Source organism: Rutidosis leptorrhynchoides, chromosome 5 (genome assembly GCF_046630445.1).
Source record: "Rutidosis leptorrhynchoides isolate AG116_Rl617_1_P2 chromosome 5, CSIRO_AGI_Rlap_v1, whole genome shotgun sequence".
In the NCBI taxonomy this organism is placed as follows: Eukaryota; Viridiplantae; Streptophyta; class Magnoliopsida; order Asterales; family Asteraceae; genus Rutidosis; species Rutidosis leptorrhynchoides.
The window spans coordinates 3,726,320-3,798,408 of NC_092337.1; the positions used below are offsets into that span (position 1 = coordinate 3,726,320).

The following is a 72,089-nucleotide window of genomic DNA, read 5'->3' on the forward strand; positions in this document are numbered from 1 at the left end:
GCGTTTCTTAATTCACTACTTTCATTTTATGTATATAACTCATTGTTAATGTACTTAGTGAGATACTTACTCATCATAATATCATGTTAAATATATATATATATATATATATATATATATATATATATATATATATATATATATATATATATATATATATATATATACATATATATATATATATATACATATATATATATATATATATATATATATATATATATATATATACATATATATATATATATATATATATCATGTTGTTTTTACAAGTTTTAACGTTCGTGAATCACCGGTCAACTTGGGTGGTCAATTGTCTACATGAAACTCATTTCAATAAATCAAGTCTTAACAAGTTTGATTGCTTAACATGTTGAAAACATTTAATCATGCAAATATAGTTTTCATTTAATATATAATCATGGAAAAGTTCGGGTCACTACATCCGAATCGATTCAGAAAGTTATAGAGAAAAGTAAAATTGCAGAAGTGTTAGGATTCATCTCATGAATCTATCTCCAAAGTTATAGATCCTAATTCGAAGTTTCGAGTTCGAATTCGTGAAGTCAAAGGTTGGGGATAAAAAGTCAATTGTTTCGTTCATCGAAAATTCTATGTGTGGATGATGATTCTGATTAAATTGATGATAGACGAAGGTTATATACATGATTTCAAACATTTTTCATGAAGGATTCGACATCTAAATGACATCAGATCTCAACTTCAGATTTCAAGTTTAACGCTGATGTTCGAATTGTTAGCTTTTTGTTTGCAATAGAACCATGTCACGTGCTTTCTAAAAGGAATTATTTGGCATACATGTGACTAAAGGATAAATTGAATTAAAAAGATGAAATTGTTGAGCAAGATAAAAGGTTAAAATGAGGGACCAATAGCCTCAAAAATAAACATAAATACTAGTATGTAATTATTTGATAAACATCAGGGACTAATAATGTAATTTTGTCTACTAGATGACTGGAAGTTTACCTCTTATAACAAGTCAAATGCATACAATAGGAGAAAATACAAAGTTGAATGCATGCAATAGGACTTTTGAAAGTTGAATGCATACAATAGGATTTTGATGAAAGTTCAATGCATTTTGGTGCCATTTTCTCATTATATAATTATCACAAGTTATGACGTTCATGAATCATTGGACAAATAAGGTGGGCAACCGTTATATAAAACTCATTTACAAAAGTTTTAAAACTTGTCAAAATGCATTGCTTATCATGACGAAAATATTAAATCATATAGAGAATTGGTTTAAACAAGTCAAAATTTTCCGGGTCATCATAGTACCTACCCGTTAAAGAAATTTCATCCCGAAATTTGATAGAGGTTGTCATGGCTAACAATAAAAATGTTTTCATGACAAATATGAGTTGATAACTAGAGTTTTATCATTTTTGATTAATATAGATAAAACGATTCGATTATGTGAAGCGTACGAGTGAAGCTGTCACAAAAGATAGAGATTTAACTTTTGACGTAGTCACGGTGGATTTCCGAAATTTAAGGATATTAAAGAAGATCTTTGTAATCTATATAAGATTTGATTCTTCGATGATTAAGGAAATTATGATTTTCTTTGATTAAATGCGTAATCTGCCTCGATTGCTATGTCCATTATTTCGCTATAAATCAACCTCTTTCGTTCCATTATACTCACTACTCCTACATCTTCTTCCTCGTTTCATATTTTTAAAATATTGTGAAAATGTTTCATCCAGTTCTGATCCTTGACATTTTCCTGGCTATCGTATCCTTCATTCTTCTTTTTCATCTGCCACCAGAGAAAGTTATTTTCTTCTACTATTACCTTGGGGTTATAATGTTTTTAATTCTCCCGTGTCTTTACATTGCAATACGTATTGATATACACGGTTTGTAGTTTATGTGTTGTTGTCAGGCTTTATATTTTCCCTTATATTTAGGAGCTCCCTGCTTTTTCTTTTCATTCCCGACTTCAAGTCAAGCGAATAATGGTCCAGAATTCGTAGGTATGGAGTTTTAAATGATCATAATATACAAAGCAGAAAGGAAAGGTAATAGCACGATTTGATTTGTCAAATTACCAGAATATCCAAAAAAGACCGAATCATCAAGAAAAATATTTTCTTGATATGCTTAGAGATTAAATAGAATGAAAGAGTTATGTAACATGGTTCATGACGAGGGTGGGATCTGTGAACCTTTATCACGTTCCATTAGAAACTCAGCATGCCTTATTGTAATATAATCACGTTGGCCAAGCGCCATTATATTACACTAACTCATGCTTCAATTCCCAACACTTCTCCAGAATACATTCATAATTTAAACTCGACGGTTCCAGAAGTTTAGAAACTAAAACAGCTCCTTTTATGATGTAACACAGATAGCGCAAAGAGATAAATAATCTCGGACAATGATAGTTATGATGGTATCTTCAGAAATATCAAGGATATTTATACTGAAAGATTCGATGATGTTTTAGAATTTTAAAATATCTGGAATCAAAGGATGATGCAGAAAATTTGTCTACAAAGGTTTAGAATAAGGAGTAAGGTGTTCGCTAACGATTTCAGCAGACACTGAATCATTTGGATTCTTTGAAGGTAGATTTTGTCTTTGTGATTTGTCCACAGCCTCCTTCATGGTTTTCTCAATCCATTTTTCAGTACTAAATTTTCTTATTTTCTGAGCTTTTTTTTTTTCAACACACTACTCTTTATCATCAAACTTTCGACTGTTAAAGTCATTTACAGTTTTTGCTGCTTCATCAGCATTTTTCCAAAAATTCGGAGAACTAGTTCACAGTTTGGGGTTTTTTTTAGAAACTTCACATTCGAAGTATGTAAGTCTAGGAGATAGACGTTATATGTATATATATATATATATATATATAACTGTTGGCGTAGAATTACTGCGAAATTCGAGAATAATGATTCAAGCTTTTTGGTATGGAAACTACCGTTACAAGATGCAGATGAGTACATGATAGGGTTTCAATGAATAAGTATAGTGACTTTTCAGAGAGGCTTAAGTCAAATGGTAATGAAGTTGCTGGTACGTTTACTGTTAATGTGGTGGAATATAAAAGGTTTCCCGGTAACAAAAATGTATATATCAAGGTTATAAGGCTAATCTGAAAAGTCGAAGTTGACTGGTTGGAAGTGTGATAAAACTGGATACTTTGAAAAGGGATTGCAAGGTTATTTTCGGTAATAACAATGCCAATGGATCACAGATTCATGTTAAATTTTTACTTAGGTTTCGGGAGTTTTCCGGGTGCATGACTATATGCATAAATCTTTCTTTTCGTAGCTAAAGTGTGGTTGGACAATCCTCTCGATTGTTTCTTAATTGAGGTATTCTCAAGAATTATGAAGGGTTTGAACGCAGATTGTAATCGTCAATATACATATGATGTTCAAGAATTTTGAATGATACAAATATTTTTCTGGGTTTTATGAATAGAAGTGATGTTCTAGCACAATTTTGAAGTCAAAGTATAGTTTTGAAAGATGTATGGATCTAAGAGTGATGCTATCTGTTATATCTTGACTTGGATTCTGGATTCTGATATGTTTAAAATCAGAATATGTAATTGAATTTGAGTGAGAAAGGTTTTTCTGATTTCTATGAAAGAATGTATATCGTTGTGAAAGTAGTGAGTATGGTTAATGATTATCGAGTAATTTAAGAATGTACAGTGTAACATATTAACGTGAAATCTAAATATTTCTCGGGTATTACCTACCCGTTAAAATATTTTCACAATTAATTGTTTGTACAAAAAGAATCTATATTACAATCTTTATGAAAATATATGAATGTATATTTTCTTCAGATGTAATACAGATTTAATGAGTTAATATTCTATTAAACTCGTTTGATTTTTGGGTGGAACTAGAAATGAATAATCTCTGAAACATTTGAGATTACATAATCTTCGCAGAGTATTTCACTAATGTCATCAATACTTCATTATCTATTCTTATTGACATTCCTCGGTGAAGGATATTAGTGCTTGTGGAATTTTGTGAACTTCGCAAGGTACGAGTGATGTTTTCTAGAAAGTTTCGAATACATCGAAGATGAAAGTGTAAAATCAAACATGTAATTGATTAATACGCTTGCTTTATTATGAAATGAAATTCATTGAGTTGAAACATAGATTGTAGTTAACGATGGTTAAGTCGTTTAACGAAGGATGTACATCATAGCATATTAGTAATATGTATTAATCGAGTAATACTTACCCTTTAAAAAAAATTAATACGTAATAGCTTAGTACGAAAAGATATATTATGATTTCCAAAATTCATATATATAATATATAAATTCTTTAGAAATAAGGAGTTAATACTCCATAACTCGTTATTTCAATATATCCGTTGGTGATTGTGGTGTCGATATCGTCGGTGGTTATGGAGTTGGTGGAGTTTGTGGTGCTACAGGTGTTACTGGTGTTGGTAATACTGACGGTGATGCTGGTGATGCTTGTATAACAAGGCTAGCTTGTAAATCATGCACCATTCCTGTCAGGGTTTCTATTCTCCCCTCTATCCACTCATTTGATTTACGGTTAGAACTAGAAATTGTAATCTCTAAAACTTTTAGAAACTACATATTCTCTGCAGAATATTTCTTTAATGAAGTGATGAATTAATACTTCATCGTTTGTTGTTGTTGGTACTCCTTGGTACCTATGGTGCATATGATGTTGATGCTCGAGGTACAGATTGTGATGTTGAGGCGTATGATGTGGATGTGGTTGTTGGTGGTGGTAATGATCCTGTTGGTGTTGATGATAGTGATGCTGCTGGTGTTTATGGTATTGAGGCTTGCGATATGGATGTTGTTAGCGGTACTGGTGTTGTTGATGGTGCTTGTAATCTTTGCACCATATTCTCCAAAGCCGTCAGCCGAGCGCGAAGCTCGTTGACTTCTTCTATCACGCCGGGATGATTGTCGGTTCGGACGAGCGGATGAATAAGATTCAGAATTTGAGATAGTATATAATCGTGACGAGATACTCTGGAAATGAGAGAGAAAAGGGTGTTTCGAACAGGTTTGCCAGTAAGTGCTTCAGGTTCTTCACCAAGAGGTGAATGTGGTGGATGGAAGGGATCACCTTCTTCTTGTCCCCAATGATTAAGTAGATTATGAACCCATCTCCAATTCATCCAGAATTGAAAGGACACGTTCATATACATTATAAACGATTCACAATAGTTGATTACATCGCGAGGTATTTTGACCTCTATATGATACATTTTACAAACATTGCATTCGTTTTTAAAAGACAAACTTTCTTTACAACGAAAGTTGACGGCATGCACACCATTTCATAATACATCCAACTATAATTGACATAATAATAATCTTGATGAACTCAATGACTCGAATGCAACGCCTTTCAAAATACGCCATGAATGACTCCAAGTAATATCCTTAAAATGAGCTAATGCACAGCGGAAGATTTCTTTAATACCTGAGAATAAACATGCTTTAAAGTGTCAACCAAAAGGTTGGTGAGTTCATAGGTTTATCATAACAATCATTTCAATATATTAATAGACCACAAGATTTCCGTTTATAAATATATGTACACTCGCAAGTGTATAAGAGTATTCTATAAATTGTAGGCACCCGGTAATAAGCCTTAACGTTCATGTTTTACCCTCTGAAGTACACCAGATCAGGTGTGTTTAAAATAACCTCGAAGTACTAAAGCATCCCATAGTCAGGATGGGGTTTGTCAGGCCCAATAGATCTATCTATAGGATTCGCGCCTACCGTACATAGACAAGTAGTTTAATGTTACCAAGCTAAGGGTATATTTCTGGTTTAAACCCACGTAGAATTAGTTTTAGTACTTGTGCCTATTTCGTAAAACATTTATAAAAAAACAGCGCATGTATTCTCAGTCCCAAAAATATATATAAAAGGGAGCAAATGAAACTCACCATACTGTATTTCGTAGTAAAAATACATATAACGTCATTTAACAAGTGCAAGGTTAGCCTCGGATTCACGAACCTATATTAATTATATATATTTATATGTTGGTCAATATTTGTCTAACAATTTTTGGTCAAGTCATAGTGTACCACAATCCTAATGCTCGAGACTAATATGAAAAAGTCAACAAAAGTCAACTTAACCCAAAATGACTTCTAAAATTTATACGTGTTTATTATATAACTTAACTATAGTCGTTTTATATATTTAAATATATTTATTAGATTTTATAATAATAAAAGTCATTTATTAATAAAAATTTATATTCACGTTTATATATGATAAAATATACTTTTATATATCTTAAGTAGTAAAATTTATAAAGTTCACTTAATATCTTAAAACTATAGTGGTAAGTATTATTAATGTAATTATATTACGCGTGGTGAAAAATATCTTTGTATCCCCTATTTATTTGATACATTAATATTGATCATAATAATAATAAGTAAAAGTTGTATTATTTTGTAATAATAATTATTATTATTCTATAAAAAATAACAATATTTATATTTACTAAAAATGTTATTATGATAAAATGATAATACTAACATAATAGTAATAATGATATTTTATAATAACAATGATATTTATATTAAAATAATAACGACGATAGTAATAATAATTATTTTAACAATAATACTAAAATTCAGTTGACTATAACTTCAAATCCGTTCATCGAAACCATTCGATATCTAAATGAAAAGTTCTTAATTTTTCGCTAGCTTTCCAATGACATGCATATCATATACCCTATCTCAGTAGCATATGTATCTAATTCAGGATTCAACAAACCTATCTAAGGACAATATCGAATGTACAAGCATGCATAATCCTATATACTCGAGCACTAGTCAGGGATACACTATTGATATATAAAAGTTTAGTTATGAGTGCTCACGTATCAATATTGAGATTAAATATTGCAGGAAAGTACGTAGACGCAACGGAGATGATAAACACTAGATTGACCTCACGAGCATACCCATGAACCATACCCATCACCTCCATAGCTATAACCCATAATTTCCTTAGCTTCGAATCATTCAAAAAACTATTTTAAAATCACTCGGACATCACTCCGTCGTAATATTTTATGTATACTAATAATATCTTGAAATAATACAGAGCAAATATATATATATATATATATATATATATATATATATATATATATATATATAAATCGATTGAGAGAGTTTAGAGAAATATATTTTCAAGTTTCTATGAAATAATGAAACCTATTGAATTCTATTTATAATAGATTTTTGAATTATTAAAGTGAATTATTAAAGTATGAATTATTAAAGTGAATTATTAAAGTATGAATTATTAAAGTGAATTATTAAAGTATGAATTATTAAAGTATGAATTATTAAAGTATGAATTATTAAAGTGAATTATTAAAGTATGAATTATTAAAGTGAATTATTAAAGTTAAAGTAAAGTAAAAGTAAAGTAAAGGTAAAGTTAAAGTATAGTAAAAGTATAAAAACTATGTATGTATAATACGCGTATAAATATATATAATATTAATTTAAATCGTTATATATATTTAATGAAATAAAATATAAATATCATTATATTTATTATACTGGTTAAGTAATGAGTTGTCAAAAGTGATTCTAGATATTTATAAAAGTTATATACGTTTTAATAATAAAGTTCTTTTTAAACTGAAAACGTTTTTGTACGTTTGAAAATAGATTAATAGAATATTATGGAAACCAATTCTCCACTAGCTTTTGTCTAACTTTCGTAAATGACACTTTTTATTTTTATTTATAAATAGCTTTACAAATTATTCCGAATATCGTTAAGAGGAATAGATTTCTCAAATCATAGTGGACCTCTCAACAGAGACTTGTAATCATAATTCAATGTTTCTGATAATTCAATCATTTAATATATATATTTTTTTAATTTCGTCGATAATCATATTGAAACAAATACGTTCATATAAAGCATTATACTTTTAAATACTTTGTTTACATTTTCAATTTATAACATATACACATATACATACATATTCATATATGTTCATTTAATGGTTCGTGAATCATTGGAATTTGGTCGAGGTTTAAATGAATGTATAAACATAGTTTAAAATCCTTGAGATTTAACTTAACAAACATTGCTTATCGTGTCAGAATAATATAAAGATAAAGTTTAAATTTAGTCGGAAATTTCCGGGTCGTCACAAGAATAGATGATGGCTAATTGGTTGGTTGTAAGACCTTGTTTCCATTTCAGTTATGGGACGCCGTCCAATTTGGGGGACGCCGTCCAGTAGTGTAGCGTGGGACGCCGTCCAAGAATTGGGACGCCGTCCAAATGGTCTGACGGGCCAGCTGTGTAGTTTTTAGATTTTAAAAGGGGTATGTTGGTCTTTTCATTTGGTGGCTGGTTTTAAGCAATAAATGGGCAAGGTTGAGCTCATTCAACCTTATCTTCACCAACACAAACACTCTCAACCATATCTAGAGAGAGAGAGTAAGAGTCTAGAGAGAGAGCCTGATTTGGTGACGAAGGAGTCGGATTCTCACCAAAGCTCGTGTTATAAAGTTGTTCATCTCGTTCTTGGCTACGTTGTAGTAGTATTAGTAAGTTCAAACTCCGAATTTCATTTGTCTAATTTGAGGTTCAATGTTAGGGTTTGAGCTTGATTAGTTGTGAAACCCTTTTAGATGATGAAGTGGGTTTATGGTGACTAGTTATTCTTGTCACTTGGCGGGTTTTGGATTGGTTGACGTTTTGGCCATGTCTAGGCCTTGATATTGGGTTTAATCACTAGGTTTAGTGATTATGCAAGTGTTGGAAACCTTTTGGGAGTATTTGGTTGACTAATTTTAAAATGGGTCAATATTAGGGTTTGGTGTCAATTTGAGCAAGACGAGTGTTTAACACTTGTGTTCGGGTTTAATTGGCGTATTAGGACCATTCTCACTTGTGTTAGTGATTATTGGTTAGTTTGGACGCAGTTTGGTGCTTGGAAGTGCAATGGGTCAAAATTGCACTAAGTGTCGATTTGAGTTGGTTTGTAAATCCACTCTAAGTGTGTTGTTGTATTGTGATAATGGAATAGGTACTTTCCATTAGCGAGTTGCGGATTTTGGTTGCATTCATCAAAGATGACAAGGTGAGTTTTAATATCCTATGTGCATATGTATATGTAGGATGGGTGCGGGTCGGGTGAAGTGGTTCTCGGTTATAGAACTCACTTCATATATAGGTGGATTTAATGGGCTTGTGTAATAAGTCCAATTGGCACGGTTGTGCGTTTTGGTTGACCACCTTTGGCTAGGTGCACACTTCGTGTGTACGTTATCACATGGACTTGTGATATGGAGTTATATAATCCCGATTTAGTGGGATTGGTATTGAGTTACGGTTGAGTAACCCCGATGATGTGGGTTTTGATGAGGTAGCGAATCTCGGGTTGTGCGGATTCATGATGACTCGGGTTGTTCAGTCATCTTGTTGATGAGGTAGTGAATCTCGGGTTGTACGAATTCACTAAGGCATGGGTAGTACGGCCGTCCTCGGTTGTTGAAGTGGTGAAGGAAGTGAATCTCGGGTTGTACGAATTCACTAAGGCTCGAGTTGTTCGGCCAACCTTCATGGGTTTAAGGTTAAGGGGTTAACCTTGTTGTATTTTCGGATGTATCTTGTATTTGCGTATATATATACTTATTGTATGTTGTAGCTAATCTTCCGGATTTGGCTTGGTGGTACGTTAGGTATAACTTTGCATAGTTATGCTCAGATTGCGGTATGTGTTTACTATTTGTGTGTTGACGATGCGTATTCATTTTATGGATATATATGTATGTAGTATATTCTCACTCACTAAGCATTAGCTTACCCTCTCGTATTGATATTTTTATAGGTTCGCGTGTTGGCGGCTCGAGTAAGTGTGGGGATTAGAAGATCTTGCTTTTGGATTTGATTAGGATTGGGTAGCGTATCCCCAATCACCATGCTCGGTCTTTAGTTTATGTTAAAACTCGCGTGGTCTAAAACTTGTGATTTTGTACGAAAGTAGTAAAACGGTCGATGTGGGCCTGGTGTCGTAAAACTCGGTTTTATCGTGGAAAACTCTTAGTTTTAATTATTATAACATATTGTGAAAGTGTTTTCGTGTGAAAGTGTCGGGAAGCGGGTTTTCCGCTCGCGTGTAAATGTAAAACAGATCAGAATCTTTTAGTTCATTTGGACGTCGTCCAAAAGGATTGGACGCCGTCCAGTCCTTCAGAACTGGACGCCCTCCAGATAGCTGGACGCGTCCAGATGTACTGTCCCACAAATTTTTGTTAAGGCGTGTTTTTGGTCGGATAATGGGCTGGGTCGTTACATTGGTCCATTCCGGTTACACTGCTTTCGGAGCTCATGTAGAATTCCATATCGGAATAGCTGTCGGAATCTAAGGAATTCGAACTAGATGCGGAATCCATCTTGTATAATCAGGGAAATGATTTTTTTTATATGAAATAGATTATAAGACTAAGATTTGGTATTCTTCAATACAAAATTTACATATGTATATATAATACCAAAATCCCATAAATTACGGAGAAATTTCCGAAAGATGTCAGGAAAAGTTTACAGTAACAGATATGTTATGATATGAATTCGTCTGTATACATTCTATGCAATAAATGCAGGAAAACGTGTCTAGACTTAAGAATGATAAGTATGTAATTTCCGACAACAAATGGTAAGCAAAAATCGGTAAAAACATATATGGTCATAGTCCAGACTCACTAATGCATCCTAAAAATTACCAGTTAAACACACTAATGCAAATTCTCGTTCCCTATGACCTCAAGCTCGGATACCAACTGTAACGACCCACCAAAATCGCTATTGACACGGTACGTTATTCATTGATTTCATAGTGAGGTTTTGACCTCTACATGATACGTTTTGTAAACATTGCATTCTTTTGAAAAGGCACATCATAAATGAATATCCAATTCCAAGGTTTTTGACATCTGATGATTTCTACATATAGACAATCACCGTAAATAATAGTTTACAATAATACATCCGTTGACAATGCAGTCAAAATATGATACATGGTGATGATTTTGTGAATGCAAAGTTTTCTCGAATAAAGCATGTATGACTCCATGCACATAGCTTGTATAACGTATAAGCAAACAGCGAAAGATTCTAGGAACCTGAGAATAAACATGCTTAAAAGTTTCAACACAAAGGTTGGTGAGTTCATAGTTTTAATATTGCGCATACTTTGTATATAAAGGTGGATCACAAGATTTCAGTTATTTCATCCAAAACGTTTATCAAAATATTCTACGAAATTGAGCACCTTGGTAACTAAACTTAACGTATATATAATAAGTACCCCTATTTTAACATACATGCAACTAACATGTACAATACACGCATACCAATGTGTACTAAACTCAAATAGCATACGTCCGCTTTATAGTTCAGGCTAGGGTCTCTATACCTAGAACGGACGGGGATGTCAAGCCCTATGGATCCATATACAACTATTCGCGCCCACCAGTTCTTATAACCGGCAGCTACTAGTTACCAAAGCTAAGGGATTTTCGGTTCAAACTCAGTGTAGAATTAAGTATGTACTTGTGTCCATTGCATTTAAAATAAAGTGCATGTATTCTCAGCCTAAAAATATAGATTTCAAAAGCAATTAAAAAGGGATCTATAAACTCACATATCAATATTGTGGTTCAATATTGCAGGAAAAGTATTCAGACGCAACGGTGATAACAATCATAAGTCTGGCCATTGATTCACCCATGGTACCCACGAACATTACCCATAACCTCCATAGCTATAACCATAATTTCCTTAGCTTTAACCCGTTTTGAAATCACTCGAACATCACTCCGTCGTAGTATTTTATGTATATACTAATAATAATAATACTACTAATGATAATAATAAGATTAATAATAATAATAATAATAATAATAATAATAATAATAATAATAATAATAATAATAATAATAATAATAATAATAATAATAATAATAATAATAATAATAATAATAATAATAATAATAATAATAATAAATATAAATAAATAATATACGGAGTAATGTGAGATAGAGAGATTGAAAGTTTTGTGAATTCATCGAACCAGAATTCATTCGATATATATATAATAAATATAATAATATAATAATATAAATATAATATAATAATAATAATATAGAATCAAACGTGGTGTGACGCCCCGTACAAAACCATCGTGTACGGTTCGTCAATCAACAGATAGCGTGCATCCTATGAATAGGAGCATAAACATAATTATTTGACCCTAAGGTCGTTACAAAGCCATTGTTTGAAATTAACATAAACTACGAATGCAACAGAAAAGTTCCATGAATGAGACATCTCTAGTAATGCAGCGGATAACTAATACAGCAGGTCCTTAACAGCAATTCGATAACAGCATGACATCAAGTCTAACAGCGGAAGCAATAAACCTCTAGGCACCTAAGAAATACACGCTTAAAAGTCAACACGAATGTTGGTGAGCTATAGTTTAAGTTGTAACAGTAAAGTAAGATAGGCCACGAGATTTCAGTGCTGAAAATAGCGTATCAAAACAGTATGAAAAGTATATGTATAACAGTGGGCACCCGGTAACTAGACTTAACGTTTATAACCCCCTGAAAGTACACTTGGCGAGTGCGTATGTTCACGAAGTATTAAACACCCGTTAAATGCTAGCGCGACTAGCCCGAGTGGGGATGTCAAACCCTATGGATCCATATCTAAGTTTCGCGTTCACCAGTTCAAAAACCAATGACTAAACGTTACCGTGCTAGGGGGAATGTTTATGCCATTGTATAACCCACACACATATAAAGTTTAAGTACTCGTGCCTAACATGTAAAACGTAAAAAGCGCATGTATTCTCAGTCCCAAAATAGTTAAAGTAAGAAAAGGGATGCTATAACTCACAGTGATAAAAGCGGTAAAGTCGGTAATGAAAGTACGCAAGTAGTAAGTCGGTCCGAAAGGTCGTCAACCTAAATAAAAGATTACTAGGTCAGTAGGTTGTCCTTATAAGTTCTAATAGTGAATAAAATAAGTTTAAGTGTCATTGTCATCATCACTCATCATCATAAAAGCTAAGTAAGTTTGACAAGAATAGAGATTGAAACAATAGGCTGACTTCGGTCAGCTGCTACGACCTCTACGTAAATTGAAAAGACGCATAGTCAGTGGCTATAACTCCGTATATGAGTTCCCTAACAGCTGACCAATTTTCAGAACCTAACTTGTCTTCGTTTGACCGTGGCGACGGTTTAAGTGCGAGTAGGTCAGAAATTTCAAAACAACGTTAATAGGGTGTAGTGACTCTCGGAGGGCCATAAATCCTAAACCGTAACTCGGATTAAGACGAGGCCTAAATGAAAAATCATCTACTCGATCCGAACTAACTGAAAATCAACTTTCCAATAGCCCAGGTGGTTTGATCAGATACGAAAATCAGTGGACAAGTGCTCCGGTGGGGTTCTTGGTGCTTGATGCTCATCACGGTTCTCATCCTTGATGCTTGTAGCTTTAAGTGTACAACTCGTTAATGGTTTAGCATTACTTTTGACCAAGATTGACCATCAATACACAATATGTTAAGACCAAGTAAGAACACAACTCATTCATGAGTCTTAGATGGATGATGAACCAAGGTTACATCATATCCTTAGTCTTAACACAATTTCAATTCACAATAACAACTAAAGCTACAAACTTTACATCAATTCAACAAGTATAAGCACAATCTAAGTCAAATGAGGTGATGGAACCCTAAGCTAGAGAGCTTGGATCCATTTCACACAAGTTACAAGGTTGCAAAGCTAGAAAGCTTGAACCTTTAAGTGTTCTTGAAGATCTTGAAGCATAAAGCTTGGATCTTGAAGATACATGAAGATTACAAACAAAAGTTTGAATCTTTTCAACAAAATAACAAGATCAAAGCTAAAAGAACTTGGTTCTAACAAAAAGATATGAAGATTCAAGCTAGAAAGCTTGCATCTTGTTTGTTCTTGAAGATCTTGAAGCACAAAGCTTGGATCTTGAAGATGCATGAAGATTACAAACAAAAGTTTGAATCTTTATCACAAAATAATAAGATTAAAGTAAAAGAAAGATGAATCTACAAAGTTGGTGAAGATTCAAAGCTAGAAAGCTTGAATCTTCAATGTTCTTGAAGGATTCATGCTTGAATCAACAAGATATAAGTAAGATCAAAGCTAAAAGGAACTTTGATCTCCATAATGTGATGATGATAGCCACGAATTTGAAAGGAAAAGAAGAAGGAAAAGAAGACTTACAAGTAATGCTAGAAAGGAAAGAAAGAAAGAAAGAACAAGTGTGTGTGAAAACCAAAATGATCAAGTGTTGGAATGAAGGAAAATGGCTAGTATTTATAAGCAAATGAGATTGACATGGATTGGTGACATGGCACCAAGGGTGCCGTGATTTTGAGGGAGGGGGAGGGGGAGACAAAACTTGCTTTTTGGCTAATGGTGTCTAAAGTGTGTCCTTATGCTAGAATCCTAAGTGACAATATGGATAATCCTTATCCATTATGCTAGTATGACTCATTAATTAATTAATTAATTTATTTATTTATTATTATAGGTCACTAGTAATAATACTTGGGCTAATTAATTGGGTCACTAGCTAGTGTAGGGTGGGCTTGAGCCCAACAAAGGTAGAAAGTCCAACAAGGCTAACTATTGGGTTTTAGCAATTAAATAAATAAAATTAAGCATCTAAAAGCCCAGGTAATTATTATTATAAAATAATAATCAATATTTCGCACTCATAATATTCCGGTTACGACAAAAGTCAAACGTGTGCGCAGTCCGCGGTTTATTCAAAACGTTAAATAACACTAACAGTTATAAAAGCATCCAATATACAAGTTAAGTATCATACGTACTCTAAGGCACGTTTTAACATATAATTGGAAGTAAACCACGTATATCAAGTTTCCAGAGTATAAAGTAACACAGTACGCACAAATACGCAGTTTCGCTAAAATACAAGGCACAAAAGCAAGTCAAAAAAGTCGGGTCGTTACATTACCCACCTGTTATTAGAAATTTCGTCCCGAAATTTAAGCCGAGGCAGGTGTTGGAGTCGGGAAAAGGTGAGGGTACTTCTGCATCATTTGATCTTCTCGTTCCCAGGTAAACTCAGGTCCACGCTTGGCATTCCATCGAACTCGGACAATTGGAATCTTATTGCGTTTCAAGGTTTTGACCTCACGGTCCATAATTTCAACAGGTTCTTCCACGAAGTGGAGTTTGTCATCAATCATAAGTTCTTCCAATGGTATGATAAGTTCCGGTGGAGAAAGACATTTCTTCAAATTTGATACATGGAAGGTAGGATGAACGGCACTCAACTGAGTCGGAAGATCTAAACGGTAAGCAACCGGTCCGACACATTCCAAAATTTCAAAGGGTCCGATGTATCGCGGGTTTAACTTTCCACATTTCCCAAAACGAATTACACCTTTCCAAGGTGCGACCTTCAACATTACTCGGTCACCCACGTTGAATTCAAAGTCTTTATATTTAAGATCAGCATAACTCTTTTGGCGATCACGGGCCGTCTTAAGTCTTGCTTGAATATGAGAGATCTTCTCCGTCGTTTCATGGACTATCTCGGGTACGGTTAATTGCACTTCGCCTAACTCGGCCCAACAAATAGGAGATCGACACTTTCGGCCATACAACGCTTCAAAAGGTGCAGCATTAATACTCGAGTGATAACTATTGTTGTAAAAGAATTCAGCTAACGGAAGATGCCTTTCCCAAGACTTTCCGAAGTCAATAACAAAGGCACGCAATATGTCCTCCAAAGTCTGAATTGTTCGTTCGCTCTGACCGTCGGTCTGGGGGTGATACGCGGTGCTCATGTCGAGATGGGTTCCCAAGGCTTCTTGCAAAGAACGCCAGAATCTGGAAGCAAAACGGGGATCGCGATCTGAGATGATTGATAAGGGCACACCATGACGAGATACAACCTCTTTGATGTACAGTTGAGCAAGTCTCTCCATTGTATCTGTTTCTTTCATCGCTAGAAAATGAGCAGATTTGGTAAGACGGTCAACGATAACCCAGATTGTATCGTATCCGTCCACCGTCTTTGGTAGCTTCGTGATGAAATCCATTGTAATTGCTTCCCATTTCCATTGTAGGATTTCTGGTTGTTGAAGTAATCCAGATGGTCTCTGATGTTCAGCCTTAACCTTCGAACAAGTCAAACACCTCCCAACATAAGTTGCAACATCCTTCTTAAGATTTGGCCACCAATACTGTTCCTTAAGATCGTGGTACATTTTTTCGGCTCCTGGATGAATCGAATATCTTGACTTGTGGGCTTCATCAAGTATAAGGTTCCGTAGATCTCCATAACGAGGTACCCAAATTCTTCCAGCATAACATCGGAGTCCAGACTCCTTAACCTCGAATTTAGGGACCAGGATGTTCAGGTATTCACGAGATATGTTCTCCTCCTTGAGAGCCTCTTCTTGGGCTACTCGGATCTGGCTATGGAGGTTCGAATGGATGGTGATGTTCAGAGCCCGAACACGAAGAGGTACCGTTCTCTCCTTTCGACTCAGAGCGTCGGCTACAACATTGACTTTGCCAGGATGGTAACGAAGTTCACAGTCATAGTCGTTCAGCGTCTCGATCCATCGATGTTGTCTCATATTCAGCTGCTTCTAATCAAAGATGTGCTGGAGGCTTTTGTGATCGGTGAATATGGTACTCTTTGCCCCATAAAGATAGTGTCTCCACAACTTTAAAGCGAAGACAACGGCTCCAAGTTCAAGATCATGGGTAGTGTAGTTTTTCTCGTGTATCTTCAGTTGTAGAGAAGCATAAGCAATGACCTTCGTTCTTTGCATCAACACACAACCAAAACCATTCTTTGAAGCATCTCAGTACACAACAAAGTCGTCACGGCCTTCAGGAAGAGATAAGATAGGTGCGGTGGTTAACTTCTGCTTCAGGGTTTGAAATGCTGCTTCTTGTTCGGTTTCCCAAATGAAATTCTTTCCTTTGTGAGTCAGTGCGGTCAAAGGACGCGCAATCAACGAAAAACCTTCAATAAACCTTCTGTAGTAACCGGCAAGACCTAGAAATTGGCGGATGTGAGTCGGAGTAGTGGGTGTCTCCCACTTGCTGATAGCTTCAATCTTGACGGGGTCAACTTTGATACCTTGATCACTCACAATATGACCCAGAAATTGGACTTCCTCCAGCCAAAATTCACACTTGGAGAATTTGGCATAAAGCTGCTCTTGTCTCAAGAGTTCAAGCACTAACCGAAGATGTTGCTCATGTTCTTCTTCACTTCGGGAATAGATGAGGATATCATCTATGAAATCGATAACGAACTTATCCAGGTATGGCTTGCAGACACGATTCATAAGGTCCATAAATACGGCAGGTGCGTTGATTAGCCCGAACGGCATCACGAGAAACTCATAATGACCATAATGGGTTCTGAATGCAGTTTTCATCACATCGCTTTTCTTCACCCTCAACTGGTGATAACCGGATCGCAAATCGATCTTTGAGTAAACGCTCGATCCTTGTAGTTGGTCAAAAAGATCATCAGTTCATGGGAGTGGATTGAAATGTCCCATTCTTATTGATTAAAAACGGTCCATATTAATTGATTTCGTTGCGAGGTTTTGACCTCTATATGAGACGTTTTTCAAAGACTGCATTCATTTTAAAACAAACCATAACCTTTATTTCATCAATAAAGGTTTAAAAAGCTTTACGTAGATTATCAAATAATGATAATCTAAAATATCCTGTTTACACACGACCATTACATAATGGTTTACAATACAAATATGTTACAACATAATAAGTTTCTTGAATGCAGTTTTTACATAATATCATACAAAGCATGGACTCCAAATCTCGTCCTTATTTAAGTATGCGACAGCGGAAGCTCTTAATAATCACCTGAGAATAAACATGCTTAAAACGTCAACAAAAATGTTGGTGAGTTATAGGTTTAACCTATATATATCAAATCATAATAATAGACCACAAGATTTCATATTTCAATACACATCCCATACATAGAGATAAAAATCATTCATATGGTGAACACCTGGTAACCGACATTAACAAGATGCATATATAAGAATATCCCCATCATTCCGGGACACCCTTCGGATATGATATAAATTTCGAAGTACTAAAGCATCCGGTACTTTGGATGGGGTTTGTTAGGCCCAATAGATCTATCTTTAGGATTCGCGTCAATTAGGGTGTCTGTTCCCTAATTCTTAGATTACCAGACTTAATTAAAAGGGGCATATTCGATTTCGATAATTCAACCATAGAATGTAGTTTCACGTACTTGTGTCTATTTTGTAAATCATTTATAAAACCTGCATGTATTCTCATCCCAAAAATATTAGATTTTAAAAGTGGGACTATAACTCACTTTCACAGATTTTTACTTCGTCGGGAAGTAAGACTTGGCCACTGGTTGATTCACGAACCTATAACAATATATACATATATATCAAAGTATGTTCAAAATATATTTACAACACTTTTAATATATTTTGATGTTTTAAGTTTGTTAAGTCAGCTGTCCTCGTTAGTAACCTACAACTAGTTGTCCACAGTTAGATGTACAGAAATAAATCGATAAATATTATCTTGAATCAATCCACGACCCAGTGTATACGTATCTCAGTATTGATCACAACTCAAACTATATATATTTTGGAATCAACCTCAACCCTGTATAGCTAACTCCAACATTCACATATAGAGTGTCTATGGTTGTTCCGAAATATATATAGATGTGTCGACATGATAGGTCGAAACATTGTATACGTGTCTATGGTATCTCAAGATTACATAATATATAATACAAGTTAATTAAGTTATGGTTGGAATAGATTTGTTACCAATTTTCACGTACCTAAAATGAGAAAAATTATCCAATCTTGTTTTACCCATAACTTCTTCATTTTAAATCCGTTTTGAGTGAATCAAATTGCTATGGTTTCATATTGAACTCTATTTTATGAATCTAAACAGAAAAAGTATAGGTTTATAGTCGAAAAAATAAGTTACAAGTCATTTTTGTAAAGGTAGTCATTTCGGTCGAAAGAACGACGTCTAGATGACCATTTTAGAAAACATACTTCCACTTTGAGTTTAACCATAATTTTTGGATATAGTTTCATGTTCATAATAAAAATCATTTTCTCAGAATAACAACTTTTAAATCAAAGTTTATCATAGTTTTTAAATAACTAACCCAAAACAGCCCGCGGTGTTACTACGACGGCGTAAATCCGGTTTTACGGTGTTTTTCGTGTTTCCAGGTTTTAAATCATTAAGTTAGCATATCATATAGATATAGAACATGTGTTTAGTTGATTTTAAAAGTCAAGTTAGAAGGATTAACTTTTGTTTGCGAACAAGTTTAGAATTAACTAAACTATGTTCTAGTGATTACAAGTTTAAACCTTCGAATAAGATAGCTTTATATGTATGAATCGAATGATGTTATGAACATCATTACTACCTTAATTTCCTTGGATAAACCTACTGGAAAAGAGAAAAATGGATCTAGCTTCAACGGATCCTTGGATGGCTCGAAGTTCTTGAAGCAGAATCATGACACGAAAACAAGTTTAAGTAAGATCATCACTTGAAATAAGATTGTTATAGTTATAGAAATTGAACCAAAGTTTGAATATGATTATTACCTTGTATTAGAATGATAACCTACTGTAAGAAACAAAGATTTCTTGAGGTTGGATGATCACCTTACAAGATTGGAAGTGAGCTAGCAAACTTGAAAGTATTCTTGATTTTATGTAACTAGAACTTGTAGAATTTATGAAAAACACTTAGAACTTGAAGATAGAACTTGAGAGAGATCAATTAGATGAAGAAAATTGAAGAATGAAAGTGTTTTTAGGTGTTTTTGGTTGTTGGTGTATGGATTAGAAATAAAGGATATGTAATTTTATTTTCATGTAAATAAGTCTTGAATGATTACTCATATTTTTGTTATTTTATGAGATATTTCATGCTAGTTGCCAAATGATGGTTCCCACATGTGTTAGGTGACTCACATGGGCTACTAAGAGCTGATCATTGGAGTATATATACCAATAGTACATACATCTAAAAGCTGTGTATTGTACGAGTACGAATACGGGTGCATACGAGTAGAATTGTTGAGGAAACTGAACGAGGATGTAATTGTAAGCATTTTTGTTAAGTAGAAGTATTTTGATAAGTGTATTGAAGTCTTTCAAAAGTGTATAAATACATATTAAAACACTACATGTATATACATTTTAACTGAGTCGTTAAGTCATCGTTAGTCGTTACATGTAAGTGTTGTTTTGAAACCTTTAGGTTAACGATCTTGTTAAATGTTGTTAACCCAATGTTTATAATATCAAATGAGATTTTAAATTATTATATTATCATGATATTATCATGTATGAATATCTCTTAATATGATATATATACATTAAATGTCTTTACAACGATAATCGTTACATATATGTCTCGTTTAAAAATCATTAAGTTAGTAGTCTTGTTTTTACATATGTAGTTCATTGTTAATATACTTAATGATATGTTTACTTATCATAGTATCATGTTAACTATATATATATCCATATATATGTCATCATATAGTTTTTACAAGTTTTAACGTTCGTGAATCACCGGTCAACTTGGGTGGTCAATTGTCTATATGAAACATATTTCAATTAATCAAGTCTTAACAACTTTGATTGCTTAATATGTTGGAAATATTTAATCATGTAAATATCAATCTCAATTAATATATATAAACATGGAAAAGTTCGGGTCACTACAGTACCTACCCGTTAAATAAATTTCGTCCCGAAATTTTAAGCTGTTGAAGGTGTTGACGAATCTTCTGGAAATAGATGCGGGTATTTCTTCTTCATCTGATCTTCACGCTCCCAGGTGAACTCGGGTCCTCTACGAGCATTCCATCGAACCTTAACAATTGGTATCTTGTTTTGCTTAAGTCTTTTAACCTCACGATCCATTATTTTGACGGGTTCTTCGATGAATTGAAGTTTTTCGTTGATTTGGATTTCATCTAACGGAATAGTGAGATCTTCTTTAGCAAAACATTTCTTCAAATTCGAGACGTGGAAAGTGTTATGTACAGCCGCGAGTTGTTGAGGTAACTCAAGTCGGTAAGCTACTGGTCCGACACGATCAATAATCTTGAATGGTCCAATATACCTTGGATTTAATTTCCCTCGTTTACCAAATCGAACAACGCCTTTCCAAGGTGCAACTTTAAGCATGACCATCTCTCCAATTTCAAATTCTATATCTTTTCTTTTAATGTCAGCGTAGCTCTTTTGTCGACTTTGGGCGGTTTTCAACCGTTGTTGAATTTGGATGATCTTCTCGGTAGTTTCTTGTATAATCTCCGGACCCGTAATCTGTCTATCCCCCACTTCACTCCAACAAATCGGAGACCTGCACTTTCTACCATAAAGTGCTTCAAACGGCGCCATCTCAATGCTTGAATGGTAGCTGTTGTTGTAGGAAAATTCTGCTAATGGTAGATGTCGATCCCAACTGTTTCCGAAATCAATAACACATGCTCGTAGCATGTCTTCAAGCGTTTGTATCGTCCTTTCGCTCTGCCCATCAGTTTGTGGATGATAGGCAGTACTCATGTCTAGGCGAGTTCCTAATGCTTGCTGTAATGTCTGCCAGAATCTTGAAATAAATCTGCCATCCCTATCAGAGATAATAGAGATTGGTATTCCATGTCTGGAGATGACTTCCTTCAAATACAGTCGTGCTAACTTCTCCATCTTTTCATCTTCTCTTATTGGCAAGAAGTGTGCTGATTTGGTGAGACGATCAACTATTACCCAAATAGTATCAAAACCACTTGCAGTCCTTGGCAATTTAGTGATGAAATCCATGGTAATGTTTTCCCATTTCCATTCCGGGATTTCAGGTTGTTGAAGTAGACCTGATGGTTTCTGATGCTCAGCTTTGACCTTAGAACACGTCAAACATTCTCCTACGTATTTAGCAACATCGACTTTCATACCCGGCCACCAAAAATGTTTCTTGAGATCCTTGTACATCTTCCCCGTTCCAGGATGTATTGAGTATCTGGTTTTATGAGCTTCTCTAAGTACCATTTCTCTCATATCTCCAAATTTTGGTACCCAAATCCTTTCAGCCCTATACCGGGTTCCGTCTTCCCGAATATTAAGATGCTTCTCTGATCCTTTGGGTATTTCATCCTTTAAATTTCCCTCTTTTAAAACTCCTTGTTGCGCCTCCTTTATTTGAGTAGTAAGGTTAGTGTGAATCATTATATTCATAGATTTTACTCGAATGGGTTCTCTGTCCTTTCTGCTCAAGGCGTCGGCTACCACATTTGCCTTCCCCGGGTGGTAACGAATCTCAAAGTCGTAATCATTCAACAATTCAATCCACCTACGCTGCCTCATATTCAGTTGTTTCTGATTAAATATGTGTTGAAGACTTTTGTGGTCAGTATATATAATACTTTTGACCCCATATAAGTAGTGCCTCCAAGTCTTTAATGCAAAAACAACCGCGCCTAATTCCAAATCATGCGTCGTATAATTTTGCTCGTGAATCTTCAATTGTCTAGATGCATAAGCAATCACCTTCGTTCGTTGCATTAATACACAACCGAGACCTTGCTTTGATGCATCACAATAAATCACAAAATCATCATTCCCTTCAGGCAATGACAATATAGGTGCCGTAGTTAGCTTTTTCTTCAATAACTGAAACGCTTTCTCTTGTTCATCATTCCATTCAAATTTCTTCCCTTTATGCGTTAATGCAGTCAAGGGTTTTGCTATTCTGGAAAAGTCTTGGATGAACCTTCTGTAGTAACCAGCTAGTCCTAAAAACTGGCGTATGTGTTTCGGAGTTTTCGGGGTTTCCCACTTTTCAACAGTTTCTATCTTTGCCGGATCCACCTTAATACCTTCTTTGTTCACTATGTGACCGAGGAATTGAACTTCTTCCAACCAAAATGCACACTTTGAAAACTTAGCGTACAATTCTTCCTTCCTCAATACTTCTAACACCTTTCTCAAATGTTCACCGTGTTCTTGGTCATTCTTTGAGTAAATAAGTATGTCATCAATGAAAACAATGACAAACTTGTCAAGGTATGGTCCACACACTCGGTTCATAAGGTCCATGAACACAGCTGGTGCATTAGTTAAACCAAACGGCATGACCATAAACTCGTAATGACCGTAACGTGTTCTGAAAGCAGTCTTTGGAATATCATCTTCTTTCACCCGCATTTGATGATACCCGGAACGTAAGTCAATCTTTGAATAAACAGACGAGCCTTGTAGTTGATCAAATAAGTCGTCGATTCTCGGTAGTGGGTAGCGGTTCTTGATGGTAAGTTTGTTCAACTCTCGGTAGTCGATACACAACCTGAATGTACCATCTTTCTTCTTGACAAACAAAACAGGAGCTCCCCACGGTGATGTGCTTGGTCGAATGAAACCACGCTCTAAAAGTTCTTGTAATTGGCTTTGCAGTTCTTTCATCTCGCTGGGTGCGAGTCTGTAAGGAGCACGAGCTATTGGTGCAGCTCCTGGTACAAGATCTATTTGAAATTCAACGGATCGATGTGGGGGTAATCCCGGTAATTCTTTCGGAAATACATCGGGAAATTCTTTTGCAATGGGAACATCATTGATGCTCTTTTCTTCAGTTTGTACTTTCTCGACGTGTGCTAGAACAGCATAGCAACCTTTTCTTATTAGTTTTTGTGCCTTCAAATTACTAATAAGATGTAGCTTCGTGTTGCCCTTTTCTCCGTACACCATTAAGGGTTTTCCTTTTTCTCGTATAATGCGAATTGCATTTTTGTAACAAACGATCTCCGCTTTCACTTCTTTCAACCAGTCCATACCGATTATCACATCAAAACTCCCTAACTCTACTGGTATCAAATCAATCTTAAATGTTTCGCTAACCAGTTTAATTTCTCGATTCCGACATATATTATCTGCTGAAATTAATTTACCATTTGCTAATTCGAGTAAAAATTTACTATCCAAAGGCGTCAATGGACAACTTAATTTAGCACAAAAACCTCTACTCATATAGCTTCTATCCGCACCCGAATCAAATAAAACGTAAGCAGATTTATTGTCAATAAGAAACGTACCCGTAACAAGCTCCGGGTCTTCCTGTGCCTCTGCCGCATTAATATTGAAAACTCTTCCGCGGCCTTGTCCATTCGTGTTCTCCTGGTTCGGGCAATTTCTAATAATGTGGCCCGGTTTTCCATATTTATAACAAACTACATTGGCATAACTTGCTCCGACACTACTTGCTCCGCCATTACTCGTTCCGACACCATTTGTTCCTTTCGTTCTATTAACCCCTGGTCCGTAGACCTCAAACTTCGCCGCGCTATGACCATTTATTTTACACTTGTTGCAAAATTTGGTGCAGAACCCCGAGTGATACTTTTCACACCTTTGGCATAGCTGCTTCTGATTGTTGTTGTTGTTGCGGTTATTATTGTTGTTGGGATGATTGTTGTAGTTGCTGTTGTTGTTGTTGTTGTTGTTGTTGTTGTTGTTGGGCCGTTTGTTGTAGTTGCGATTGATGTTGCGATTGTTGGGATAATTGTTGCGATTATTGTTGCAATTGCTGTTGTTGTTGTATTGGTGATTCTTATCACCGTTTTCCTCCCACTTTCTTTTGACTTGCTTCACATTGGCCTCTTCAGCAGTCTGTTCTTTAATTCTTTCTTCAATCTGGTTCACTAGTTTGTGAGCCATTCTACATGCCTGTTGTATGGAGGCGGGCTCGTGTGAACTTATATCTTCTTGGATTCTTTCCGGTAATCCTTTCACAAACGCGTCGATCTTCTCTTCCTCATCTTCGAATGCTCCCGGACACAATAGGCACAATTCTGTGAATCGTCTTTCGTACGTGGTAATATCAAATCCTTGGGTTTGTAACCCTCTAAGTTCTGTCTTGAGCTTATTGACCTCGGTTCTGGGACGGTACTTCTCGTTCATCAAGTGCTTGAATGCTGACCACGGTAGTGCGTACGCATCGTCTTGTCCCACTTGCTCTAGATAGGTATTCCACCATGTTAACGCAGAACCTGTGAAGGTATGCGTAGCGTACTTCACTTTTTCCTCTTCAGTACACTTACTTATGGCAAACACCGATTCGACCTTCTCGGTCCACCATTTCAATCCGATCGGTCCTTCGGTTCCATCAAATTCCAAAGGTTTGCAGGCAGTGAATTCTTTGTAGGTGCATCCTACACGATTTCCTATACGGCTAGATCCAAGGTTATTGTTGGTATGTAGCGCAGCCTGTACTGCGGCTATGTTTGAAGCTAGAAAAGTACGAAATTCCTCTTCATTCATATTCACGGTGTGTCGAGTAGTCGGTGCCATTTCCTTCAAAATAGTCAAATGGAACAAGTTAATCATACAGAATATTAAGAGTAGTTAATAGTATTTCGTAGCATAATATGAACTCATTTATAAAAGCTTTTTCTTCATATTAGCGTTTTATAAGTTTAAATTCGGGTAGTACCTACCCGTTAAGTTCATACTTAGTAGCTAATATACAATTCAACTACTACAATTCTATATGAAAAACTGATTATAATAATATTTCGCGTTCAAACTTTTACACAATATTTTACAAACTTACAATACCGCTTATTTTACATATAGCATGAAATATAGCACACAATAAATTTGATACAAGATGGTTGTGAAGATAATTCTAGCTATTACACAAGTCGTTCAGCAAAGGCAATAAAGACACGTAATTCATACGTCCAGAAACAAGTCATGCATTCTGGTTTTACTAGGATTACTTCCCATCCTTGGTCTTGTGGAACATAACCGTTATGGCCGTTGATAAGACAGCGTGTTGTAACGTCGTCAAAGGGACGAGGGTTACGTAATGTCCAACTGTCCCGTAACAATCTAAAAACCTCATTTCTTACCCCAATTACCGACTCCGTAACTTGTGGGAACGTTTTGTTTAATAGTTGTAGCCCGATGTTCTTGTTCTCACTTTGGTGAGAAGCGAACATTACTAATCCGTAAGCATAACATGCTTCTTTATGTTGCATGTTAGCTGCTTTTTCTAAATCACGAAGTCCAATATTCGGATATATTGAGTCAAAATAATTTCTTAACCCATTGCGTAAAATAGCATTTGGGTTCCCAGCAATATATGCGTCAAAGTAAACACATCGTAATTTATGGATTTCCCAATGTGATATCCCCCATCTTTCGAACGAAAGCCTTTTATAAACCAAGGCATTCTTGGAACGTTCTTCGAATGTCTTACAAACTGATCTCGCCTTAAATAGTTGTGCCGAAGAATTCTGACCGACTCTAGACAAGATTTCATCAATCATGTCTCCGGGTAGGTCTCTTAAAATATTGGGTTGTCTATCCATTTTATGTTTTTATACTGTAAAATAGACAAGAGTTAGATTCATAAAAAAAAATACTTATTAATACAAGCAATTTTTACATATATTATAAAGCATAAGCACACTATATTACATATATTACACCACACGAATACAACTATCTTATTCCGACTCGCTTGTTTCTTCTTCTTCGGTTTTGGTTCGTTTTGCCAAGTTTCTAGGGATATATGATGTTCCCCTAATACGATCTGTCGTTATCCACATTGGTTTAGAAAAACCTGGTGGTTTAGAGGTTCCCGGGTCATTGTTACAACTTAAGGACTTCGGGGGTTGACGATACATATAAAGGTCATCGGGGTTGGAATCAGATTTCTCTATTTTTATGCCCTTTCCCTTATTATTTTCTTTTGCCTTTTTAAATTCAGTTGGGGTAATTTCTATAACATCATCGGAATTCTCGTCGGAATCCGATTCATCGGAGAATTGGTAATCCTCCCAATATTTTGCTTCCTTGGCGGAAACACCATTGACCATAATTAACCTTGGTCGGTTGGTTGAGGATTTTCTTTTACTTAACTGTTTTATTATTTCCCCCACCGGCTCTATTTCTTCATCCGGTTCCGATTCTTCTTCCGGTTCCGATTCTTCTTCCGGTTCCGACTCTTCTTCCGGTTCCTCTTCGAGAACTTGTGAATCAGTCCACGAATCATTCCAATTTACATTTGACTCTTCATTATTATTAGGTGAGTCAATGGGACTTGTTCTAGAGGTAGACATCTATCATATAATACCAAACGCGTTAAGAGATTAATATATCACATAATATTCACATGTTAAAAATATATAGTTTCCAACAAAATTTGTTAAGCAATCATTTTTCAAGTAAACACGGTCGAAGTCCAGACTCACTAATGCATCCTAACAAACTAGATAAGACACACTAATGCAAAATTATGGTTCTCTAAGACCAATGCTCGGATACCAACTGAAATGTCCCGTTCTTATTGATTAAAAACGGTCCATATTAATTGATTTCGTTGCGAGGTTTTGACCTCTATATGAGACGTTTTTCAAAGGCTGCATTCATTTTAAAACAAACCATAACCTTTATTTCATCAATAAAGGTTTAAAAAGCTTTACGTAGATTATCAAATAATGATAATCTAAAATATCCTGTTTACACACGACCATTACATAATGGTTTACAATACAAATATGTTACAACAAAATAAGTTTCTTGAATGCAGTTTTTACACAATATCATACAAGCATGGACTCCAAATCTCGTCCTTATTTAAGTATGCGACAGCGGAAGCTCTTAATAATCACCTGAGAATAAACATGCTTAAAACGTCAACAAAAATGTTGGTGAGTTATAGGTTTAACCTATATATATCAAATCATAATAATAGACCACAAGATTTCATATTTCAATACACATCCCATACATAGAGATAAAAATCATTCATATGGTGAACACCTGGTAACCGACATTAACAAGATGCATATATAAGAATATCCCCATCATTCCGGGACACCCTTCGGATATGATATAAATTTCGAAGTACTAAAGCATCCGGTACTTTGGATGGGGTTTGTTAGGCCCAATAGATCTATCTTTAGGATTCGCGTCAATTAGGGTGTCTGTTCCCTAATTCTTAGATTACCAGACTTAATTAAAAGGGGTATATTCGATTTCGATAATTCAACCATAGAATGTAGTTTCACGTACTTGTGTCTATTTTGTAAATCATTTATAAAACCTGCATGTATTCTCATCCCAAAAATATTAGATTTTAAAAGTGGGACTATAACTCACTTTCACAGATTTTTACTTCGTCGGGAAGTAAGACTTGGCCACTGGTTGATTCACGAACCTATAACAATATATACATATATATCAAAGTATGTTCAAAATATATTTACAACACTTTTAATATATTTTGATGTTTTAAGTTTGTTAAGTCAGCTGTCCTCGTTAGTAACCTACAACTAGTTGTTCACAGTTAGATGTACAGAAATAAATTGATAAATATTATCTTGAATCAATCCACGACCCAGTGTATACGTATTTCAGTATTGATCACAACTCAAACTATATATATTTTGGAATCAACCTCAACCCTGTATAGCTAACTTCAACATTCACATATAGAGTGTCTATGGTTGTTCCGAAATATATATAGATGTGTCGACATGATAGGTCGAAACATTATATACGTGTCTATGGTATCTCAAGATTACATAATATATAATACAAGTTAATTAAGTTATGGTTGGAATAGATTTGTTACCAATTTTCACGTAGCTAAAATGAGAAAAATTATCCAATCTTGTTTTACCCATAACTTCTTCATTTTAAATCCGTTTTGAGTGAATCAAATTGCTATGATTTCATATTGAACTCTATTTTATGAATCTAAACAGAAAAAGTATAGGTTTATAGTCGGAAAAATAAGTTACAAGTTGTTTTTGTAAAGGTAGTCATTTCAGTCGAAAGAACGACGTCTAGATGACCATTTTAGAAAACATACTTCCACTTTGAGTTTAACCATAATTTTTGGATATAGTTTCATGTTCATAATAAAAATCATTTTCTCAGAATAACAAGTTTTAAATCAAAGTTTATCATACTTTTTAATTAACTAACCCAAAACAGCCCGCGGTGTTACTACGACGGCGTAAATCCGGTTTTACGGTGTTTTTCGTGTTTCCAGGTTTTAAATCATTAAGTTAGCATATCATATAGATATAGAACATGTGTTTAGTTGATTTTAAAAGTCAAGTTAGAAGGATTAACTTTTGTTTGCGAACAAGTTTAGAATTAACTAAACTATGTTCTAGTGATTACAAGTTTAAACCTTCGAATAAGATAGCTTTATATGTATGAATCGAATGATGTTATGAACATCATTACTACCTTAAGTTCCTTGGATAAACCTACTGGAAAAGAGAAAAATGGATCTAGCTTCAACGGATCCTTGGATGGCTCGAAGTTCTTGAAGCAGAATCATGACACGAAAACAAATTCAAGTAAGATCATCACTTGAAATAAGATTGTTATAGTTATAGAAATTGAACCAAAGTTTGAATATGATTATTACCTTGTATTAGAATGATAACCTACTGTAAGAAACAAAGATTTCTTGAGGTTGGATTATCACCTTACAAGATTGGAAGTGAGCTAGCAAACTTGAAAGTATTCTTGATTTTATGTAACTAGAACTTGTAGAATTTATGAAGAACACTTAGAACTTGAAGATAGAACTTGAGAGAGATCAATTAGATGAAGAAAACTGAAGAATGAAAGTGTTTGTAGGTGTTTTTGGTCGTTGGTGTATGGATTTGATATAAAGGATATGTAATTTTGTTTTCATGTAAATAAGTCATGAATGATTACTCATATTTTTGTTATTTTATGAGATATTTCATGCTAGTTGCCAAATGATGGTTCCCACATGTGTTAGGTGACTCACATGGGCTGCTAAGAGCTGATCATTAGAGTATATATACCAATAGTACATACATCTAAAAGCTGTGTATTGTACGAGTACGAATACGGGTGCATACGAGTAGAATTGTTGAGGAAACTGAACGAGGATGTAATTGTAAGCATTTTTGTTAAGTAGAAGTATTTTGATAAGTGTATTAAAGTCTTTCAAAAGTGTATAAATACATATTAAAACACTACATGTATATACAATTTAACTGAGTCGTTAAGTCATCGTTAGTCGTTACATGTAAGTGTTGTTTTGAAACCTTTAGGTTAACGATCTTGTTAAATGTTGTTAACCCAATGTTTATAATATCAAATGAGATTTTAAATTATTATATTATCATGATATTATCATGTATGAATATCTCTTAATATGATATATATACATTAAATGTCTTTACAACGATAATCGTTACATATATGTCTCGTTTAAAAATCATTAAGTTAGTAGTCTTGTTTTTACATATGTAGTTCATTGTTAATATACTTAATGATATGTTTACTTATCATAGTATCATGTTAACTATATATATATCCATATATATGTCATCATATAGTTTTTACAAGTTTTAACGTTCGTGAATCACCGGTCAACTTGGGTGGTCAATTGTCTATATGAAACATATTTCAATTAATCAAGTCTTAACAAGTTTGATTGCTTAACATGTTGGAAATATTTAATCATGTAAATATCAATCTCAATTAATATATATAAACATGGAAAAGTTCGAGTCACTACATGGATACCGATTCTTGATCGTCAATTTGTTGAGTTCACGGTAGTCGATACACATGCGGAAGGATCCGTCCTTCTTCTTCACGAATAAAACAGGCGCGCCCCAAGGCGACGAGCTCAGTTGGATAAACCCTCGGTTGAGCAATTCCTGTAGTTGACTCTTCAATTCTTGCAGTTCTGAAGGTGCCAGACGATAAGGCGCACGAGCTACGGGTGCAGCTCCCGGCACTAGATCGATCTGGAACTCCACGGCTCTCAGTGGCGGTAATCCAAGCAGTTCTTCCGGAAAGATGTCGGGGAATTCATTCACGATTCGCACATTATTCACACTCTCCTCTTCTATTTCCAAAGCCTTCACGTGTGCTAAAACAGCAAGACGTCCTTTCTTCATGATCTTCTGCCCTTTCATACAACTAATGAGGTTCAGTTTTGAGTTACATCTCTCTCCGTAAATAGTCAATGGATCACCGTCTCCTTGTGGTATACGAAGAGCTTTATCTCCACAGATAACATCGGCTCTTACTTTAGTCAACTAGTCCATGCCGACAATTACGTCAAAGCTTCCCAATTTGATGGGTATCAAGTCAATTCCAAAATCCACGCCAGCTATGTTAATAATAGCTCCTCGGCCAATTTGGTCAACTTTCTCAAGTTTCCCATTGGCTACCTCAACTAGCATACTTTCTTTTAAAGGAACTAATGACCAATTTATCTTATCGCAAAAGTGTCTACATACATAACTTCTATCGGCACCAGTATCAAATAGGACAGAAGCTAAAAGATTGTTGATTGTGAATATACCTGTAACCAAGTCGGGGTTCTCACGTGCATCCCTTGCATTAAGATTAAAAGCTCTACCTCGCGGTGGTCCGCCGTCCTTCTTCTTATTGGGGCAATCATTCCTAAAGTGGCCCTGCTGTCCACACTCATAGCATTTCCTTGGCCCATTTGGGTTTGTCCTTGCAGCTGGGACGAGAATCTTGTAGTTCTTACCAACAAGTCCGATAACATGTCCGATCCTGTTGCACTTTTCACTGACCGCATTACAGTACCCAGTGTGGTGTTTGTAACACCTCTTGCACTGCAGTAGAGTGCCCTTGTAGTTTGGGTTGGAACTTGTGCCGGGGTTGGGGTTTCCACCATTGTTGTGCCTCTTAGTAGGGGTTTGATCGTAGATTCTTCCCATGTTATTATCCCACTTGCGCTTGTCACTACTACCCGCTTCAGACTTGGACTTCTCCGGTTCATCGATGAGAATCTGATTCATGAGTGTATGCGCCATGCGCATTGCTTCGGGAACATTTGGTGGCTTAGACGAGGTGACATTACCCTTGATGGACTTAGGGAGTCCCCAAAAGTATCTCTCCATACGCTTGAATTCCGGGGTGACCATGGTAGGACACATAAGATCTAACTCAAGAAACCTCCGATTGTAACCATCGAGATCGTTGCCAACAGCTTTCAATTGCATAAACTCCATTTCCATCTTTTGTATCTCGGTTCTCGGACAATAGTCATCAATCATAGCCATTTGAACTCCTCCCATGGTGTAGCATACGCCTCATCAATACCTTGTGCCTGTGTCATGGTGTTCCACCACGTGAGGGCGCCATCAGATAGCGTGCAGGAAGCAAATTTGGTTTTGTTGGACTCGGAACAGTTGCTGACTCGGAATACTGATTCAAGCTTTTCAAACCATTTTGTGAGACCAACAGGCCCCTCAGTTCCGCTGAAGTTATGTGGTTTACAGCTCTGGAATTCCTTGTAGGTGCACCCGTTTCGATTGGGTTAGATAACCGGCAGTGGTTCAGCTTGAGGGTTCATTTTCGCCAAGGCTGCGGTGACTCGTTCATTAATCATCTCTTCGATTTGAGCTGCTGTGGGTGTTGTTCGTGTGCATGCCATTGCCCTTCGAAACAAAAGTTTTGACTTAAGTCAAAATCCAGCATAAAACATACAATAATACCGTATATAGTAAACAGGGAAACAACACAACACATGCCAATATAGTGACGCAACTAGGTACAAATACAACAAAACCAACATACAGTAACGTAAATAGAACACTATGCAAGGATTAAACAACGCAAAGTTCCATTAATTAATAAAGTGTTGCATACATTCGCATAAGTGAGCACATTACATAAGGAAAACATGGAGCGACAAACGAGATTACAAAATGAAACCTACTACAAAGCTCTATGGTGACGGTGGGTAAAGGATGTCCAGCACATGGGACATCTGTCCTCGAGCTCAGTTACCCGAGCATGGAGGATCTCCACCTCCCTCGCCAGTTCCACGACAGAGGGAGGGGCTGGCAGAGCAGGCGGAGCTGCTGGTGTAGGTGGTGCTGGTGGTGCAGATGGTCCGGCTCCAGAAGTAGAGGCTGCAAAGCAGTAAGGCTTATGCACGAAAGGATCAGCAGGGTAAGGCACAACCCACTTACGGGCGGTAACCCTACGACGCTGACCATGTGCGTTAGTGAACGCTCGACCTTCGTTGATCCCAGGAATAAAGGTGCCATCGAAACGGTACCGCTTCTCAGGCGGGGTGGAGGGTGGCTGCACAGGTGCATCATCAAGGTCCTCCTCGTTGGAGTTATCGTCACTAGAGTCGTCTGTGGATGAACCGTCGGATGATGAATCAGCTGGGGGTGGCAGCGATCGGCGACCGGTAGTCATGATCCGGTATCTGAAAGGTGGGATCGGTATGACACGTCCATCAGGAAGGCGTCGGCACCAATGGTTATGCTCATTACGGAACGGAATGTCCCCGTATTCCCTGGGAATCACAACACCACCGGGGCGGGGCTGTGGCTCCTGAGGTACCGGGGCAACTGGAGCTGGAATCTCCAAAGGGTCCTGGGCTCCGACTGCGGTAACCACTGGTACAGGTGTATGGCTGCCGGTTCCGGAGGATGAAGCGCCAAGGTCACTGGAGGGCGTCATCGACGGAATTGGAGGGTCGGCAACAGTGGCAGGTGAAGTGTTTGAGGAGTCTGAATCGCTGCCCAAAATGACGACAGGTGGAATATCCGACATATGAACAAGGAAAATAAATTTTCCATATCAGTAAGTCATAAGCAAGCAAGTATTAGGCACTATAGCAACCTAACATAGCAATCAGTACTAATCAGAGATAACATGTGAAAGCAGATAGTAATCATGCAAAGGCAGAAATAGGCATACAGCAAGTACGCATGGCAGTAAATATAAGCAATAGCATGCAGTAAGATCATACAGCAGAAAGTAGGCAAAGCATGCAGTAAGTCTTGCAGAAACAAGTAAACAAGCTAGTTGTAGATTAGTCCTATTAGTGAATCCTACTTGGTCCGGTTCTAGACTCACTAATGCAACCTAATTCCCTACAACCAATGCTCTGATACCAACTGTGACGCCCCGTACAAAACCATCGTGTACGGTTCGTCAATCAACAGGATCATCACAAGGTCAAACACTATATGCTGTTTGAAAATTAGTTTGCATTCATAAAAGATAACGTTTTTACAAAAGATAACGTGCATCCTATGAATATGAGCATAAACATAATTATTTGACCCTAAGGTCGTTACAAAGCCATTGTTTGAAATTAACATAAACTACGAATGCAACAGAAAAGTTCCATGAATGAGACATCTCTAGTAATGCAGCGGATAACTAATACAGCAGGTCCTTAACAGCAATTCAATAACAGCATGACATCAAGTCTAACAGCGGAAGCAATAAACCTCTAGGCACCTGAGAAATACACGCTAAAAAGTCAACACGAATGTTGGTGAGCTATAGTTTAAATTGTAACAGTAAAGTAAGATAGGCCACGAGATTTCATTGCTGAAAATAGCGTATCAAAACAGTATGAAAAGTATATGTATAACCGTGGGCACCCGGTAACTAGACTTAACGTTTATAACCCCCTGAAAGTACACTTGGCGAGTGCGTATGTTCACGAAGTATTAAACACCCGTTAAATGCTAGCGCGACTAGCCCGAGTGGGGATGTCAAATCCTATGGATCCATATCTAAGATTCGCGTTCACCGGTTCAAAAACCAATGACTAAACGTTACCGTGCTAAGGGGAATAGTTATGCCGTTGTATAACCCACACACATATAAAGTTTAAGTACTCGTGCCTAACATGTAAAACGTAAAAAGCGCATATATTCTCAGTCCCAAAATAGTTAAAGTAAGAAAAGGGATGCTATAACTCACAGTGATAAAAGCGGTAAAGTCGGTAATGAAAGTACGCAAGTAGTAAGTCGGTCCGAAAGGTCGTCAACCTAAATCAAAGGTTACTAGGCCAGTAGGTTGTCCTTATAAGTTCTAATAATGCATAAAATAAGTTTAAGTGTCATCATCATCATCACTCATCATCATAAAAGCTAAGTAAGTTTGACAAGAATAGAGATCGAAACAATAGGCTGATTTCGGTCAGCTGCTATGACCTCTACGTAAATCGAAAAGATGCATAGTCAGTGGATATGGCTTCGTATATGAGTTCCCTAACAGCTGACCAATTTTCAGAAGCTAACTCGTCTTCGTTTGACCGTGGCGACGGTTTAAGTGCGAGTAGGTCAGAAATTTCAGCACAACATTAATAGGGTGTAGTGACTCTCGGAGGGCCATAAATCCTAAACCGTAACTCAGATTAAGACGAGGCCTAAACGGAAAAACATCTACTCGAACCGATCTAACTGAAAATCAACTTTCTAGTAGCCCAGGTGGTTTGATCAGATACGAAAATCAGTGGACAAGTGCTCCGATGGGGTTCTTGGTGCTTGATGCTCATCACGGTTCTCATCCTTGATGCTTGTAGCTTCAAGTGTACAACTCGTTGATGGTTTAGCATCACTTTTGACCAAGATTCACCATCAATACATAATATGTTAAGACCAAGTAAGAACACAACTCATTCATGAGTCTTAGATGGATGATGAACCAAGGTTACATCATATCCTTAGTCTTAACACAATTTCAATTCACAATAACAACTAAAGCTACAAACTTTACATCAATTCAACAAGTATAAGCACAATCTAAGTCAAATGAGGTGATGGAACCCTAAGCTAGAAAGCTTGGATCCATTTCACACAAGTTACAAGGTTGCAAAGCTAGAAAGCTTGAACCTTTAAGTGTTCTTGAAGATCTTGAAGCATAAAGCTTGGATCTTGAAGATACATGAAGATTACAAACAAAAGTTTGAATCTTTTCAACAAAATAACAAGATCAAAGCTAAAAGAACTTGGTTCTAACAAAAAGATATGAAGATTCAAGCTAGAAAGCTTGCATCTTGTTTGTTCTTGAAGATCTTGAAGCATAAAGCTTGGATCTTGAAGATGCATGAAGATTACAAACAAAAGTTTGAATCTTTATCACAAAATAATAAGATTAAAGTAAAAGAAAGATGAATCTACTAAGTTGGTGAAGATTCAAAGCTAGAAAGCTTGAATCTTCAATGTTCTTGAAGGATTCATGCTTGAATCAACAAGATATAAGTAAGATCAAAGCTAAAAGGAACTTTGATCTCCATAATGTGATGATGATAGCCACGAATTTGAAAGGAAAAGAAGAAGGAAAAGAAGACTTACAAGTAATGCTAGAAAGGAAAGAAAGAAAGAAAGAACAAGTGTGTGTGAAAACCAAAATGATCAAGTGTTGGAATGAAGGAAAATGGCTAGTATTTATAAGAAAATGAGATTGACATGGATTGGTGACATGGCACCAAGGGTGCCATGATTTTGAGGGAGGGGGAGGGGGAGACAAAACTTGCTTTTTGGCTAATGGTGTCTAAAGTGTGTCCTTATGCTAGAATCCTAAGTGACAATATGGATAATCCTTATCCATTATGCTAGTATGACTCATTAATTAATTAATTAATTTATTTATTTATTATTATGGGTCACTAGTAATAATACCTGGGCTAATTAATTGGGTCACTAGCTAGTGTAGGGTGGGCTTGAGCCCAACAAAGGTAGAAAGTCCAACAAGGCTAACTATTGGGCTTTAGCAATTAAATAAATAAAAATTAAGCATCCAAAAGTCCAGGTAATTATTATTATAAAATAATAATCAATATTTCACAGTCATCATATTCCGGTTACGACAAAAGTCAAACGTGTGCGCAGTCCGCGGTTTATTCGAAACGTTAAATAACACTAACGGTTATAAAAGCATCCAATGTACAAGTTAAGTATCCTACGTACTCTAAGGCATGTTTTAACATATAATTGGAAGTAAACCACGTATATCAAGTTTCCAGAGTATAAAGTAACACAGTACGCACAAATACGCAGTTTTGCTAAAATACAAGGCACAAAAGCAAGTCGAAAAAGTCGGGTCGTTACACGTGAGATTTAAAAGCCGCCCATGTTTTTTCATTTCTACCGACAGTTTTCACGGATCGGTATTTCGTACTCTGTTGCTAATAATTAAAGGGTAAAATTATAAATAAAAAGGATTCCACTTTTTATAATTGAATACATATATTTATTTTGGTCTTTAGCTTTATAAAACTAGTTGTAAAAAGGTCCATTTATTTATAAAATTAATGTATACGTTCGATGTAAAGTGTACGTACTAGTCTGCTGATCAATCTGTGCCACCGTGAATTACTGAATTCGTTTAATTCAATCAAATTAACGAATTTTAATATTTTTAAAAGTCGTATTTATTAAATACATCAGGGATATTTTATGTAACTTATAATTAATAATTTCTATCATGTCGCTTTCATGTGAATAGTAAATTAATTAATTTCGTTTCATTTACTATTCATATAAATAGTAAATGAATTAATTTCGATTCAACTATTTAAGTTACATTGTTGTACGTCGTGCTTTACAGCTTGTACGTCTTTGATTTAATTGCGTTTCTTCTTATAAATTAAAAAATTTACATCATAAAAATAAAACGATCATATACGTAAAACTTTTAATTTGAAATTGCATCATTCAATAGTAAATTTTTATCATTTCATATATAAATATTATACGCATGTTTCCTTATATATATATATATATATATATATATATATATATATATATATATATATATATATATATACACAATTATATAATTATCACAAGTTATGATGTTCGTGAATCGTCGGACAAACAAGGTGGGCAACCGTTATATAAAACTCATTTACAAAAGTTTTAAAACTTGCAAAATGCATTGCTTATCATGACGAAAATATTAAATCATATAGATAATTGGTTTAAATAAGTCGAAATTTTCCTGGTCATCATACAATGTGAATCCTTAAGGCATATTAAACCATTCTGAGTTTACTATTGATCAAGAGGATTATACATCTACAAGTTATTGGTTTTAACACTTGGTATAAATGAGGCATCTTAGATCAAAATGTTGATGTTGAGATTATTGAAATTATAAACTTATTGTCATTGACTCTTGGTTTTAAGAAGTGGATTGACTAAGGTATGCTTATGATTATAATCTCACTTCTAATGTAATGGTAATAATTGTGTACACAAGGATAATGGGGATGCATTATCAAGGGTGTATAAATTATAGGTTTACATTGATTACTTGTGAAAGGTGGACATATGCAAGGACTAATCAATCATTTGATTTGAGTACTTACAAGTTTCTTATGGTAAAATAAAGACTTTGTAAATCCCTGGTTTAAAGGATTGCAAAAGAATAAAAATTGATTGAAGTCATAATGAATAAGATTAAAGTTCATGGTGATCCCTAGTTATGGGATGTGATGTGATGTGACTAAGGCATGTATTTGAACAAGTGAAAGTCTAGACGCTTGTGCCTTAGACAAAATATGTTTCGTGAAGTTTATCACGAATGAAGTGATGTATGTGTATTTTGTTGGGTCACAACAAAGTTTGACTAAATCACTTGAGAAAAGCATTAGCCGGTAGTGCGCACAAGTTGACTAATGTTTTGGGATTGAAGTCCATTTAGATCTTCCATAGTGGGATACCCAATTCCCTTCCAGTACAATGCTAGGAGCTGAATTCAATGAGGAAAGCCTACTATCTGAAGATTGGAACACATTTAATATATGATCCCAAAGTATGTGTTCGGACCTGTGAGATAAAGAAGGTTAAAGTTAAATACTTCTTAATAGTTGTCTTGAAAAATTGCATCGCGGGAGCAAGATTAAAGAAACTACCTATGTAAACATGAGGTTAAGCCGCCTCAAGAAAGCTTGGGACTTAGCTTTTGATATGTTCATGAGAGGATTGTGACACAAGACTTATGATAGTGTCAGGTTAATTGTAGAAAGTATGGAACTAGTGTGTATATTATCGACAGGTTTTCAAAAGAATTGATGGGTTTAAACTATTAGAGCACCCTAATTTTCCAATTCTTGCACGTGTAATATACTATGTGTAAATTCAATCCATGTGACATTTACACGTATGCACTAGTTATCTGTTTGTTGGTATTTTAGTAATCAAGGATCATACTAAAATGGGAGGGAATTGTTGGTGATTTTAGCATGATCCAACATCATTTTAGTTGATTGAATTGCTAAGTTGAAAGTGCTCGAACCATTGAAACGCTACACGGATTTGGAGAGTGTGGAGTGCACGTTAATAAAGTGTAAAATGGTTTGAGGTTATGTTAGTGAGTTTGGAAATAACATTTGGAACTTAAGGAATGCGAAACGCGACTTGAAAGAATGCGAAACGCGACTTGAAAGGCTAAACACACTTGAAAATAAGCTTAAACTTGATTTTGGTGTGCAGTAGCTTGGCTTAAAGGGTGATTTTGAGTTCGAGAGTTTTGACATTTTTGGAAGTGTTATCCCGCGGCGCGGCTCCTGGACCCGCGGCGCAGCTCCTGGACCCGCGGCGCAGCTCCTGGACCCGCGGCGCGGCTTAACACTGAATTCGTTGAAAAGGTATCTTTTTAACCCAAAAGGCACATTTGAACCCCAAACGTTATGGGGTTGTTCCAAAACATTTAAGAGCGGTTTTTACATGTATTTGGACTTGTTTAAGCACAAATACATGGGTATAAACTTCCAAGCTATGTATGGGGTATCATGAAAGGTTGTGACTTTCGGTAAACACCTTTTGACCCACTATAAATATATGTATTCATTTTTATATGAAAGGTTAGACACTTTACACAATGTTCCAGATTTTGAACATGTCTAACGCACTTTCAACACAAAATTTTTAGATTTATGCAATTTACAATTGCAAGGAACAATTATCTTTTGATCAAGACGATTGTTCATACTAGTATTATCCTAATAGTGATTTCGTGTAACCCGTGACCAAGTGGGTCGAAATACTCTATTAAGAAAGTGTTCACACGATTCTAGTATCAATCCGGTTATTGATTCTTTACCCACTATTCCTTATTTCTCCAACAATCTTTCATGTTGTTCTGGGTCGTCTAGGCCTCTATCGGTTATATAGATAGCGATTGCTCGTTGTTTTGTTAGTTGAGGTTTCTAGTCTTAAGTTTAGCCGTTATGTACTTATGTTCATTGTATGTTTTTTAGTTTCTTTTATTAATCTTTCAATAATATCTTTGTTATATATTTATTGTTATTTTTTGGGGGAAAAAAACTAAAAGAAAAAGGAAAGAAACACTCTTATCTTCACGAGATTGATCTCTATCAAAAGTCTTGTAGAAAGTATATCTTAGATAAAACTGATTGATAGATAATAATAATTAGAGTAATTTTAATTATTTATTATTTTGATTTAAAATATTGGGTGTTAGGGTTTAAAATCAAAGAGATCCGTTCAACAAGATCAAATGACAAGATCATGTTCCTTAATTAATATAATGTGTTTCTTAAATAGAGCTAGCTAGCCTATTAGCAATATATAATTCAGGATTTGTGATTTATTAAATAAAATAACATGAAATAAGAAACGTATTTATAATACTACTAGCTAATGAAGTACGTACGCTGTTACTCCGTATAATAAAGAGACAGCTTCTCTCCGTTTTCCTCTTCAATTAAAAAAAAAAAAAAAAAAAAAAAAACAATAATATAAATAAATGAATCCATAAATAAACATGGCATAAAGTATTACAACAAGAATCAAAAAACTAGTATAATCAACAAACATACAACACTAGAGAACTGACAAACAAGATACGCCTAACGTAAACAAAATAACCACTAATATGGTGTTGGGGTGCAAACCAAAGTCCTATATCGTATATGAGAAAAACAAATGTATACATATAAGTCTAGGGGAACTCTCTCAGCTACAGATTGTGTTTAGAGTAATAATGGACTCTTGGACTTATATGTAGGACTTGTTAGGCTATCTATCATATCAGTGGTACGAGAGCCAGTCTATAGAAAGGATGTGGTGGAAGGCATAGTTGGCGCACCCCTCGGTTCGGTGTAACAGTGAGTGGACTTAGAGGGAAAGTTTGTTGAGGTTTGTTAGACACATGTTGTTGGACTATTGATCCTATCACATGGTAGACAAAGATTAACAACGTTAATCAACCAATTGACCAACGCTACAACTACAATCACTAATACCGGTTAGATTAAAACCATTTCCAACGAAAATAACGGATCATCGGTAAAATGCCAAAGATTATAGACAAAATTTCTTCGCCGGTCCATCTCAACTTTGTACTAAATAGCATAGGTGACATTTTTCTATTTTGTTGACCTCGAAGTATTAAAGTATTTAACTATTGACCCTAGAGTAACGACTGTTAATTTTTTCCCGTTAAATGTAGTTATGTGCACATCACTTGAGGGCATTTTTGACAATTGTTGCTTACTTTGAACCTCTAAAATGATGCATTCTGGGTATTCCACAAGTAGACATCATTATTTTAAAAACCCACCTTAGTAAAAAATTTCGTGATATGATCGGAGCTCATATACACAGTTTACGACCAAAACGATCGGAGCTCACCACCAACACTGTGACCGGAGTTTTGTGTTCTCATATCTACAATTCCCGATCTATGTTTTCATATCTACATTTCCCTCCACTGCCGCCACCGATTCAGCCTTAACCAACGGCGATAAACCTAATTTAATTAGGGCAAATGGCCCGAAAAGGTAACATAAGTTACCCATTTTGACAATCAAGGTAACCCCCAAATCGCATAAGCCCGAAAAGGATTTCAATTAATTTTTGCTCAAGAAAAGGATTACGTGTTCAAAAATTTTTGAAATTGGGGTAATATTCGTCAAATTCATTAACGATCAGATCGTTAACCAAATATACAAAATTGGTCCCGAAGTTTCTTAAAAAATTTCACCCATCGTCCTCTTCATCATCTTCATTAAAATCGAAACCTTTTTTCTACTTCTTTCATCAAGTGATTTTCGAGCATTTCGTTTGAACTTTGTTCATAGATATATGAGTGTTCATATATGAAGAATTGGGACATCATCTTCATTAACATCCACTGGAAACTTCACTGTACCTCCTACATACATTTGAAATTCATTTATAACCATGTAAAATTAAAGAACCAAGAAAATAAAATGAAAATCATTCTGTTAAGCCTAAATATTACACATAATAAGCACAACCACAATCATTCACGAACATATTCTAGTTCCACAATTATTCACGAACAGCCATGAACACATTCATATGAACTCAAAAATTAAAATCAAGATCTGTTGCGTTTTAGACTATGAATCCTTCACGAAATATGTTACAAATCATCATTATAAGCTTCGAAATCCATCAGAAGAACCAGAAACAACATGGATCGTCCGAATTTGATCAATGAATTTTCTGTTGACTTTTTTCTTTGATTTTTGACCATGAAATTCTGATTCGATTTTCAGAGTTATGATCTGAAATTTTTCATAGAGTTTCACGAGATCATAATGAACAACACTACGTTTTTACATTTTGTTCTATCATTCTAGATCGTTCTAGAGTGATCGATTTGTGAACGTTTCCAGACACGAGATGAACACGAGATCAATCACTACAATCTGTTGTTGTTGATGTGTTATAATGATCAATCTATTCATGAAATTGATTTTTGATTATTGGATCTGGGTTTTAAGCACAACTACAGAACCACTTGTTTGTTCAGTTCTTGGATATATACCAAAATAAAGAAATTGGTATATTTAATTAGATATATATTAAAAGTGAGAATTAGGAAGAAGATTTCTTCAATTTTTAAGACTTTGATCTTTTGTTTCTTTGAAAACGCACATATTTGTGAAGATTGGGATTGAAGATTGGGTTTTGAAAAAGAGGATGAAGATTTGGGATGAAGATGTTGAAGAGGTTATTGGTGCAATCTTTTAACAAACTTTAGGAACCAATTGTGTAATTTTGACTGACGATCGTTAATGAATTTAACGATGTTACCTTTTCTCCGAAGTTTTTAAAATTAAAATCCTTTTCGGAGATCTTTTTTTGAGGGTTACCTTGATTGTTAAATTTGACAACATATGTTACCTTTTCGGGCCATTTGCCCATTTAATTACGACATGAATTCCGATCGTAAAAGATGATCAGAATGGACTGCATATATGAATCGTTAATTATAGGAAGTTATGTACTTTTCCAGTGAGACCCACTCCAGAGAAGATGACCGGAATGGTAGCACCCGGTGGATGTTTAGATCTTGAGGTATATGAATATAAATTTACATGATCAGTTTTTGCAAAATCTTTTATTTTCTTTTCCAGTAAATGTGATTTGTTAGGTTATATAATTAACTGAATATTCAACTTTTGATAAAAAACATTTTCTAGTATTGCACGATAAGCATATTGATCGGAAACATTTTCTTGAACTAATATACTAGGCTTGCATAGATTACTGAAAGACTGAGAGTGAAGGAAATAATAAAGTCTCGCGATATTTAAACCTCAAAACTGTTAGAAGATATGTTATGGTTCAGGTCCAATTCTGGGCTTAGGGTCCGTTTTAAATTAGGGTTTATTATGGTCTGATGTATCTATAAATATGACATGAATAATAAGTCATAACCACGTGACCATACTTAATGGGATAAATAAAACTCTCGTTAACTATAAGGTCAACCGTGAAATAGTTTATTAGTTCGATTTCCACGAAGTAAAAAAAAAAATAGAAAAATGTCACCGTTGCTGTTTAAGACAAAATTGTTAAGTCCCATCACGGATTATAAACTAGTTAAAATATTATTTTAATTACTAGTAAGTAGTAGTAAGTATACACGGCGTATTATATATAGTCAATTAATACTCGATCTGTTGGTGCCACTTGATTAATGTTCATGATTAAATGGAGTACTTCTTCCAGCATGGGCATGAATTGTTGGAAGAAACAAACATTGGTTTTGATCATGAAATTAATACTAGTACTGATCTCTTTAGTACCACTTTTCTTGAAAACTCTTCATCAGACTCAATCATGTGTATGCCGCCAGCAATCATAAATTTAAACCCGGAAACCCTAAATTCACATAGTGATGAGCATTATTCTGTTAATTATGATTATGATTATGATCAATTAATATGTGGTGTTCCTGATGATAATCATAACATGAATAATTCCAATATGAAGCTTGAATCTTCTTCTTCTACATCATTAATGGTTAATGAAGATTACTACTCTATACTTGCATTGTTGGGTGATGAAGACGTACATCATGAAAACTACTACTGGCAGCATGATGATAATATTGGTAACGTGGTGAATAATAATAAGCCTGCACAAGAGATGATTACAGTCCCCAGCAGCAGCTGTATTGATGAGAAAGGGAAAGGGAAGATGATGATGAAGATGAAGAGTAGTAGTAGTAGTTATAGCTCTATTAATGGCGGTAATTATTATGCTGGTGAACCTTCAAAAAATCTGATGGCGGAGAGAAGGAGAAGGAAGAGACTGAATGATAGACTTTCCATGCTTCGATCCATTGTACCCAACATCTCTAAGGTACGTACAATATGTTATTGGTGTAGAATACATAATAATAATTAATATTAATTAATTAATAATAATAATAATAATAATAATAATAATAATAATAATAATAATAATAATAATAATAATAATAATAATAATAATAATAATAATAATAATAATAATAATAATAATAATGTTTATGTTTATTTGTAACATATTAATAAAACTAGATGGATAGAACATCAATACTTGGAGACACCATAGACTACATGAAGGAGTTGATCAAGAAGATCAATTATATGCAGCAACAACAACCGCAGATACATGATCAACCCCATCTAATCACTAATATTGTAAACCCTAAAGAGATATTTATCTTTAGAAATTCACCCAAGGTACATATATGTATGTCCTAACTAGAACATTAATTACAAAGTGTAAGATTTTTTACATTATAACCTACTATCTATACTTAAATTCAAGAACTAATTTATTCATTTAAATATTGAGTTTTCTGTTAGAAATATTTTTAATTTTGGAATGCTTAACCATTATTGGTTATCATTTTCATAACTAATTAAATTAATTAGTACTACTCCCTCTGTCACATATTGAGTCCAGTATTCAATTTTGGGATGTCCCAAATTAATTGTCCACTTCCATATATAGAAAAGAATAAAAATCTTAAGTTCTATTATATCATTAATGTATGTTGATAGGATTAAAAGAGAAAGAAAATGTAAGTGTAAAACTAGAAAGTAAACAGAAAGTACGGTACTTTTATAACATTTTCTTAAATTGTGTGTTTTTTTTTTGTGTGGGACTGATAATATGAGACGAAGGGAGTACTAATTAATTAACTGTGTGGCTTATTTGATGTATGTTTAGATAAATAAATAAATGTTTTGTACGTAGTTTGAAGTTCAGAGGGAAAACAAAGATACAATTAGCGTTAAAATATGGTGGTCTACTGGTGGTAAACATCCAGCTGATGATCATCAGTCGTTGATAATATCTACGATCACAACACTTGAAGCATTTGGTCTGGAAGTTGATGAATGCGTTATCACTTGTTTTCATGATTTTCAAATGCACCTTTCTTGCCGTCAAGTAATTTTCTCACTCTACATACCTATACGGCAATACCTAGCTATATTAGACCATTTGTTATGGCATATGAGATTTTTATAGTATCGTGGAGTTGTGTGAGTGATTTATGCTGAAGTAGCATTGTTGTGAGATAAAAGAAGTGAGGCGTTGTGGTAAATATTGTAGAGTATTGCGATGTTGTGAGTGGTGTGGGTGATGTGGTAAAATATAACTAGTATTAGGTAAATAAAGAAAAAATGAGTTGTCCAATCAGATTCTCCCTTCCCCGTTGTCTCCTTCATTATTGTGTGCCCCAAAAACACCACAATAGTTAAGCTGACAACACCCCCATAGCGCCCCGTTGTGGTGGTGTGGGTCGGGTGCCATGTCACAAGGGTATTTGCGTTGTTCAAGCTTAGCATGTGGTCTTAATCCGATTGGGGGTCTTAGATTTAAAAGATGCACAATTTTCAAGGCAGAAAAGAAAAAGAAGTGTTAAATAATTGTGTATATATATACTACTCTAGGAAAATCACTCACATACATTCTTTCAAAATTTTCTTACATTTTACACTTTTTTAGAAAAATTTGACTTAATACACTGCCACTTAGAATAGATTTCCGTTCTAACACAAGCTACTCTATTCGAACTCAAAAACATGCTAAATTCCAACAAATATTTGTTAAACTCCCAAAATTTACACCGAATTCGAATAGATTTGTGTTCTAATTTAACTCATCTTTTAACTTTGAATGATCATATTTTTATTCGTAGCTTCAATTTAGTCATTTTTTTTAAATATGTGTGTTTTTCAAGATCTACCTGATTAACATTCGTTCGAATAAGTTTTTGTTCGAACTCAGTACACAATGTACGAAGACAAGATTTTTAAATGTAAATCGACCTCATGTTGCAATTTTTGTTTTACTTAACCAAAAATTATGGTTCTTTGGGGAATTGTGGTGACCTGAATCTTTCTTTTCATACCATAAGTCTAAATTGACATTATGAGCGTGCTGCTAACTTTAGATATTCGAAATTATGCATATGGGTCAAAATACACTCTTATGACCCAAATTATAATTTCTACATATACCTTAAAAAAGTCAAAAACTCATTTTCAAAGCACCAATACTTGCAAATATAGTTAACTTATTATAGTAAACGCGCCAAAATAAACAAATATCGTATTTGACATCATACGACCCAAACGAGTCGACAGTCTAAGTGAGTTACAGTCAGCGAATCAGTCACAAATATCACCCAAGTAAGTTAGAGAGAGGCAATCTGACGAGCATCAGGCCAGCGATTAAGCTATCGACTTTTTGTACCATATATATCCTTTTCGAATTGAGATTAATCGGGTTCCTTCATTTCATGTTAACACCTATATACTTCATCAAAAATATGGCATACAATATTAAACAAACCGTTAATTGAAACATTTGCTCGAGCACTATAAATGTGTTTGGGGCAGCGCATGAAATGCATTTTGGGCAACGCATAGGCTAAAATTGGGCAACATGGAGGCTGCTGTAAATTAGCCGCGAAGCCTTCATTTCTTATACATGTTCATGATAAATAGTACATGTATCATTTTTTTTATAATACATGTATCATTATATATATATATATATATATATATATATATATATATATATATATATATATATATATATATATATATATATATGGGCATGATCAATGGGGAAGTAATCAATCGGGGGAAGCGGGGGAAGTAAAAAAAAAAATTTTGTTTTTTTTGGAATTTTTTTTTCCAGGCATTAAGATCACACGAAAATATGAACATTTAGAAAAGACACTTCGTGATGAATGTTATTATTTAAGTGGTAAAACGATCGACAAAAATAACATTCAAGATAATATTGTTCGTGAATAATGTTAACGTTTTTTTTTTCATGTTTTGTGAAGTAAAATTTAGCCCGATTTAGAGTTTAGGATTTAGAGTTTAGGGTTTGGTGTTTTAGGTTTATGGAATAAACCCAAAACACCAAACCCTAAACCCTAAACCCTAAACTTAAACCGTTCGTGTTAAAAACTCAATCTAAACCCTAAATTTCTAAACCCTAAACCCTAAATTTCTAAACCCTAATATCTAAACCCTATAAACCCTAATATCTAAAACTTCAACATACGCTCGAAAAACACGATAATTGTTATATATTAGTTCTTCGAGCGTTTTTTCGCCAAAATAAAAACATTTATCACAAAGTTTCTTTATTAAAATGTTCATATTTTCACTAATCTATAATGTTCGTGAACAAAGTATTTTCAAAAAACGAAAAGAAAAAAAAAAAGATTTTGCTTCCCCCCGCTTCCCGCCGATTGGTTACTTCACTCTTGATCCTATATATATATATATATATATATATATATATATATATATATATATATATATATATATATAGGTTGGTGATTCGTACACCACCTTGTTTTGGTCATACACCACCAAATAATTATTTGGACATTTTTACCCTTCATTTTATTCACCACCAACTCCCCTTAACTTCTCAAATGAAGGGTAGAAATGTCCAAATAATTATTTTGGTGATGTATGGCAAAAATAAAGTGGTGTACGGATCATCTCCCATATATATATATATATATATATATATATATATATATATATATATATATATATATATATATATATATACTTAAAACTAGATATTATTGTATATTAATTTATTTGTTCATATATATACATAATAACAGAGTATTGATTGATTTGATTGTGGCAGCTAGAGGAAGTGGAGCAAAGTGTATTTCTAAATTTGGAGGATATAAAGGAAGCTTTGTTCACGAGCGCAGGATACGGAGGAAATTAAAGTGTGTTGAAATATACGTATTGCCGTTATTACTATTATTAAATTAAAAGTATTTCATATTATTATTGTTATCTGAGTGCTCGGAGCTTCTTTTGAAGTATTTCGAGTCAAGAAATGACTCTGTTGACTATTTGTCAGATGTTAGAGAAACGAGACACTTTCTTAAGTTGAGAGATACATTGTACCTGAGTACACCTAGCACACAGAGTTGAGTATTACTGTTGTTTTGTCTTTACTTCTTTTGATATATATACTGTATATGTGTGTGAGTTCTAGCTGTGTGAATTCTCAGGATAATGTTGCAATAGTTTATTTGTTACTCCATAGAAATATTGTTTGTTTAATACATTAACATTTAAAAATTAGTTATATATGTACCATAATACTTATTCTATTGAAATAATTAATCCCCTTCAGTACGGAGGTTCATATCGAGTATATAATTGGAATATAAAAGATATAAATAGATTTCCTATTGTAACTAGGATTAGTCTATTAAACTTGTAGACCAAGGTTAATGTTAGCTATAAATACATATTTAATTCTTTTGTTTATTCAATGAAAATAACCCTTATCAAATATATTATGGTATCAGAAGAAAAAGATCCTAAAAATAAAAAACCCTCAAAATAAAATAAACCGTATACAAACGTGTATACGACTTGCTCGTCTCAAAACCCCAAAAACACCAATGACATCCAGAAATCAAAATCAACCGATCAAAACTCCTCAAACAAACGATTCGAATCAATCCATCGATTCATCATCAAAACACCAAACGGATTTCTTGAACGAATTCGTTTATCAAACCCCCAAAAACGAATCAAATGGATTCGTCTATTCGTCTGTAGCAAACCCTAGACAAATTTTGATCGTTTACATTCGATCAATTCATAACCCTAACTCCGTTCAATCAAAACTCGTCTTTAATGGCTGGAGAAGACGCCGAAAGCAATAACAAGATGATAGATGGATCATCACCATACTACTTACACCCTTCTGATCATCCCGCTCAGAACTTCGTTGGTGAAAACCTATTATGTGACAACAATTACAACGATTAGAAATCCGAGATGTCTAATGCCTTATAATTGGAATATAATAGATATAAATAGATTTTCTATTGTAACTAGGATTAGTCTATTAAACTTGTAGGTTTCTTAACAACACCATTCCACCACTCTGGATACCTAATCAGTTCGAAACAACCATCAATGGTGTGTCCTGTTTTTAAACAGCGAGAACAGGTCTTATCACTAGCCCGTGTTGTTCTTTCTTTGCGTCTGAAGATTTTATTGGTGTTTCGTGATGAACCATGATTACTTTTAGTGAAGGTTTGAAAGGCACCAGCATTATCAGGCTTTAATACCCTATCAAATCCAATCAATTTTTGTTGTTTATCTTGGCTTACCAGATGAAAAGCTTGGCCAATGGTCGGAGTGGGTTTAGTAATCAAAATTTGTGATCGAATCGTATTGAATTCCTCATTTAGGCCCATAAAAAAATCATACAATCTTTCTTTATCATTCATGGCTTCAAGTGATTCTCCAAGTTCACGAGAACAACCATTACAAATACAATTCGGCTTAGGGCTAACAACATCAATTTCATCCCAAATAACATGTAATTGTGTATAATAAGCAGAAACAGTTTGAGAATCTTGTCGTACCGAAGTTAGTTGTCACCTCAATTCATAGGCTCGAGATGCGTATTCCTTACCAAATCGTTCTTCTAGGTCCACCCACATATCCCTTGACGTGTTTGCACATTTAACTGAGTTCTTAATCTCTTTAACCATAGATGAAATTAGCCAACCTCAAACCATGGCGTTACATCTCTTCCAGGTTGGCAATTCTTAAGCACCTTCCTTTGACATAGGGATGAATGGATCAAACCGTTGGAAACACATGTGAAACATTCACCTATTGTTATACCAAATGGTAATATTGTTCCTGTTAAAAACATAGGTGACATATATTTGGAAAATAATATATCATTGAAAAAAGTTTTAAATGTGCCCAGTTTTAAGTGTAACATGTTGTCTGTAAGTAGGCTTGCTAATGATTTGAGTTGTTCACTCACTTTCTTTCCAAAACACTGCGTCATACAGGACTAGCACTCGAAGAACCTGATTGGGACGGGTGATATGCATGATGGCTTGTATTATCTGAAACCCTCCAAGAGCATGGCTATGGCAATGTCAGTATTAAAGAACCGACAATTTTAGTATAAAAGATTGGGACACGCTTCGGATATTGTATTAAAAAAGTTAAAGGTTTAGAAAAACTTGATTCAGATAATCACTATTGTGACTCTTGTATTCGTGCTAAACAAAATAGGTTACCTTTTCCTATTAGTTTTTCAAACACTATGAACTGTTTTGACTTAATTCATGTTGATATATGGGGAAGATACAAACATTCTTCGTTAAGTGGTGCAAACTATTTTTTATCTATTGTTGATGATTATAGTAGAGGTGTTTGGGTCTACTTAATGCAAAACAAATCGGAAACAGCTAACATTTTAACCATGTTTTACAACATGGTTCACACTCAATTTGATAAACTAATCAAACGGCTTCGAATAGACAACGGGACTGAATTTCAGTCAACACGAATGATGGACTTCTATAAAGATAAAGGCATCCTACTTGAAACATCATGTCCTATACGCCACAACAAAATGGCGTCGTCGAACGTAAACATCGACACTTGTTAGAAATCAGTCGAGCACTACGTTTCCAAGACTCGTTGCCAATTAAATTTTGGGGAGATTGCATTCTCACGGCTGCATATATTATAAACAAATTACCTAGTCGAAAACTCAATTACAAAACCCCTCATGAACTTTTTCTTGGCAAAACACCAACTTATCACCACTTTAGAGTATTTGGTTGCCTTGCTTATGTTCATGATCATGCATATAAACAAGACAAGTTTGGAGAAAAAGGAAAACCTTGTGTGTTCATTGAATATCCAATGGGACAAAAGGGCAACAAACTATATTATATACAAAACGACAAGGTATGTGTAAGTCGTAACGTAACCTTCGTCAAGATCAAATATTTCCATTAGATGATGCATATGATGGACACAAAACCATTACCCATAAACTTATCTCGGATACATCCCCATGTCTAAACATGCCTGTCGAAGAAGAGGTGGTTGAAACCATTACTACACCATGTTCGGATAAACCTTTCCAAAACAATCAAGAAGACGAACACACACAATCTAATGAGGGATCGTCATCAGCTCAACATCAACAAATAAGCAATAATGAACCTTCAACACTACAAATAAATACTCAAGAAACACGAGAAGCCCAACCTACTGATGTTAACATGCGAACAAGTACACAAGCAACAAATACTCAACCTACTTATGCTAATATTCGAACAAGTACTCGGATCAAAACCAAACCAAAACATCTTCCAAAATTTGTCACTGACATGACACCATCGCTTGATCATGCATCACTCGTCCCTACTTCACAATCGAACACCAACACGGTATACCCTCTTTCTAATTTTGTTTCTTACGATAAATTTTCTGAGTCTCACTGTGCATTCTTAACGGCCATCACTTCGAATGATGAGCCTAAAAACTTTAAACATGCAGCCCAACATAAAAAATGGCAAGACGCCATGACAAAAGAAATCATGCTCTATAATCAAACAATGTGTGGGTTGTCACTGATCTCCCTATCGGAAAGAAAGCCATTGATTCAAAATGGGTTAAAATAAAATACAAACCAAACGGAGAAATAGAGCGCTTCAAAGCTCGATTAGTTGCCAAAGGATACACCCAAATCGAAGGCATTGATGTTCATGAAACGTTTGCCCCGGTTGCAAAACTAGTCACCGTACAATGTGCACTAGCCGTAGCATCCAAGAAACATTGGATTATATATCAAATGGATGTAAACAATGCATTTTTACAAGGAGATCTCGATAAAGAAGTATACATGAAAATACCTCAAGATTTTGATAAAGGACGGTCAAAAAGAGTTTGTAAACTTCAAAAATCGATTTATGGGTTGAAACAGCCTTCATGAAATTGGTAACAAAAATTCACTCAATCGTTGATCAAGACTGGTTTCGTTCAGTCTCATGCCGATCCATCTATGCTTGTCTATAGACGTGACTCAATTCATCTCATCGCTCTAATATATATCGATGACATTTTGTTGATGGGTAACAATGGTGATAAAATTGACTAAGTGAAAGCATACTTACATACTCATTTTAGCATCAAGGACCATGGTCCGTTAAAATATTTTTTGGGTATTGAAGTAGCTCGTTACGAACAAGGTTTTGTTCTTAGTCAATGAAAGTATACACTAGACATTTTAAAAGACTGTGGCATTCAAGGCTCACGTCCAAGTGCCTTTCCAATGGATTAAAATCTATGACTTAAGAGCGATGAAACTAGTGAAGAAGTCGATCCATCTCAATATAGGAGATTAGTGGGAAGACTCTTATATCTTACTGTTACTCGACCTGATATTACATATTCTGTTAATCAACTAAGGCAATTTTTGAGTAAACCACGCAAGAACCTTATGGATGCTGCAGTCAGAATTTTACGCTATCTTAAAGGTACACCCGGTCAAGGTTTATTCTTACCTTCGAGTGGAGGTTTAGAACTCCTTGCCTATTGTGATGCCAGTTGGCTTAGTTGTCCTTCTACTAAGCGATCATGCACCGGCTATTTTATTTGTCTTGGGAAAGCTCCAGTTTCATGGAGAACAAAGAAACAAAGTGTACTGTCTCGTTCTTCAGCTGAATTAGAATATCGTGCCATGGCTACGACTGTGTGTGAAATCTTATGGTTAAGATGGTTATTATATGGTTTCGATGCAAAACATAAAGGTGTTACGCCATTATTATGTGATAACGACGCAGCAAGACACATAGACGTGAACCCTGTCTAACATAAGAGAACCAAACATGTTGAAATGGATTGTTATTTTGTTTGAGAACGAGTCAACAATGGTGACATCAAGCCGTGTGCTATCCGATTAGAATTTCAGGTTGCCTAAATTTTCACTAAAGCTTTAGGAACGGATCGTTTCTTATTCTTACGTGACAAGTTGGGTGTTCGAGATCTACACGTTCCAACTTGCGGAGGAGTATTGAGTATATAATTGGAATATAATAGATATAAATAGATTTCCTATTGTAACTAGGATTAGTCTATTAAATTTGTAGGCCAAGGTTAATGTTGGCTATAAATACATATGTAATTCTTTTGTTTATTCAATGAAATTAACCCTTATCAAATCTATTAGTTCACTCGCAAGTTTTGAACGATAATACTCAGTCTTGAACGATTATAGTCAGTCGTCGCAAGGGACCTTGCAAACCTTGAAATTGGGTAATACTTGTATTTTTAAGCTTGCGATCTTGCGATTGCGATTGCGATCTTGCGAGGTAGGCGTAAATTGTAACAAGTTTATGTAAAATTTGAAATGACATTTGACTCGTAGCTCTGATTTACCCATCATATTTTTAAATCGTGTATCTTTCAAGATCTATCCATTGGCAAACAGCCGAATGCGGTTTTATCATCGTATCAAATCTTGTGTATTCAAATGAATCGTAATGTGTCTTACAATGCTTAATATAGATAGATAACCCTAGACTACAAATGGGTCAAGCCCTTACAAATATATAAACTAATATGGGCCAAAGCCTTGCAGGCTTCATAGTGTCGGCTAACATCCCCCCGCAGTTAGAGCGGGAGGCAACCGGACAATCAAATGGAACGAAACTCATCAAAAAGAGAGTAGGTAGTCCTTTGGTGAAGATATCGACAAATTTATAACGAGAAGTGTGACGATCCTTCCAAATCCCTTTGGACGAATACATCATTCATTGATTTCACAGTGAGGTTTTGACCTCTATATGATTCGTTTTGTAAACATTGCATTCTTTTGAAAAGGCACACCATAAATGAATATATAAATCCAAGGTTTTTGATGTCTGATGATTTCTACGTATAGACAATCACCGTATATAATAGTTTACAATGCTACATCTGTTGACAATGCAGTCAAAATAAGACACATGGTGATGATTTTGTGAATGCAAATTTTTCTTGAATAAAGCATCTATGACTCCATGCACATAGCTTGTATAACGTATAAGCAAACAGCGGAAGACTTCTAGAAACCTGAGAATAAACATGTTTAAAAGTGTCAACACAAAGGTTGGTGAGTTCATAGTTTTAATGTTGCGCATAATCTGTATATAAAGGTGGATCACAAGATTTCAGTTGTTCCATCCAGAAACGTTTATCAAAATATTCTACGAAATTGAGCACCCTGGTAACTAAACTTAACGTATATATAATTTGAATCCTTTGTATAATCATCTTAATAATACACGCAAACCAACGTGTACGCTTTTCAAATAGCATACGTCCGTTAAAAGGCTAGTGCTCTAGCTCGGACGGGGATATCAAGCCCTATGGATCCATATACTACTACTCGCGCCCACCAGTTCTTATAACTGGCAGTTACTAGTTACCAAAGCTAAGGGATTTTCGGTTCAAACTCAGTGTAGAATTTAGTATGTACTTGTATCCATTGCGTTTAAAATAAAGTGCATGTATTCTCAGCCCAAAAATATAGATTGTAAATGTAGTGACCCGAACTTTTCCATGTTTATATATATTAATTGAGATTGATATTTACATGATTAAATGTTTCCAACATGTTAAGCAATCAAACTTGTTAAGACTTGATTAATTGAAATATGTTTCATATAGACAATTGACCACCCAAGTTGACCGGTGATTCACGAACGTTAAAACTTGTAAAAACTATATGATGACATATATATGGATATATACATAGTTAACATGATACTATGATAAGTAAACATATCATTAAGTATATTAACAATGAACTACATATGTAAAAACAAGACTACTAACTTAATGATTTTTAAACGAGACATATATGTAACGATTATCGTTGTAAAGACATTTAATGTATATATATCATATTAAGAGATATTCATACATGATAATATTATGATAATATAATAATTTAAAATCTCATTTGATATTATAAACATTGGGTTAACAACATTTAACAAGATCGTTAACCTAAAGGTTTCAAAACAACACTTACATGTAACGACTAACGATGACTTAACGACTCAGTTAAAATGTATATACATGTGGTGTTTTAATATGTATTTATACACTTTTGAAAGACTTCAATACACTTATAAAAATACTTCTACTTAACAAAAATGCTTACAATTACATCCTCGTTCAGTTTCATCAACAATTCTACTCGTATGCACCCGTATTCGTACTCGTACAATACACAGCTTTTAGATGTATGTACTATTGGTATATACACTCCAATGATCAGCTCTTAGCAGCCCATGTAAGTCACCTAACACATGTGGGAACCATCATTTGGCAACTAGCATGAAATATCTCATAAAATTACAAAAATATGAGTAATCATTCATGACTTATTTACATGAAAACAAAATTACACATCCTTTATATCTAATCCATACACCAACGACCAAAAACACCTACAAACACTTTCATTCTTCAATTTTCTTCATCTAATTAATCTCTCTCAAGTTCTATCTTCAAGTTCTAAGTGTTCTTCATATATTCTACAAGTTCTAGTTACATAAAATCAAGAATACTTTCAAGTTTGCTAGCTCACTTCCAATCTTGTAAGGTGATCATCCAACCTCAAGAAATCTTTGTTTCTTACAGTAGGTTATCATTCTAATACAAGGTAATAATCATATTCAAACTTTGGTTCAATTTCTATAACTATAACAATCTTATTTCAAGTGATGATCTTACTTGAACTTGTTTTCGTGTCATGATTCTGCTTCAAGAACTTCGAGCCATCCAAGGATCCGTTGAAGCTAGATCCATTTTTCTCTTTTCCAGTAGGTTTATCCAAGGAACTTAAGGTAGTAATGATGTTCATAACATCATTCGATTCATACATATAAAGCTATCTTATTCGAAGGTTTAAACTTGTAATCACTAGAACATAGTTTAGTTAATTCTAAACTTGTTCGCAAACAAAAGTTAATCCTTCTAACTTGACTTTTAAAATCAACTAAACACATGTTATATATCTATATGATATGCTAACTTAATGATTTAAAACCTGGAGACACGAAAAACACCGTAAAACCGGATTTACGTCGTCGTAGTAACACCGCGAGCTGTTTTGGGTTAGTTAATTAAAAACTATGATAAACTTTGATTTAAAAGTTATTATTCTGAGAAAATGATTTTTATTATGAACATGAAACTATATCCAAAAATTATGGTTAAACTCAAAGTGGAAGTATGTTTTCTAAAATGGTCATCTAGACGTCGTTCTTTCGACTGAAATGACTACCTTTACAAAAATGACTTGTAACTTATTTTTCTGACTATAAACCTATACTTTTTCTGTTTAGATTCATAAAATAGAGTTCAATGTAAAACCATAGCAATTTGATTCACTCAAAACGGATTTAAAATGAAGAAGTTATGGGTAAAACAAGATTGGATAATTTTTCTCATTTTAGCTACGTGAAAATTGGTAACAAATCTATTCCAACCATAACTTAATCAACTTGTATTGTATATTATGTAATCTTGAGATACCATAGACACGTATACAATGTTTCGACCTATCATGTCGACACATCTATATATATTTCGGAACAACCATAGACACTCTATATGTGAATGTTGGAGTTAGCTATACAGGGTTGAGGTTGATTCCAAAATATATATAGTTTGAGTTGTGATCAATACTGAGATACGTATACACTGGTTCGTGGATTGATTCAAGATAATATTTATCGATTTATTTCTGTACATCTAACTGTGGACAACTAGTTGTAGGTTACTAACAATGACAGCTGACTTAATAAACTTAAAACATCAAAATATATTAAAAGTGTTGTAAATATATTTTGAACATACTTTGATATATATGTATATATTGTTATAGGTTCGTGAATCAACCAGTGGCCAAGTCTTACTTCCCGACGAAGTAAAAATCTGTGAAAGTGAGTTATAGTCCCACTTTTAAAATCTAATATTTTTGGGATGAGAATACATGCAGGTTTTATAAATGATTTACAAAATAGACACAAGTACGTGAAACTACATTCTATGGTTGAATTATCGAAATCGAATACGCCCCTTTTTATTAAGTCTGGTAATCTAAGAATTAGGGAACAGACACCCTAATTGACGCGAATCCTAAAGATAGATCTATTGGGCCTAACAAACCCCATCCAAAGTACCGGATGCTTTAGTACTTCGAAATTTATATCATATCCGAAGGGTGTCCCGGAATGATGGGGATATTCTAATATATGCATCTTGTTAATGTCGGTTACCAGGTGTTCACCATATGAATGATTTTTATCTCTATGTATGGGATGTGTATTGAAATATGAAATCTTGTGGTCTATTATTATGATTTGATATATATAGGTTAAACCTATAACTCACCAACATTTTTGTTGACGTTTTAAGCATGTTTATTCTCAGGTGATTATTAAGAGCTTCCGCTGTCGCATACTTAAATAAGGACGAGATTTGGAGTCCATGCTTGTATGATATTGTGTAAAAACTGCATTCAAGAAACTTATTTTGTTGTAACATATTTGTATTGTAAACCATTATGTAATGGTCGTGTGTAAACAGGATATTTTAGATTATCATTATTTGATAATCTACGTAAAGCTTTTTTAAAACCTTTATCTATGAAATAAAGGTTATGGTTTGTTTTAAAAATGAATGCAGTCTTTGAAAAACGTCTCATATAGAGGTCAAAACCTCGCAACGAAATCAATTAATATGGAACGTTTTTAATCAATAAGAACGGGACATTTCAGTTGGTATCCGAGCGTTGGTCTTAGAGAACCAGAATTTTGCATTAGTGTGTCTTATCGAGTTTGTTAGGATGCATTAGTGAGTCTGGACTTCGACCGTGTTTACTTGAAAAATGATTGCTTAACAAATTTTGTTGGAAACTATATATTTTTAACATGTGAATATTATGTGATATATTAATCTCTTAACGCATTTGATATTATGTGATAGATGTCTACCTCTAGAACAAGTCCCATTGACTCACCTAATAATAATGAAGAGTTAAATGTAAATTGGAATGATTCGTGGACTGATTCACAAGTTCCCGAAGAGGAACCAGAAGAAGAGTCGGAACCGGAAGAAGAATCGGAACCGGAAGAAGAATCGGAACCGGATGAAGAAATAGAACCGGTGGGGGAAATAATAAAACGGTTAAGTAAAAGAAAATCCTCAACCAACCGACCAAGGTTAATTAAGGTCAATGGTGTTTCCGCTAAGGAAGCAAAATATTGGGAGGATTACCAATTCTCCGATGAATCGGATTCTGACGAGAATTCTGATGATGTTATAGAAATTACCCCAACTGAATTTAAAAAGGCAAAAGAAAATAATAAGGGAAAGGGCATAAAAATAGAGAAATCTAATTCCAACCCCGATGAACTTTATATGTATCGTCAACCCCCGAAGTCCTTAAGTTGTAACAATGATCCGGGAACCTCTAAACCACCAGGTTTTTCTAAACCAATGTGGAAAACGACAGCTCGTATTAGGGGAACATCATATATCCCTAGAAACTTGGCAAAACGAACCAAAACCGAAGAAGAAGAAACAAGCGAGTCGGAATAAGATAGTTGTATTCGTGTGGTGTAATATATGTAATATAGTGTGCTTATGCTTTATGATATATGTAAAAATTGCTTGTATTAATAAGTATTTTTTTTATGAATCTAACTCTTGTCTATTTTACAGTATAAAAACACAAAATGGATAGACAACCCAATATTTTAAGAGACCTACCCGGAGACATGATTGATGAAATCTTGTCTAAAGTCGGTCAGAATTCTTCGGCACAACTATTTAAGGCGAGATCAGTTTGTAAGACATTCGAAGAACGTTCCAAGAATGTCTTGGTTTATAAGAGACTTTCATTTGAAAGATGGGGGATATCACATTGGGAAACCCATAAGTTACGATGTGTTTACTTTGACGCATATATTGCGGGAAACCCAAATGCTATTTTACGCAACGGGTTAAGAAATTATTTTGACTCAATATATCCGAATATTGGACTTCGTGATTTAGAAAAAGCGGTTAACATGCAACATAAAGAAGCATGTTATGCTTACGGATTAGTAATGTTCGCTTCTCACCAAAGTGAGAACAAGAACATCGGGCTACAACTATTAAACAAAACGTTTCCACAAGTGACGGAGTCGGTAATTGGGGTAAGAAATGAGGTTTTTAGATTGTTATGGGACTGTTGGACATTACGTAACCCTCGTCCCTTTAACGACGTTACAACACGCTGTCTTATCAACGGCCATAACGGTTATGTTCCACAAGACCAAGGATGGGAAGTAGTCTTAGTAAAACCAGAATGCATGACTTGTTTCTGGACGTATGAATTACGTGTCTTTATTGCCTTTGCTGAACGACTTGTGTACTAGCTAGAATTATCTTCACAACTATCTTGTATCAAAGTTATTGTGTGCTATATTTCATGCTTTATGTAAAATAAGCGGTATTGTAAGTTTGTAAAATATTGTATAAAAGTTTGAACGCGAAATATTATTATAATCAGTTTTTCATATAGAATTGTAGTAGTTGAATTGTATATTAGCTACTAAGTATGAACTTAACGGGTAGGTACTACCCGAATTTAAACTTATAAAACGTTAATATGAAGAAAAAGCTTTTATAAATGAGTTCATATTATGCTACAAAATACTATTAACTACTCTTAATATTCTGTATGATTAACTTGTTCCATTTGACTATTTTGAAGGAAATGGCACCGACTACTCGACACACCGTGAATATGAATGAAGAGGAATTCCGTACTTTTCTAGCTTCAAACATAGCCACAGTACAGGCTGCGCTACATACCAACAATAACCTTGGATCTAGCAGTACAGGAAATCGTGTAGGATGCACCTACAAAGAATTCACTGCCTGCAAACCTTTAGAATTTGATGGAACCGAAGGACCGATCGGATTGAAACGGTGGACCGAGAAGGTCGAATCGGTGTTTGCCATAAGTAAGTGTACTGAAGAGGATAAAGTGAAGTATGCTATGCATACCTTCACAGGTTCTGCGTTAACATGGTGGAATACCTATCTAGAGCAAGTGGGACAAGACGATGCGTACGCACTACCGTGGTCAGCATTCAAGCACTTGATGAACGAGAAGTACCGTCCCAGAACCGAGGTCAATAAGCTCAAGACAGAACTTAGAGGGTTACGAACCCAAGGATTTGATATTACCACGTACGAAAGACGATTCACAGAATTGTGCCTATTGTGTCCGGGAGCATTCGAAGATGAGGAAGAGAAGATCGACGCGTTTGTGAAAGGATTACCGGAAAGAATCCAAGAAGATATAAGTTCACACGAGCCCGCCTCCATACAACAGCCATGTAGAATGGCTCACAAACTAGTGAACCAGATTGAAGAAAGAATTAAAGAACAGACTGCTGAAGAGGCCAATGTGATGCAAGTCAAAAGAAAGTGGGAGGAAAACGGTGATAAGAATCACCAATACAACAACAACAGTAATTACAACAATAATCGCAACAATTATCCCAACAATCGCAACATCAATCGCAACTACAACAAACGGCCCAACAACAACAACAACAACAACAACAACAACAACAACAACAACAACAACAACAACAACAACAACAACAGCTACAACAATCATCCCAACAACAATAATAACCGCAACAACAACAACAATCAGAAGCAGCTATGCCAAAGGTGTGAAAAATATCACTCGGGGTTCTGCACAAAATTTTGCAACAGGTGTAAAAAAAATGGTCATAGCGCAGCGAAGTGTGAGGTCTACGGACCAGGGGTTAATAGAACGAAAGGAACAAATGGTGTCAGAACGAGTAATGGCGGAGCAAGTAGTGTCGGAGCAAGTTATGCCAATGTAGTTTGTTATAAATGTGGAAAACCGGGCCACATTATTAGAAATTGCCCGAAACAGGAGAACACGAATGGACAAGGCCGCGGAAGAGTTTTCAATATTAATGCGGCAGAGGCACAGGAAGACCCAGAGCTTGTTACGGGTACGTTTCTTATTGACAATAAATCTGCTTACGTTTTATTTGATTCGGGTGCGGATAGAAGCTATATGAGTAGAGATTTTTGTGCTAAATTAAGTTGTCCATTGACGCCTTTGGATAGTAAATTTTTACTCGAATTAGCAAATGGTAAATTAATTTCAGCAGATAATATATGTCGGAATCGAGAAATTAAACTGGTTAGCGAAACATTTAAGATTGATTTGATACCAGTAGAGTTAGGGAGTTTTGATGTGATAATCGGTATGGACTGGTTGAAAGAAGTGAAAGCAGAGATCGTTTGTTACAAAAATGCAATTCGCATTATACGAGAAAAAGGAAAACCCTTAATGGTGTACGGAGAAAAGGGCAACACGAAGCTACATCTTACTAGTAATTTGAAGGCACAAAAACTAATAAGAAAAGGTTGCTATGCTGTTCTAGCACACGTCGAGAAAGTACAAACTGAAGAAAAGAGCATCAATGATGTTCCCATTGCAAAAGAATTTCCCGATGTATTTCCGAAAGAATTACCGGGATTACCCCCACATCGATCCGTTGAATTTCAAATAGATCTTGTACCAGGAGCTGCACCAATAGCTCGTGCTCCTTACAGACTCGCACCCAGCGAGATGAAAGAACTGCAAAGCCAATTACAAGAACTTTTAGAGCATGGTTTAATTCGACCAAGCACATCACCGTGGGGAGCTCCTGTTTTGTTTGTCAAGAAGAAAGATGGTACATTCAGGTTGTGTATCGACTACCGAGAGTTGAACAAACTTACCATCAAGAACCGATACCCACTACCGAGAATCGACGACTTATTTGATCAACTACAAGGTTCGTCTGTTTATTCAAAGATTGACTTACGTTCCGGGTATCATCAAATGCGGGTGAAAGAAGATGATATTCCAAAGACTGCTTTCAGAACACGTTACGGTCATTACGAGTTTATGGTCATGCCTTTTGGTTTAACTAATGCACCAGCTGTATTCATGGACCTTATGAACCGAGTGTGTGGACCATACCTTGACAAGTTTGTCATTGTTTTCATTGATGACATACTTATTTACTCAAAGAATGACCAAGAACACGGTGAACATTTGAGAAAGGTGTTAGAAGTATTGAGGAAGGAAGAATTGTACGCTGAATTTTCAAAGTGTGCATTTTGGTTGGAAGAAGTTCAATTCCTCGGTCACATAGTGAACAAAGAAGGTATTAAGGTGGATCCGGCAAAGATAGAAACTGTTGAAAAGTGGGAAACCCCGAAAACTCCGAAACACATATGCCAGTTTTGTGACGACCCGTCCTAATCCTCCTGGACGAAGTCATCAACATTTGGTCCCATTGCGATGATCGACTCCAAGTAATGTCCTTAAAATGAGCAAATGCACAGCGGAAGACTTAATTCGTACCTGAGAATAAACATGCTTAAAAGTGTCAACCAAAAGGTTGGTGAGTTCATAGGTTTATCATGATAATCATATCAATATATATTAATAGACCATAAGATTTCCGTTTATAAATATATGTACACTCGCAATTGTATAAAAGTATTCTATAAGTTGTAGGCACCCGGTAACAAGCCTTAACGTTCATGTTTTACCCTCTGAAGTACACCAAATAAGGTGTGTTTAAAATAACCTCGAAGTACTAAAGCATCCCATAGTCAGGATGGGGTTTGTCAGGCCCAATAGATCTATCTTTAGGATTCGCGCCTACCGTACATAGACAAGTAGTTTAATGTTACCAAGCTAAGGGTATATTTCTGGTTTAAACCCACATAGAATTAGTTTTAGTACTTGTGCCTATTTCGTAAAACATTTATAAATCAGCGCATGTATTCTCAGCCCAAAAATATATATAAAAAGGGAGCAAATGAAACTCACATTACTGTATTTTGTAGTAAAAATACATAGGACGACATTGAACAAGTATAGGGTTGGCCTCGAATTCACGAACCTATATCATTTATATATACTTATTAATACATATAATTGTAATCAAATAAGTTTATGTATTATTATTAGTAATATACTTTATATTTTCATTTTCTATCTTGTTAATAAATAAATAAATATTTATTAACTTAAGTTCTTAATATTAATATATCAATTACTTAATAAACTATTTCAATTAACTAATTTATGGATAATTAATATATAATAAATATAATACATATAACTTAATATTTATTTGATATAAATAATAATAATAATACTATATAAAAAATGGTATTATTTTTACAATAAAAACCATAATAGTGATAATAATGTTTAAAATAATATTTGCTAATAATAATAAAAATAATAAATTTTTTATAAGCATGATAGTTTTAATAATAATGACATTTTAATAAAATGATAATTTTGATAATTTTAATTAAAATGATACTTTTAATAAAAATAATAATGATAATAATAATACTAAAATATAATAATGATAATTATAATAATAATTTTAATAATAATAATAGTAATAATAATAATAAATAAATAAATAAATAAATAGGAGAAACATATATACCATCATGTGTCACCATTAATTCATGTTATCATGATCATCATCATCATCATCATCTTATTGTAACACATATCACTTTCGACTCTTTCATCATAATCATGATTATAATCATAATCATAATCATACGTGTATCATAATCATCATGATATTTATATCTATAACATCAACTATATCATATTCTCGATCATCTTCATTATGGCTTTCATTTTTTCCTCATCATCTTCAATATACGCATCATCATCAACATCTCGCTCCATCATCATCATAACCTAGTCATCAACATCTCATCTTCATCATCATTCGATTATCATATCATCGATCATCATCCTAACATCATTGTGACTATCATTATCATACACATCATCACTTAACATCACCCTCTTCGCTCGTTTATCATCACTTATATTCGATTATCACGTCATCTTGAACCATATGGATTTTGTGACTTATTTGAAGTGTATTTAACTAAATTACCCATCTGTAATTTACTTTGCACTGGTAACCATCAAATATTAATCTCAAACAATTAGGCCACTAAGAAAAATAGTTGGGCCGTGATGCTTCTAAAACATGATGTGTCACCTACATAAAATCTACGGGGCCACAATTTGGAAAAATGCATTTTTTTTATTCTAATATGTGTTGAGCTGTCGACTAAACCGAAAACAGAAAGTATATTAGTGGGGTCTTGTAATTCATTTATCTTTTTCATCATCCCACCATCATCACGACTCATAATCATCTTCATTTAAACAAAAAACGGTTACCAGCTTGATTGTTGAGAGGTCCGTTTGAAACATAAAATAGCAGCAGCAGACCTCGTGGTTTGTGAACTGTTTTCGAATAGAAAGTACAACAGAATGAGCAATATGTAGCGGGTTTAGTTATAGTGGACAAAGGTGGTGATGATTGTTATGGTTGATGCTTCGAAGATCATGAAAGAAACGAAAAAAATATACCTATGTGGTAACGGTTTAGAGTGGTGATCGTGGGTGATAGTGAAGGTGGTGAAAATTCGTTGTGGTTTTCTTGGTTTGGTTCAAACCAAAATAGAAACACTTGTAGTTGTAGCAACCGAATATCAGAAAAAGTGTTGAACATTAAAGTGATCCTCGTACGAACTAAGAAACAGAAAAAAAATAAATATGGTGATGGTTAAGGTTAAGGTGTTAACCGTATGCGAAGAGGGGAGGGAGTGAAAAATAGGTGGTGGTGCTCCGGTGATGATGATGGTCAGTGAGGATGGTGAAGAGTGGCGATGGTTGGAACCAAAACATAAAAGGGTAGTGGTGTTATAGTGGGGGTTATGGGTCTTCTATAAGTTTATGTATATATATAAATATAGAGGTGGCGGTTTGTGGTGGTTTGATGGTTGTGGGGTGTCGAGGATGGTGGCAGATGGTGGTGGAAGGTGATGGAAGAGGGTGACCCTCGGTTGGTGATGGTTTTGTCATTGAAGCTCATATAACATATATGTTATATATATAAATATGTAAGACATATAAGTCTTGTAGCAAACATAAACGTGTCAAATTTAAATAATAATAAATCATTCTTAGCTGCATACACTAACCTTAAGGAACCGACAGTTTGCACGGGTACTATCTCGTGTTCATTGCTAAACAGTTAACGTATAAAAGTGTCCCTAAAAATCCCAAATTATTAGATTAAATATAATTAATTATTTCACTCATTAACTGTTTGAAACCTGATAAAAAAAAGTTCAATAATTATTTATTTTATGTTCCAATTTATATGTACGGAGTGCTAAAATTTAATCTTAAAAAGGTAAAAATATTGTTGACAAATCTAAAATCTTCGTAATTAATTTACACTCCAACTTTTATTTTAATCTTTCATAAACATGTATTATATCTATATTAAAACTAACGAAACGTCAACCGAGTGTCACTGACGTTTACTAATTAGGCTCTAAAACATTTATTTTCACATACTCTCTCTCTATATATATATAATGTTTAATAGCAAGTTTTACTACATAAATTTATTATATATAAATAGATTTAATATAATTATACATATTTACAAGTAATATTTATATACATATATATATATATATATATATATATATATATATATATATATATATATATATATATATATATATATATATATATATATATATATATATATATATATATATATATCCATTTACAAATAGTTGTTCGTGAATCGTCGGGAATGGTCGAATGTCAATTGAATATATGAAACAGTTCAAAAATTTTGAGACTCAACCTAACAGACTTTTCTTATTGTGTCAAAAATACTAAATCGTATTGAGAGTTTGATTTAAAATTAGTCGAAATTTTTCCGGGTCGTGACAGTACCTACCCGTTAAAGAAATTTCGTCCCCGAAATTTGATCGAGGTCGTCATGGCTAACAATAAAAATTGTTTTCATGATGAATATGAGTTGATAAATAGAGTTTTATCAATATTGAGTAATATTGATAAAATAATTTGATTACTCGAAGCGTACGAGTAAAGCTATCACAAAAGATTGAGATAGAGATTAAACTTTTTGGCGTAGTCATGGTGGATTTCCGGAATAATTTTTTTTTTTAAAGAAAATCATCTAATCAGAAAGAAAATGTAATGGCACAATTTATTAGCAATTTGTTTGAATTACGGAAGAGCAGAAATATCAAAGAAATATTTATGTGATATGCTTAGAGATTAAGTAGAATTAAAGAATCGTGTAACATGGCACATGATGAGGGTAAGATATGTGAACCATCATCACGTTTCATTAGAAATTTAGCATGACTTACTGTAATATAACCACATTGGCCCAGCGTCATTATATTATACTAACTCATGCTTCAATTCCCTACACTTCTCCAAAAATCATCCATAATTTAAACTCAAATTTCATAGAAGGATAGAAACTGAAACAGTTATTTTTATGAGATAACATAGATAGCACGAGAAGATAGATAATTTCGGACAGGAATATTTATGAAAATATCCTCAAAAATATCGAAGATATTTTATGATGATATTTTGGAATTTCTAAGTTCGAAGATTGATGGAAAAGATTTTTCGCAAGATTTTAACATGACTTCGGAACAAGATATTCTCTAAAGATTCCATCGGGTCCAAAATTACCCGGATTCTTTGAATATAGGGTTTAGTACTTGTATTTATCCTTGGTCTCCTTCATGGTGTGCTCAATCTGATTTCCAGTACCAGTTTTCTATTGAGTGTTCCAAACACTTCCTTCTTTATCATCAACTTTTGGCCATTAAGGCCATCTACAACATGCTGCTTCGTCAGCATTTTCAAAGTTAACGGATCTGGGTCATTGGTTATTAAACCGAGGGGTTTTCAGGAGAATTGCGTTTTGAGATGATTAAATGCTGATGGTAGTATGGTGGAATATGAAAGGTTCTCCGGTAATAATAAAAGGGTACGCATATATATATATATATATATATATATATATATATATATATATATATATATATATATATATATATATATATATAAAGGTTTTAATAAGGTTGTTTTGAGTGAAAAGTCGAAGCTGTCTTGCTGGAGCTGTGACAAAATTTGGCTATTTTGAAAAGGGATTGCAAAGTGATTTTCGGTAGTAACATCGCCAAAGGAGCTAACGCATATACGTGTTAAACCTTTACTCAGGTTCCAAAAGTTTTTCAGGTGCATAACTATATGCATAAATCTTTTCTTCCGTAGATGAAGTGTGGTTGGTTCATCTTCTCGATTGAGGTGTTTTCAAGAATCATGGACGGTTCGAACGCAGATTGTAATCATCAAGATACAAATGAGGTTTAAAATGAAATCAAGTGGCAAACTTGAAGAAATGTTTAGTTTCATATGTTATAATCAATATTTTAATTCATTTTAATTGTTCAATATTATTAGTCCACAGTCTATAGTCCACATTTAACAGTCCAATAGTTCATATATAGTTTAATATATAGCATTCGAATTAATTAATACGTATCGTGACCCATGTACCGGTCTCAGTATTGATCACAACTCAAACTATATATGTATTTTGGAATCAACCTCAACCCTGTATAGCTAACTCCGTCATTTGCATATAGAGTGTCTATGGTTGTCCAAGATAAATATATAGATGGGTCAATATGATATGTCAAAACCTTGTATACGTGTCCCGTTATTTAAAGTGCGTAAAATAAATACAGAAATTAAATGACGATAAATAAAATTGCGAGAATGTAAATTGCGATAATTAAATTGCGATAAATAAAATGTAACCAGTTAGCTAGGAACAGTTAGCTAGGAACAGTTAGCTTGGATTCTTAACAATATTTCAATTAGTTAGTTCGTTTGTTTCTAACAAATTTTACTTTGTCCGATGTTTTCTTCATTATGCCACTTGTTGGATTTTGATAGATCAGAATCCAAATATGAAATTGAACGAAAATGGATTCTGTGGTGAACGGATACGTATATCTATGGATACAAGTAGGATAGTGACTGACTGTTGAATCAGAGTCGAAGAATGTACCGTGTAACTGATTAATGTGAAATCTAAATATTCCTCGGGAATTACCTACCCGTTAAAATATTTTCACCATTAACAGTTTGTACAAAAGAATTTTAATTACAATCTTTATGAAAATATACTTGCATATATATTTTCTTCAGATGTAATCATGGATTTAATGAGTCAATAAGATATTAAACTCATTTGATTTACCGTTAATACTAGATTACATAATCTCTAAAACTTTAGAAATTACATAATCGCCATGTCGAGCGAAGATAATCGATGTAGAACGATTCGTGGAACGATGATTATACTCGAGGTACAGAATGAGATGGTGAGGCATGGATTGTTGAAACTTGGGTTATTGGTGGTACTGGTACCGTTGGTGCTGAAGCTGGTGATGTTACTGGTGTTGGTGATACTGCTGGTGCTTGCAAATTGTGTACCGTGCTCTCTAAAGTTAACACTCGAGCTCGGAGTTCTTTAACTTCTTCTACTAACCCTGGTTGGTTATCAGTGTGAGGTAAAGGTCGAATATCTTCTCTAGTTCCGTTAATGGTAGCCTCAAGACGAAAAATTCTTGCAAAAAGGGTATAAATAGTGTTGCGAACAGGTTCGCCGGTGAGCGGGTCGAGCACTCCGACGTTAGGTGGTAAGTTCGGCTCGTGATATGGAGTACCTTCTTCATTTCTCCATAGGGTAAGTATTTCGTGAACCCATCCCCACTTTCTAAAGAAATCACGGTAGTTGATCGGTTGGTGCGCTCCCGTCACGCTATCTTCGGAGTCAGAAGAACTTGGTCGATTCGTAGAGGCCATCGTACGCGATCACAGAAAAGATTTTTGGTATGAAAAGCTTAGTGACAGCAAATAATAGTTGGATGGTATTCTCAATGCATAATATGCATAGATATATATAGTACCAGGATCCCTTAAATTACGGAGAAATTTGCGAGAGATAACAGGCAAGGTCTACAGTAACAGATACGCTAAGATATGAATTGTCGGATACGATAAGATATGAATTTTTGTGTATACACTATTCATGCAGTCAATGCAGTAAAACGTGTCTAGACTAAGAATGATAAGCAGGTAATTTCAGACAAGAAATGATAAGCAGAACTTTTGTCACGCCGACACTGTCGAAGTCCAGACCCACTAATGCATCTAAACAACTATAAGTTAGACACACTAATGCAAGACCTGGTTCACTAAGACCACCGCTCTGATACCACCTGTGACGACCCATCCTAATCCTCCTGGACGAAGTCATCAACATTTGGTCCCATTGCGATGATCGACTCCATGTAATGTCCTTAAAATGAGCAAATGCACAGCGGAAGACTTAATTCGTACCTGAGAATAAACATGCTTAAAAGTGTCAACCAAAAGGTTGGTGAGTTCATAGGTTTATCATGATAATCATATCAATATATATTAATAGACCACAAGATTTCCGTTTATAAATATATGTACACTCGCAAGTGTATAAAAGTATTCTATAAGTTGTAGGCACTCGGTAACAAGCCTTAACGTTCATGTTTTACCCTCTGAAGTACACCAAATAAGGTGTGTTTAAAATAACCTCGAAGTACTAAAGCATCCCATAGTCAGGATGGGGTTTGTCAGGCCCAATAGATCTATCTTTAGGATTCGCGCCTACCGTACATAGACAAGTAGTTTAATGTTACCAAGCTAAGGGTATATTTCTGGTTTAAACCCACATAGAATTAGTTTTAGTACTTGTGCCTATTTCGTAAAACATTTATAAATCAGCGCATGTATTCTCAGCCCAAAAATATATATAAAAAGGGAGCAAATGAAACTCACATTACTGTATTTTGTAGTAAAAATACATAGGACGACATTGAACAAGTATAGGGTTGGCCTCGGATTCACGAACCTATATCATTTATATATACTTATTAATACATATAATTGTAATCAAATAAGTTTATGTATTATTATTAGTAATATACTTTATATTTTCATTTTCTATCTTGTTAATAAATAAATAAATATTTATTAACTTAAGTTCTTAATATTAATATATCAATTACTTAATAAACTATTTCAATTAACTAATTTATGGATAATTAATATATAATACATATAATACATATAACTTAATATTTATTTGATATAAATAATAATAATAATACTATATAAAAAAATGGTATTATTTTTACAATAAAAACCATAATAGTGATAATAATGTTTAAAATAATATTTGCTAATAATAATAAAAATAATAAATTTTTTATAAGCATGATAGTTTTAATAATAATGACATTTTAATAAAATGATAATTTTGATAATTTTAATTAAAATGATACTTTTAATAAAAATAATAATGATAATAATAATACTAAAATATAATAATGATAATTATAATAATAATTTTAATAATAATAATAGTAATAATAATAATAATAAATAAAAAAATAAATAGGAGAAATATATATACCATCATGTGTCACCATTAATTCATGTTATCATGATCATCATCATCATCTTATTGTAACACATATCACTTTCGACTCTTTCATCATAATCATGATTATAATCATAATCATAATCATACGTGTATCATAATCATCATGATATTTATATCTATAACATCAACTATATCATATTCTCGATCATCTTCATTATGGCTTTCATTTTTTCCTCATCATCTTCAATATACGCATCATCATCAACATCTCGCTCCATCATCATCATAACCTAGTCATCAACATCTCATCTTCATCATCATTCGATTATCATATCATCGATCATCATCCTAACATCATCGTGACTATCATTATCATACACATCATCACTTAACATCACCCTCTTCGCTCGTTTATCATCACTTATATTCGATTATCACGTCATCTTGAACCATATGGATTTTGTGACTTATTTGAAGTGTATTTAACTAAATTACCCATCTGTAATTTACTTTGCACTGGTAACCATCAAATATTAATCTCAAACAATTAGGCCACTAAGAAAAATAGTTGGGTCGTGATGCTTCTAAAACATGATGGGTCACCTACATAAAATCTACGGGGCCACAATTTGGAAAAATGCATTTTTTTTATTCTAATATGTGTTGAGCTGTCGACTAAACCGAAAACAGAAAGTATATTAGTGGGGTCTTGTAATTCATTTATCTTTTTCATCATCCCACCATCATCACGACTCATAATCATCTTCATTTAAACAGAAAACGGTTACCAGCTTGAGTGTTGAGAGGTCCGTTTGAAACATAAAATAGCAGCAGCAGACCTCGTGGTTTGTGAACTGTTTTCGAATAGAAAGTACAACAGAATGAGCAATAT

General features: G+C 34.5%; 2 protein-coding genes across 2 annotated transcripts; one reads left to right on the forward strand and one right to left on the reverse strand.

The window, feature by feature from the left end:
* Positions 1–49,711: 49,711 nt before the first annotated feature.
* LOC139847268 (uncharacterized) lies at positions 49,712–50,374 on the reverse strand. Its single transcript, XM_071836935.1, has 2 exons — positions 50,262–50,374; positions 49,712–50,168 (listed from the first exon to the last, which is right to left on the reverse strand). Exons 1-2 carry the CDS (start codon positions 50,372–50,374, stop codon positions 49,712–49,714), a joined length of 570 nt encoding a protein of 189 aa, XP_071693036.1.
* A 2,117-nt stretch (positions 50,375–52,491) lies between these two features.
* On the forward strand, positions 52,492–53,511 carry LOC139847269 (secreted RxLR effector protein 161-like). The gene is made up of 2 exons (XM_071836936.1): positions 52,492–52,584; positions 52,996–53,511. The coding sequence occupies exons 1-2, from the start codon at positions 52,492–52,494 to the stop codon at positions 53,509–53,511; spliced, it is 609 nt and encodes a 202-aa protein (XP_071693037.1).
* Positions 53,512–72,089: the final 18,578 nt, after the last annotated feature.

What these genes read in the sequence shown, in the direction of transcription:
- LOC139847269 (XM_071836936.1), top strand. Translation starts at nt 52,492, where the DNA reads ATGGATGTAAACAATGCATTTTTACAAGGAGATCTCGATAAAGAAGTA. An exon ending in ATAAAGGACGGTCAAAAAGA is followed by an intron (nt 52,585 to 52,995) that starts GTTTGTAAACTT and finishes CTATGACTTAAG; the next exon opens with AGCGATGAAACTAGTGAAGA.
- LOC139847268 (XM_071836935.1), bottom strand. Translation starts at nt 50,374, where the DNA reads ATGGTTAAAGAGATTAAGAACTCAGTTAAATGTGCAAACACGTCAAGG. An exon ending in TCTCGAGCCTATGAATTGAG is followed by an intron (nt 50,169 to 50,261) that starts GTGACAACTAAC and finishes TGATGTTGTTAG; the next exon opens with CCCTAAGCCGAATTGTATTT.